A 72,089-nucleotide genomic window follows, 5' to 3' on the forward strand; every position below is an offset into this window, starting at 1 on the left:
TTAAACTAATTACTAAACTAAGAATGCACGGAAAGAAAATTTGGGAAAATACTTTTTAGAAAATTCAATTGATTAAGACAATACCTAAGGAAATTCCACCTAGACTTCACTTGTTATTTGACTCTGAATCAGATGATTTATTCATTTGACTTGATCTGTAGAAATCCCTAAGTTATATTATTATATCTCTTAAGACTAATAACGTCTAACCCTAGGTTGATTAATTGAAATCTCTTTCTAATTAACGCCCTAGTACTGCATTAACTCGATTTATGGATCCCCTTATTAGGTTTCACCCTAATCTGGCAAAATCTTATCACCCCATCTCTAGGCGTGCAATCAACTCCGCTTAATTATAACAAATTTACTCTTAGACAAGGTCTAATCCTCCTCTGAATAAGAGCATTAACTTGAATCAATATCCTGGAATATTAAAACAAGAATTAAGAACACATAATTAAGAATAAGTCAAATATTTATCATACAATTCAGATAATAATAACAAGATCCGTCTTAGGTTTCATTCCCCTTAGGTATTTAGGGGGTTTAGTTCATACTTATGAAAGAAAACATCTCAAAAGCATGAAGATAACAAAACATAAGAAAACCCAAAACTCCTGAAGGAACTTGAAGGAAGATCTTCAATCTTGATGATGAATCCAGTTTCTGAGATGGATCAATCAGCTTTCCTTGAGAAATTCCCTGCTTCCTACTCCGCGTCCCCCTCCTAAGTGCCTCATCAAGTGTTTAAATAGGTTTTAGAATTCCTAAGAGCCCTCAAAATTGGCCTTTTCTGAATAGGGTTATACTTGGGCTCAACAGGGACACGCCCGTGTGCGATTACTCCAACCCGTGGTCAAGGCTATTGAATAGGCATGGGCGTGTAGTCTACCCGTGTAAGTCGTGCTTCGATCCTGCCAAAGGGACATGGCCGTGTGACACGCCCGTGTGAGGAAGTCCAGGCCGTGTTGATTTTCCATCTAGGTCTATTTTCTCCGTTTTTGGCCCGTTTCTCGCTCTTTTTACTCTCCTATGCTTACCTAAGTATAAAACATGAAATTAAAGGATTAGGAGCATCGAATTCACCAAATCTAAGGAGAAACCATCCATAAATGTGTTGAGCATGGGATAAAAATGTGACAACCCAAAATTGACCCTAGTCGGGAAGTGGTTTCGGGACCGCTAAACCGAGTCACCGAAATGTTTGAACGTAATATTTATTGTCTAGAATATGTAATTATGAATGTGTGAAAATTTCAAGCTTCGATTTAGTCGATTGCATGTGAATTCAGTTAGTAGGACTTGTGTGACACTTTTGAAATGTGATAGGCTAATCTATAAGGACCTAATAGTGCATGTAATCAAAAGGGAGGACTTGCATGTCAAATTCCCCCCCCCTAATTGCTAGTGGCCGGCCATGACAAAGGATTATGGGCAAAACATGTCATAGACATGTTATGTTGGTGCACCATGGGAGGAAAAAAATAAATTAATGAGTATGGGTAATAAAGAAATGAAAAAGAAAGAATGTGTGAGTGTTACCCCCCCCCATTTTGCCGTGAGTTGTAGAAAAAAAAAGAAAAAAAAAAGTTGTTGTTCATCCTTTTTCATTTCTTTGAGCCGAAAATTCTAAGGAAGAAGGAAGGAGTTCTTTCTTCATGCTTGGTTTGGAAGAGGATTAGGAGGAGGTTTGGCCATACTTGTGTCTAGATTAAGGTATGTTTGAGGTTGTGCCATGAGATTCATGCATGTTTTTAGTTGCTAGCTTGATGTTCTTATTAGCCCATGGTTCAAACCTTTGCTATGGCATGGGGATGATATTTGGCCAAGGTGCATTTTGTGTTAATTCCATTGCATGCTAAATATGAATGTAACACCCCGAACCCGAGACTGTCGCCGGAGTCGAACACGAGGTGTTAACAGACTTCAAACCACTTATTGAGAATTTTCTAGACAAGCTGCCAATCTGTGTACTAGTCACTTCAAAAATCATAACTTGAGTTTTACAACTCGAAAATCAGTTTTGTAATTTTTCCCTGAAACTAGACTCATATGTCCATCTACAGATTTTTTTCTAGAATTTTTAGTCAAGCCAGTTAGTACAGTTTATTAGTTAAAGTCTCCCATGTTACAGGGGTCGACTACACTGACCTTCGTGTGTTACAACTGGAATAACTAACTGTGTAGGGATTCAATACTGATTTTGTTTGTTTCTATAGAAACTATACTCAAAGAGGAATTTATACATATGTGGTATGACTCCTAATTATCTCTGGTTAATTTATAATGAATTTTCAAAGTCGGAACAGGGAATCCAGAAACCGTTCTGGCCCTGTCTCACGAAATCTTGGATATCTCTTAAAATACAGCTCATATGGTCGTTTCATTTCATCCATATGAAAACAGACCCATCAAGCTTCGAGTACATAATTTTTTTAGCTATTAATTCCACTTCTACTATTTTTAGTGATTTTTCGATCTCATATCACTGCTGCCGTCCGCAACAGTTACTGCAGTAGACTATGCCAATTTCATGAATCCTTCCTTAGCCTTACTAATCATCCATCATACGTGACACAAATTATGGCCACCTTATCAAAATTAAGGTTTCTAAGACTCGTGGCTATAGATTCTAGCATCCCACTCAAACGACCACATAGGCCATTTTCACATGGCTTAAAGTTTACAACCCAAAATTTAACAAAACAAAATAGCCCATACATGCCAAATGTTCCCTAAGTTGACTAAGAAGACAATACCAAAATTGCTCTCGGTGTGATGACTTCGTTGACGGTTACTTAACACCCAAAAGAGACGAGTCCAAGAAACCTAAAATGGGTGACAAGAAAACACCGAGTGAGTTTATAACTCAAGAAGTCATAAGCATTCCACAACCATCCATTAATACAATTATCATAAAATGAAATAATGAAACAAGGCCAAGTGTTCCAGCCATACCGAACTATACCATAGTTCCTTAGATCTTCGGATCAATCTCATACCAAGTCATACATTTACATTTCATATACTGTTCAATAGGATATTTGAAGCAATTTCCATACATCATTTCATTTCCGCAACAATCATGCAATCAAATGAACTTTCATCTATTCCACGATACCTTATTTACGGAATGCAATTGAAATCATCACATAGATTTAAATCTTACCAACTCCACCCCGAGCATGAACATAGCATCTATTAGCCATGAACTCAAGGTACTTACTCTTTCCGCTGTCCATACTCATCTCGATGAAGTCATGCCTCCATATAAATGTTCAATCGGAGATATGTGTAGAGTTCGCACACATAGTGCTTAATACTTAATCACGCACACTTAGTGCCATGTGATTCAAGCCCGCATACATAGTGCCATATAGTCCAAACTCGCACACTTAGTGCCATACATTACAAGCTCGCACACTCAGTGCCAATCTCGCCCCCAGACACATCTATTTCTTGCACACTTAGTGCCAAGCAAACTTCCTACACATTTCACTATCTCTTTTACGCTCAACAATATCATCTTTTCATACACATACATTTGTATATATTTCCTCTCATTAAACACAATTGCATAGATATTACAATCATTTAAGCAATATCAAATATATGCTTAATGACTTACCTTGTGTTGGCTACTCGATGACCTTCGTCTTTCCCTTGCTTGATTCTCCTTCTTTAACTCCTTGAGCTTAATCAATAAATCAACTAGTTTAACCCTCTTGCTAAACATTCATAATTCAATTACACATGCATATGTATGTTTGTATATTCGGCAACCATCCTCACTTATTACCCATTTGGTCAACAATCTAAGCCAAGATAAGGCTTCAATATGGTTTCCTCTAACCGAATACATGCACACCAATCTACTTCCTTTGGCCGAATATGCATGTCTATGTTGAGGCCAATTTTACACTTAATACTGCACAAAAAAAAAACAGCATACATTTTCTTAATTAACGCATTACATATTGTAGCTCTATACACATCTCTCATTTATTTCATAACTGAAACAACATCACAAGCAAATATACACCTTAAAATAGTATATATGTCATACCAATTTATCATGTGCAAACATATATTCATGTAGGTGCAATGGTCAATTCTCAAGTGGCTTATATCCAAATATATACACATATCCAAAGCTTAAATCTTACTTACCATGCAACATGCATGAATCATACTTATGGATATAACATGGCGAATACCACAACACCATACCGCTTCAATTTGGTCATGGTTAAACAAAGAACTTAGTATCTCATTCAAAAATGCTAAAAGAAAATCTAAGAATCCTCAATCCACCATCACATGTATCATTATCAAGCTTGATATTTAGCATGCAATGGCATTAACACCATATTCACTTTGGCGAATTTCATTCCCATGACATAACAAAGATTTGAACCATGGGCTAACAAGAACATCAAGCTAGCAACTAAAATATACATGAATCTCATGGCAAAACATCAAACTTACCTTAATCTAGGTACAAGTATGGCCAAACCTCCTCCTAAACCTCTTCCAAACCAACATGAAACAAGAATTCCTTCCTTCTTCCTTAGAATTTTCAGCCCAAAGGAAATGAAAATGATGAACAAAAATTCTTCTTTCTTTCTCCACACTCACGGCAATGGGCATGCATGAGACCATTTTTTCTTTTTTTTTTGTTCCTTTCATTATTAAATTCCCATGCTCACTATTTTATTTTTTCTTACATACACCATTGTCCCAACATGTTTTATGACATGTTTTAACCCATAATCTCTTGTCATGGCCGGCCACTAGCTATTAGGGGGGGGAAATTGGACATGCAAGTCCTCCCTTGACTACATGCACTATTAGGTCCTTATAGATTAGCCTATCACTTTTCAAAAGTGTCACACAAGTCCTACTAACTGAATTCACATGCTATCGGCTAAATCAAGCCTGAAATTTTCACACATTCATAATTACATATTCTAGACAATAAATATTATGTTCAAACATTTCGGTGATTTCGGTTTAGCGGTCCCAAACCACTTCCCGACTAGGGTCAATTTTGGCTGTCACAACTCTCCCCACTTAAGAAATTTTCGTCCCGAAAATCTTACCGTAAATAGGTTTGGGTAACGCTCTTTCATAGAGTTCTCGGGTTCCCAAGTAGCTTCTTCCATCCCGTGTTTGAGCCATAACACTTTTACTAACGGAACCCTTTTGTTTCGCAACTCCTTCACTTCACGAGCTAGGATACGAATCGGTTCTTCTTCATAACTCATATCGGCTTGAATTTCAACCTCTGATGGACTAATTACGTGTGACGGGTCAGATCTATAACGTCGAAGCATCGAAACATGGAAGACGTTGTGAATCTTTTCAAGTTCAGGGGGCAAAATCAAACGATACGCGACTGGACCGACTCGTTCGGATATCTCATATGGCCCGATGAACCTCGGTCTCAATTTGCCTTTACGGCCAAATCTGAGTATCTTTTTCCAAGGCGAAACTTTAAGAAACACTTTATCTCCCACTTGATACTCAATGTCTTTTCGTTTTAGATCCGCTGTCGACTTCTCGACGATCGGAGGCTATCTTGATTTTCACGGATTACTTTTACTTTCTGCTCAAAGATCTTTAATCAAATCCACTCCAAAAATTTTGTTCTCACCGAGCTCGGTCCAAAACAATGGTGTACGGCATTTACGCCGCACAAGGCCTCGTAAGGCGCCATCTTAATACTTGATTGAAAACTATTGTTGTGCGAATTCAATCAAAGGTAAGTACCGCTCCCATGAACCATCGAACTCGAGGATGCAACATCTCAACATATCCTCAAGTATCCGAATTATCCGCCGGATTGACCATCGGTTTGGGGGTGAAGGGCGGTTGAAATGCAACTTGGTACCCAAAGCTTCTTGAAATTTCTTCCAAAATCGCGAGGTAAATCTCGGATCTCTATCCGACACAATAGAAATCGGTACCCGTGTAATCTCACAACTGAGAAACGCATAATTCGGCTAGTTTATCCAATGAAAATCCAGACGCACAGGGATAAAGTGAGCCGACTTAGTCAGTCTATCAACAACAACCCAAATCGCATCCTTCTTACTAGCTGACAATGGCAACCCGGACACAAAGTCCATTGTGACTCGATCTCATTTCCACTCGGGTATCGTGATCGGCTGAAGCAATCCTGAAGGCACTTGATGTTCCGCTTTCACTTGTTGACATATTAAACATCTCAAAACAAAGTCGGAGATGTCCCGTTTCATACCATGCCACCAAAACCGACGTTTCAAATCGTTGTACATCTTCATACTCCCCGGGTGGATTGCCATTCGGCTACAATGGGCTTCGTTCAGAATCATTGAAATAAGTTCCGAATTCTTTGGAACACACAGACGACTTCTGAACCTCAAACAATCGTCATCACCAATATGAAACTCCGATTCCTTGTTCGGAACACACTCAGCCCGTTTTGCAACCAACTCATCATCAACTTTCTGAGCTTCACGAATTTGATGAGTCAACTGTAACACCCCGAACCCGAGACCATCGCCGGTATCGGACACGAGGGGTTAACAAACCAAGTTCACTTGTTTTGCCCACCAATTTGACATTTCCAGTCAGGCTGGAAAACTGCGTCACCGTCGCCTTAAAAATCATATCTCGAGTTTCAAAACTCGAAACTGGTTTCGTAAATTTTCCTGAATTTAGACTCATGTATCCATCCATGGATTTATTTCTAGAATTTTGGTCAGGCCAATTGGTACAGTTTATTAGTTAAAGTCACCCATGTTACAGGGATCGACTGCTCTGACCTTCGCGCGTTACAACTTGAATATCTCACTGTACAGAACTTTAATACTGGTTCCGTTTGTTTCTAATGAAACTAGACTCAAAATGGAATCTGTACATATAAGGCATGACTCCTAATTCTTTCTGGATAATTTATAGCAAATTTTAAATTTGCGACAGGGGACCCAGAAACCGTTCTGGCCCTGTCTCACAATAGCTTTAATATCTCTTAACATGTAACTCCTATGACCATTTCGTTTCTTCCATATGAAAATAGACTCATCAAGGTTCATTTACATAGCTTATTCACTATTTAATACCATTCCTACAAATTTTGGTGATTTTTCACATTCACGTCACTGCAGCTGGCAGCATCTGTTTTAAGGTAGGTCTTACCTATTTGGTAGTCTCCAGAACCAACTAGTCTTGCCATACATAGGTTCATATATGATCATTTTAACCATGCCAATGGCTGATCATGTGACCAACATTCCCATTTCCTATCCATGGTCACATCATGACACCAAATATATACATATACAAACCGCAAATAGTCTAAGTCGATACTTCACTTTTACGAGCCATTTTCGCATGGCCGTACACAAATACATCACAACATATTTAACCAACAAGGGTAGTCCTATACATGCCATTTCAAAGTTCAACCAAAATTTATACCAAAATAGAAACGTTGATAGTGTGGATGACTTCGACTTTATTGATCCCGAATCCGATTGCTATCGAGCTAAATCTATAAAACAGAGAGCCAAAGTAACGGGGTAAGCATTTTTATGCTTAGTAAGTCTCAAGGAATATAATCAACTCTAATTACAGCAATACATTCACATAGCCAAATGCGTCATTTCATTAATACACATTCTTACTTCACACTTCATCATTATATACTTTCACAAAGTATCAATCAATTCAATAACTGAAATTCATTAGTCGATTGAGCGAATGTTGCTCAAACATGTCGACTTTCCAATGCACATATAAACGTACCTTATTCTTTGGGCTTCTCGAGTGTACTAATTGAATTTATTACAGCAACCAACACTCACCTCCAGCCCAAGATTCTTCGGAATATAACCGGATATAAGCATGTGCACAAATGCCTTCGGGTCTTAGCCCGGATAGAATGACTCGCACGAATGCCTTCGGGTCTTAGCCCGGATATAGCCGCTAGCACAATTGCCTTCGGGTCTTAACCCGGATATAATTTCAGCATAATTGTCTTCGGGCTTAGCCCGGATATCATTCAATTTCTCATGCACACATACATCAATAATCATTGGACATACATATTTCATTTTCGTTACTAAGGCTCAAACACAATTATAATCATTAGCATAATCGCCTTGGGACTTAGCCGGTAGAATTCAATACTCATACACACATAAATCAATAATCAATACATCCATATTTCATTCCACATAATTCAATTAAGGTCACTTCTTGAGGACTTACCTCGGATGTTGTCGAACGGCTTTTACGGCTATTCGATCACTTTTTCCTTCCCCTTGTCCAATTGTGGCCCTCTTAGCTCTTGAGCTAATTCAAACAAATTCAATCTATTAAAACCTCATTGTGCTAGCTTATGGCCGAATATGACAAGGGGTTTAAATGGTCATATGGCCACTCTTTAGCTTGAATACACAATGGTCATGCACATTTTATACTACATCAAGCAATTCAATACAATTTATTCGAGCATCAAGGAAAAGCTAAGGCCTTCAATAGGCTACCCAAGGCCGAATATTCATGTACATGTTGAGGCCAATTATGCACTTAATACCTCACAAAAACAGCATGCATTTTACTAGTTAATCCTTTGCATATTGTTGCTCAAAACTTATAATATAGCATCGAGCACTCATATGTGTGCTAGGCCGAGTGTGCTTGCAATTTCACATTCATTCTTCAACATCTTCTTCTTTAAACAAACATATTCATCACTTAGTTCATAACCAAACATCATGTGCAAACATATATATACATATATGAGCATGGCCGAATTTCATGGTGTCCATAGCCATCCAAAACACAAATTTTAACTAACATGCAAGAAGCATGAACCATGCTTATGAATGCATCATGGCCGAATATGACAATCATGCTCCTTTTCAACTTCAATCATGATTAAACAAAAGAAAACTCAAAATCTTACTCAAGAGTAGACAATCCATCATTGCATGCATCATCATCAAGCTTTACACTTAGCATGCAATGGCTTTATCACCATAACAACTTTGGCCAAATACCATTTCCATGGCATAACAAGGATTTGAGCCATGGCTAACATGCACATCAAGTTAGCAACCAAAACATGCATGAAACTCCTAACACAACCTCATACATACCTTAATCTTGATGCAAACTTAGCCAAATCTCCTTCTAGATCTCTTCCAACCCAAGCATGAAGCAAAAGTCCTCCCCCTTTTTCCTTAGTATTTTCAGCCAAGAAGTGAAAATGGATGAACACAACAAAAAATTTTTTCTTCCTTCTTTCTCAACCCACGGCAAGGGGCATCCAAGCTCATCTTTCTCTTTTTTTTCATTTTTTTATGCTTATTTTTATTATAATACTTCCTACATGACTCACTAGCCAAACATGTTGGAAACATGTTTTCCCTTGCCCATCATGCCCACCTTGGCCGGCCATTATAGTCAAATTTGGGGAATTTGACATGCAAGGACAACATTTTCCTAGTGTGCATCAATAGGCCACTTCAACATTTGCCTATCTCATTTCTAAGTTTTCTCACACAAGTCCTTTCTAGTGAAATTCACCTTTATAACACTAAATCAATCATCATAAAATGTCATACATGAGCACGCACATATTATAGGTATCAAAATAAATTTTTAATTATTTTTATGCTTCGGTTTTGTGGTCCCGAAACCACATTCCGACTAGGGTCAATTTTGGGCTGTCACAACTCTCCCCCACTTAAGAAATTTTCGTCCCCGAAAATCTTACCTGTAAATAGGTTTGGATATCGCTCTTTCATAGAGTTCTCGGTCTCCCAAGTAGCTTCTTCTATCCTGTGCTTGAGCCATAACACTTTCACTAGCGGAACCCGCTTGTTTCGCAACTCTTTCACTTCTCGTGATAGGATACGAATCGGTTCTTCCTCATAACTCATATTAGCTTGAATTTCAATTTCTGATGGACTAATCACGTGCGATGGATCGGATCTATAGCGTCAAGCATCGAAACTTGAAAGACATCGTGAACCTTTTGAGTTCAGGGGCAAAATCAAACGATATGCCACCGGACCGACTCGCTTCGGATATCTCATATGGCCCAATGAACCTCGAGCTCAGCTTGCCCTTACTACCGAATCGAGTATCTTTTTCCAAGGCGATACCTTGAGAAACACTTTATCACCCACGATACTCGATATCCTTACGCTTCAGATCCGCGCATCGACTTTTGACGATCGGAGGCTATCTTCGACTTTCACGGATTACTTTCACTTTCGCTTAGCATCCCTAATCAAATCCATTTCAAAATCTTGCTTTCACCAAGCTCGGTCCAAAACAATGGTGTACGGCATTTACGATCGTACAAAGCCTCGTAGGGTGCCATCTTAATACTTGATTGAAAGTCGTTGTTGTAAGCGAATTCAATCAACGGCAAATACCGTTCCCATGAACCACTAAACTCGAGGACGCAACATCTTAACATATCCTCAAGTATCCGATTTATCCGCCGGATTGACCATCGGTTTGGGGGTGAAAGGCGGTCTGAAATGCAACTTGGTACCCAAAGCTTCTTGGAATTTCTTCCAAAATCGCGAGGTAAATCTCGGATCTCTATCCGACACGATGGAAATAGGCACCCCGTGTAATTTCACAATCGAGAAACGTACAATTCGCTAATTTGTCCATTGAAAATCCGACGATCGGGACAAAGTGGGCCGACTTAGTCAATCGATCTACCACGACCCAAACCGCATCCTTCTTACTTGTCGACAATGGCGGTCGGATACAAAGTCCATTGTGACTCGATCCCATTTCCACTCGGGTATCGTGATTGGTCAAGTAATCCTCAAGGCACCGATGTTCCGCTTTCACTTGTTGACATATTAAACATCTCAAACAAAGTCGGAGATGTCTCGCTTCATACCATGCCACCAAAACCGACGTTTCAAATCATTGTACATCTTCGTACTCCCCGGGTGGATTGCCATTCGGCTACAATGGGCTTCATTCAGAATTATCGAAATGAGTTCAATTCTTTGGAACACACAGACGACTTTTGAACCTCAAACAATCATCATCATCGATGTGAAATTCCGAGTCCTTGTTCGCACACACTCGGCCGTTTTGCGCCAACTCGTCGTCGACTTTTCGAGCTTCTCGAATTTGATGTATCAACGATGGTTTGGCTTTCAATTCAGCTACTAATACACTATCGGATCGAATGCAGACAAGTGCATGTTCATCGTCAGAATCGAATAATGATTTACGACTCAAGGCATCCGCAACCACATTCGCCTTTCCGGTGATACGGTCAATGATCACTCATAATCCTTTAACAGCTCGAGCCAACGTCTTTGTCGCAGATTTAAGTCTCTTTGGGTCATCAAATATTTGAGACTTTTGTGATCCGAGTACACATGGCACCTTTCACCAAATAAGTAATGTCGCCATATCTTTAAGGCGAACACAATGGCAGCCAATTCGAGATCATGGGTCGGATAATTTTTCTCGTGTGGCTTTAATTGCCTCGACGCATAGGCCACAACTCGACCTTCTTGCATCAATACGCAACCTAACCCAAGGAGGGAGGCGTCACTATAGATGACAAACTCTTTGCCAGATTCGGGTTGCACTAAAATTGGGGCTTCAGTCAAATAAGTTTTCAGTTGATCGAAACTTTTTTGGCATTTCTCCGTCCATTCGAACTTAACATCCTTTTGGAGTAGCTTCGTCATCGGCGTGGCTATCGTTGAGAAGCCTTTTACAAATCGTCGGTAATAACCGGCAAGCCCCAAAAAGCTCGAACCTCAGTAATATTTCTCGGAGGCTTCCAATTAAGTATGGCTGAAATTTTATTCGGGTCGACTCGAATACCCGATGCAGATACCACATGACCCAAGAAGCTAACCTCTCTTAACCAGAACTCACACTTGCTGAACTTAGCATATAATTGCTTATCCCGTAAGATTTGCAAAGACTAACCGCGGTGTTCAGATGTTCGGTCTCATTTCTTGAATAGACCAAGATGTCATCAATGAACACGACTACGAATCGATCCAAATATGGTCCAAGATCCGATTCATTAAATCCATAAATACCGAGGGCATTAGTGAGCCCAAACGGCATCACTAGGAACTCATAGTGACCATATCTCGCTCAAGGCGTCTTGGGTACGTCCAGAATCTCGGATTCGCAATTGATAATAGCCCGATCTCAAATCTATTTTCGAGAACACCGAGGCTCCCTTCAGTTGATCGAACAAGTCATCAATACGTGGCAACGGATATTTGTTCTTTATCGTCGCTTTATTAAGTCGACGATAGTCGATGCACGTACCGCATGGTTCCATCCTTCTTCTTCACGAGCAACACCGGCGCACCCTAAGGCGAAAAACTCGGGCGAGCAAAACCTCTATCCACCAATTCTTGCAACCGAGCTTTCAACTCCTTTAATTCCGTTGGTGCCATACGATACGGAGCTATCGAAATTGAGTGGTACCGGTACCAATTCGATGCCAAATTCTATTTCCGAATAGGTGGTAAACCCGACAATTCTTGGGAAAACATCCGGTATTCACAAACCACGGCACAGATTCGGGTTTCTTTTCGATTCCTTGTCATCGAAAGCACGACGCAAGGTACGCCGCACCCTTTTCTTACATATTTCGGGCCACCATCACGATATTACACGGCAACCCTTTAAGTCCGTAGACTCAACCCGAATTATTTCATTATTCGCGCACCTCAAATCGATAGTCTTGCTCTTGCAATTTACAACCGCATCGTGCATGGTCAACCAATCCAAACCAAGAATAACGTCGAACTCATCGAACGGCAAAAGCGTAAAGTCCGCGGAAAAGAAGAACCTCGAACACTAGGGGACTTTTCTTGCACACTTTGTTGACAAGCACGTAATGACCCAAGGGTTTGACACCGAATTACAAACTCGAGAGACTCAATAGGCGAGTCTTCTTGGATGCTAAGGTTTCACATATATATGAATGAGTAGAACCGGGGTCAATCAAAGCAATCACATTTGTATTGAAAAGAGTGAAAGTACCGGTAATGACATCCGAGAGGCGGCATCCTCACGTGCGGCAGATGGCATAAGTCCTTGCAGAGCACGAGCCTCGGATCCGATGGTAGCATCTCTAGATCCTCTCGACCGCCATCGACATTGCCCATATTTCTAGGTGGCCTACCTCGGCGATGGTAGCACCGGGTTTCCACTCGACTTACATTCTGTTCATGCATCCTCGGGCAATCCTTCATAAAGTGGTCGGCCGACCCACACTTATAGCAGAGCGATCACGAAACCAACAGCTCCCGAATGCCATTTGCCACAATGTGGACACTCGCCTCTCTCGGCGATCATTTCCACCATCGGCGATCAAGTGACTCGTGTGGTCACAGGGGTCGATCGCGTCCTCGTCTAGAAAGCCCAAACGCCTCTAGACCGGCTCGCATCATCTCGAAATCTCTTCGATGCTTGTTGAAGAGACTTTCCGAGGACCTCTTTCGAATTCTCCGGTTCCCACATCAGCTTTTTGTTTCTCCTTTCTAAGCTCTTGACTTTACAAGCTCGCTCAACAAGTACTACGAACTCTCGTATCTCGAGAATGCCAACGAACATCCTTATATCATCATTCAGCCCATCCTCGAGCGTTTACACATAATGGCTTCGGACGAAATGCATTCTCGCTGCGTCGGCTAAGCCTCACAAATTTTCGTTCGTAGTCGATGAATCGACATAGAACCTTGCTTAAGGTCAAGGAATTCCCTTCGCTTTTGGTCGATGAATCTCGATCGATATACTTTTTCGAACTCGGTTTGAAAGAATTCCCAAGTCACTTGCTCTCTAGGTACCACGAAGTCGAGTACTCCACCAATAGTAGGCGGACTCACGTAGCAAGGAGATGGTACACTTTAAGCACTCATCGGTGTGCAGGATAGCTCATCGAGCACCGGATAGTGTTATCCAACCAAAATTCAGCTCGCTCGGCATCATCATCATCCGTAGCCTGAAATTCAGTGGCCCCATGTTTTGAATCTGTCGATTGGGGCTTACTTGACCTTATTTGGTCATCCTTTGGAGGTATTGTAGGTGCGGGGTTGCATTTGTCGGGAATGGAGGTTGTGGAACACCGTGTTAGTTCGAATGTATTGATTAAACCATTCGTTCATCACACTATAAAAGGCTTGCCTAGCCTCATCATTCGGATTGTTGGCCATAGGTTGAGAGTCCGCCGGCGCTGTCCCTTGCGCTGGAGCAGCGCTACACTCTCCACATCATCAGCTATCGCTTCGGTTGGGATCGGGATCCATTGCTATAAACAAACACAAAGTCAAATTGTCGAAATCACCACACTATCGATTCATCATTTAATGGCATGTATAGCTAGACCCCAAACACATCACGGTAGTCCTAGAATCGACTAAACCGTGGCTCGATACCAATAAAATTGTAACACCCGAACCCGAGACCATCGCTGGTGTCGGACACGAGGGTTAACAAACCAAGTTCACTTGTTTTGCCCACCAATTTGACATTTCCAGTCAGGCTGGAAAACTGCGTCACCGTCGCCTTAAAAATCATATCTCGAGTTTCAAAACTCAGAAACTCGTTTCGTAAATTTTCCCTGAATTTAGACTCATGTATCCATCCATGGATTTATTTCTAGAATTTTTGGTCGGGCCAATTGGTACAGTTTATTAGTTAAATTCACCCATGTTACAGGGATCGACTGCTCTGACCTTCGCGCGTTACAACTTGAATATCTAACTGTACAGAACTTTAATACTGGTGCCGTTTGTTTCTAATGAAACTAGACTCAAAATGGAATCTGTACATATAAGGCATGACTCCTAATTATTTCTGGATAATTTATAGAAAATTTTTAAAGTTGCGACAGGGGACCCAGAAACCGTTCTGGCCCTGTCTCACAATAGCTTTAATATCTCTTAACATGTAACTCCTATGACCATTTCGTTTCTTCCATATGAAAATAGACTCATCAAGGTTCATTTACATATATTATTCACTATTTAATACCATTCCTACAAATTTTGGTGATTTTTCACATTCACGTCACTGCAGCTGGCAGCATCTGTTTTTAAGGTAGGTCTTACCTATTTGGTAGTCTCCATGAACCAACTAGTCTTGCCATACATAGGTTCATATATGATCATTTTAACCATGCCAATGGCTGATCATGTGACCAACATTCCCATTTCCAATCCATGGTCACATCATGACACCAAATATATACATATACAAACCGCAAATAGTCTAAGTCGATACTTCACTTTTACGAGCCATTTTCGCATGGCCGCATACACAAATACATCACAACATATTTAACCAACAAGGGTAGTCCTATACATGCCATTTCAAAGTTCAACCAAAATTTATACCAAAATAGAGACGTTGATAGTGTGGATGACTTGACTTTATTGATCCCGAATCCGATTGCTATCGAAATAAATCTATAAAAGAGAGCCAAAGTAACGGGTAAGCATTTTTATGCTTAGTAAGTCTCAAGGAATATAATCAACTCTAATTACAGCAATACATTCACATAGCCAAATGCGTCATTTCATTAATACACATTCTTACTTCACACTTCATCATTATATACTTTCACAAAGTATCAATCAATTCAATAACTGAAATTCATTAGTCGATTGAGCGAATGTTGCTCAAACATGTCGACTTTCCAATGCACATATAAACGTACCTTATTCTTTGGGCTTCTCGAGTGTACTAATTGAATTTATTACAGCAACCAACACTCACCTCCAGCCCAAGATTCTTGAATATAACCGGATATAAGCATGTGCACAAATGCCTTGGTCTTAGCCGGATAGAATGACTTCATACGAATGCCTTGGTCTTAGCCGGATATAGCCGCTAGCACAATTGCCTTGGTCTTAACCGGATATAATTTCCAGCATAATTGTCTTCGGGCTTAGCCGGATATCATTCAATTTCTCATGCACACATACATCAATAATCATTGGACATACATATTTCATTTTCAGTTACTAAGGCTCAAACACAATTATAATCATTAGCATAATCGCCTTGGGACTTAGCCCGGGTAGAATTGAATACTCATACACACATAAATCAATAATCAATACATCCATATTTCATTCCACATAATTCAATTAAGGTCACTTCTTGAGGACTTACCTCGGATGTTGTCGAACGGCTTTTACGGCTATTCGATCACTTTTTCCTTCCCTTGTCCAATTGTGGCCCTCTTAGCTCTTGAGCTAATTCAAACAAATTCAATCTATTAAAACCTCATTGTGCTAGCTTATGGCGAATATGACAAGGAGTTTAAATGGTCATATGGCCACTCTTTAGCTTGAATACACAATGGTCATGCACATTTTATACTACATCAAGCAATTCAATACAATTTATTCGAGCATCAAGGAAAAGCTAAGGCCTTCAATAGGCTACCCAAGGCCGAATATTCATGTACATGTTGAGGCCAATTATGCACTTAATACCTCACAAAAACAGCATGCATTTTACTAGTTAATGCTTTGCATATTGTTGCTCAAAACTTATAATATAGCATCGAGCACTCATATGTGTGCTAGGCGAATGTGCTTGCAATTTCACATTCATTCTTCAACATCTTCTTCTTTAAACAAACATATTCATCACTTAGTTCATAACCAAACATCATGTGCAAACATATATATACATATATGAGCATGGTCAATTTCAAGGTGTCCATAGCCATCCAAAACACAAATTTTAACTAACATGCAAGAAGCATGAACCATGCTTATGAATGCATCATGGCGAATATGACAATCATGCTCCTTTTCAACTTCAATCATGATTAAACAAAAGAAAACTCAAAATCTTACTCAAGAGTAGACAATCCATCATTGCATGCATCATCATCAAGCTTTACACTTAGCATGCAATGGCTTTATCACCATAACAACTTTGGCCAAATACCATTTCCATGGCATAACAAGGATTTGAGCCATGGCTAACATGCACATCAAGTTAGCAACCAAAACATGCATGAAACTCCTAACACAACCTCATACATACCTTAATCTTGATGCAAACTTAGCCAAATCTCCTTCTAGATCTCTTCCAACCCAAGCATGAAGCAAAAGTCCTCCCCCTTTTTCCTTAGTATTTTCGGCCAAGAAGTGAAAATGGATGAACACAACAAAAATTTTTTTCTTCCTTCTTTCTCAACCCACGGCAAGGGGCATCCAAGCTCATCTTTTCTTTTTTTTTCCATTTTTTATGCTTATTTTTATTATAATACTTCCTACATGACTCACTAGCCAAACATGTTGGAAACATGTTTTCCTTGCCCATCATGCCCACCTTGGCGGCCATTATAGTCAAATTTGGGAATTTGACATGCAAGGACAACATTTTCCTAGTGTGCATCAATAGGCCACTTCAACATTTGCCTATCTCATTTCTAAGTTTTCTCACACAAGTCCTTTCTAGTGAAATTCACCTTTATAACACTAAATCAATCATCATAAAATGTCATACATGAGCACGCACATATTATAGGTATCAAAATAAATTTTTAATTATTTTTATGCTTCGGTTTTGTGGTCCCGAAACCACATTCCGACTAGGGTCAATTTTCGGCTGTCACATGAACAATGGTTTGGCCTTTAATTCGGCTACTAACACATTGTCGGGTAGAATAGATAAGTGTACATTCATTGCTCGTAAAGCAAACAGTGATTTCTGACTTAAGGCGTCCGCAACCACATTAGCCTTTCCCGGGTGATAATCAATGACAAGCTCATAATCTTTTAACAACTCGAGCCAACGTCTTTGTCGTAGATTTAAGTCTCTTTGAGTCATCAAATATTTGAGACTTTTGTGATCCGAATACACATGGCACTTCTCACCAAATAAGTAATGTCGCCATATCTTTAAGGCGAATACGATGGCGACCAATTCGAGATCATGGGTCGGATAATTTTTCTCATGTGGCTTTAATTGTCTCGACGCGTAGGCCACAACTCGACCTTCTTGCATTAATACGCAACCTAACCCAAGTAGGAGGCGTCACTATAAATGACAAACTCTTTGCCGATTAATTTGCACTAAAACTGGAGCTTAGTTAAATGAGTTTTCAATTGATCAAAACTTTTCGACACTTTTCCGTCCATTCAAACTTGACATCCTTCAAGCGGTTTCGTCATGGGTGTGGCTATCATCGAGAATCCTTTTACAAACCGTCGGTAGTAACCAGCAAGTCCCAAAAGCTCGAACCTCAAGAATATTTCTGAGGCTTCCAGTTAAGTATAGCTGAAATTTTACTCGGGTCGACTCGAATACCGATGCGAGATACCACATGACCCAAGAAGCTAACCTCTTAACCGAACTCACACTTTTGAACTTAGCATATAACCGCTTATCCCGTAAAATTTGCAACACTAATCTCGGTGCTCGCATGTTCGGTCTAATCTTTTGAATAGACCAAGATGTCGTCAATGAACACAACTACTAAACGATCCAAATATGATCCAAGATCCGATTCATCAAATCCATAAATACCGTAGGGCATTAGTGAGCCCAAACGGCATCACTAAGAACTCGTAGTGACCATATCTCGCTCAAGGCGGTTTTGGGTATGTCCGAATCTCGGATTCATGAATCGATAATAGCCCGATCTCAAATCTATTTTGAGAACACCGAGGCTCCTTCAGTTGATCGAACAAATCATCGATCTGTGAAGCGGATACTTGTTCTTTATTGTCACTTTATTAAGTCGACGATAGTCGATGCACAACCTCATGGTTCCGTCCTTCTTTTTCACAAACAACACCGGTGCACCCCAAGGTGAAAAACTCGGCGAGCAAAGCCTCTATCCACCAACTCTTGCAACCGAGCTTTCAACTCCTTTAATTCCGTTGGTGCCATACGATCACGGAGCTATCGAAATCGGTGTGGTCCGGTACAAGCTCAATGCCAAACTCTATCTCCGAACAGTGGCAAACCGGTAATTCTTGGGAAAAACATCCGGTATTCACAAACCACCGCACAGATTCGGGTTTTATTTCTAACTCCTTATCATCAAGTACATACGCAAGGTATGCTTTGCACCCTTTCTTACATATCTTTGGGCCAACATTGATGATATTACGGTGGCAACCCTTCAAGTCCGTAGGTTCAACTCGGATCATCTCGTTATTTGCGCACCTCAAATCAATAGTCTTGCTTTTACAATTTACAACCGCATCATGCACGGTCAACCAATCCAACCCAAGAATAACATCAAATTCATCGACGGCAAAAGCATCAAGTCCGCCGGAAAACAGAACCTCAATTACTAGGGACATTTCTTACACACTTTGTCGACCAAAGACGTAACGACCTAAGGGATTTGACACCGAATTATGAACTCGAGAGACTCAATAGGTAAAGTCTTCTTTGGATGCTAAGGTTTCGCATATATAAGAGTGAGTAGAACCAGGGTCAATTAAAGCAATCACATTAGTATCAAAGAAAGTGAAAGTACCAGTGATAACGTCAGGGGAGGATGCCTCCTCTCGTGCTCGGATAGCATATGCTCTAGCAGGAGCACGAGTCTCGGATCGAACAACCGTATCGAGACCCTCTCGATTACCACCCTACCTCCCGAAATCCTCGGGGTCTACCTCTAGCCGTCGTCCCACTAGATCTTGCACCTTGCATCTTATTCTTCTCATCTAGCTCCGTGCAATCTCTAATGAAATGGTCCTTCGAACCGCATCCATAACAGGCCCTATTAACAGACTTACCCCAACATTCACCTATGTGTCGTCTTCCACATTGGGGGCATTCGGGCTTTTCTTGACGATTATTGCCCACACTAGCTACCGAAGTAGCTCGTGAGTCCATCGATGGTCGTGCTCTAATGGAAATCCCCGCAGTCGCCCTCGACTTATTTGTGTCCTCTCTGAACTTCTTTACAGCTGAAAATGGAGCCTTGCCCGTCGATCTTTTACGATAATCTCTAGCTTCAAATTCAGCCTTCCTCTTCTCCCTTCCGAGCTCTTCCGCCTTGCAGGCTCGTTCAACTAGTGTTACAAATTCTTTTATCTCCAAAATACCCACCAGTAGCTTTAACTCTTCATTCAATCCCTTTTCAAATCTTTTGCACATAGCAACCTCATCAGCCACACACTCCCGAGCATACCGACTAAGTCTTACGAACTCATGTTCAGATTGAGATCAAATCATACGACCTTGCTTGAGCTCCAAGAATTCCTTACGCTTTTGATCGATGAACCGTTGACTAATGTATTTCTTTCGAAATTCCGTTTGGAAGAAATCCCAAGTAACTTGTTCCTTTGGGACTATGGAAATTAAGGTCCTCCACCAATAGTAAGTGAGTCTCGCAACAAGGATATAGGACACTTAAGACATTCATCGGTGTGCATGATAGTTCATCAAACACTCTAATGGTGTTATCAAGCGAACCCACCCTTTCGGCATCATCGGTAACTATGGCCTTAAACTCCTCGGCCCCACGCTTCCTAATCAAGTCCACGGTGGTTTACTCACCTCACAGGATCAGCAACCGATGGCATTACGGGCTCTTGGGGTGGATTATTTAAATTTGGGAATGGTTGGACAGCCGGATTGGTTCGGGCATATTGCGCGACCCAATCATTCATCATGGTGAAGAAGGCTTGTTTCGCCTTCATCTTGATTATTCGCGGATGATCGAGGCTCAACAGCGGTGTCCCTTGCGCAGAGCAGCCGCTACACTTTCAACGTCATCCGCCAAGGGTCTCTCTACCCTGTGTTCCATTTGCTAATCAAAACAAAAATTTCAACCGTCGAAGTCATCACATTTTTAAGCACTAACACATTGGCATGTATAGCTAGACTCACACGCGCTACGGTAGTCCTAGAACCGACTAAACCATAGCTCTGATACCAATAAAATTGTAACACCCCGAACCCGAGACCGTCGCCGGAGTCGAACACGAGGTGTTAACAGACTCAAACCACTTATTGAGAATTTTCCAGACAAGCTGCCAATCTGTGTACTAGTCGCTTCAAAAATCATAACTTGAGTTTTACAACTCGAAAATCAGTTTCGTAATTTTTCCCTGAAACTAGACTCATATGTCCAACTACATAATTTTTTCTAGAATTTTTAGTCAAGCAAATTAGTACAGTTTATTAGTTAAAGTCTCCCATGTTACAGGGGTCGACTACACTGACCTTCGTGCGTTACAACTGGAATAACTCCCTGTGTAGGGATTCAATACTGATTCCGTTTCTTTCTATAGAAACTATACTCAAAGAGGAATTTATACATATGTGGTATGACTCCTAATTATCTCTGGTTAATTTATAATGAATTTTCAAAGTCGGAACAGGGAATCCAGAAACCGTTCTGGCCCTGTCTCACGAAATCTTGGATATCTCTTAAAATACAGCTCATATGGTCGTTTCATTTCATCCATATGAAAATACACCCATCAAGATTCGAGTACGTAATTTTTTTAGCTATTAATTCCACTTCTACTATTTTTAGTGATTTTTCGATCTCATATCACTGCTGCCGTCCGCAACAGTTACTGCAGTAGACTATGCCAATTTCATGAATCCTTCCTTAGCCTTACTAATCATCCATCATACGTGACACAAATTATGGCCACCTTATCAAAATTAAGGTTTCTAAGACTCGTGGCTATAGATTCTAGCATCCCACTCAACGACCACATAGGCCATTTTCACATGGCTTAAAGTTTACAACCCAAAATTTAACAAAACAAAATAGCCCATACATGCCAAATGTTCCCTAAGTTGACTAAGAAGACAATACCAAAAATTGCTCACGGTGTGATGACTTCGTTGTGATTGTTACGAACACCCAAAAGGAGACGAGTCCAAGAAACCTAAAATGGGTGACAAGAAAACACCGAGTGAGTTTATAACTCGAGAAGTCATAAGCATTCCACAACCATCCATTAATACAATTATCATAAAATGAAATAATGAAACAAGGCCAAGTGTTCCAGCCATACCGAACTATACCATAGTTCCTTAGATCTTTCAGATCAATCTCATACCAAGTCATACATTTACATTTCATATACTGTTCAATAGGATATTTGAAGCAATTTCCATACATCATTTCATTTCCGCAACAATCATGCAATCAAATGAACTTTCATCTATTCCACGATACCTTATTTACGAGAATGCAATTGAAATCATCACATAGATTTAAATCTTACCAACTCCACCCCGAGCATGAACATAGCATCTATTAGCCATGAACTCAAGGTACTTACTCTTTCCGCTGTCCATACTCATCTCGATGAAGTCACGCCTCCATATAAATGTTCAATCGGAGATATGTGTAGAGTTCGCACACATAGTGCTTAATACTCAATCACGCACACTTAGTGCCATGTGATTCAAGCCCGCACACATAGTGCCATATAGTCCAAACTCGCACACTTAGTGCCATACATTACAAGCTCGCACACTCAGTGCCAATCTCGTCCCCGTACACATCTATTTCTTGCACACTTAGTGCCGAAGCAAACTTCCTACACATTTCACTATCTCTTTTACGTTCAACAATATCATCTTTTCATACACATACATTTGTATATATTTCCTCTCATTAAACACAATTGCATAGATATTACAATCATTTAAGCAATATCAAATATATGCTTAATGACTTACCTTGTGTTGGGTAAAATAGTCCAAGTCGGCTACTCGATGACCTTCGTCTTTCCCTTGCTTGATTGTCCTTCTTTAACTCCTTGAGCTTAATCAATAAATCAACTAGTTTAACCCTCTTGCTAAACATTCATAATTCAATTACACATGCATATGTATGTTTGTATATTCGCAACCATCCTCACTTATTACCCATTTGGTCAACAATCTAAGCCAAGATAAGGCTTCAATATGGTTGCCTCTAACCGAATACATGCACACCAATCTACTTCCTTTGGCGAATATGCATGTCTATGTTGAGGCCAATTTTACACTTAATACTACACAAAAAACAGCATACATTTTCCTAATTAACGCATTACATATTGTAGCTCTATACACATCTCTCATTTATTTCATAACGAAACAACATCACAAGCAAATATACACCTTAAAATAGTATATATGTCATACCAATTCATCATGTGCAAACATATATTCATGTAGGTGCAATGGCCGAATTCTCAATTGGCTTATATCCAACTATATACACATATCCAAAGCTTAAATCTTACTTACCATGCAACATGCATGAATCATACTTATGGATATAACATGGCCGAATACCACAACACCATACCGTTTCAATTTGGTCATGGTTAAACAAAGAACTTAGTATCTCATTCAAAAATGCTAAAAGAAAATCTAAGAATCCTCAATCCACCATCACATGTATCATTATCAAGCTTGATATTTAGCATGCAATGGCATTAACACCATATTCACTTTGGCCGAATTTCATTCCCATGACAAAACAAAGATTTGAACCATGGGCTAACAAGAACATCAAGCTAGCAACTAAAATATACATGAATCTCATGGCAAAACATCAAACTTACCTTAATCTAGGTACAAGTATGGCCAAACCTCCTCCTAAACCTCTTCCAAACCAACATGAAACAAGAATTCCTTCCTTCTTCCTTAGAATTTTCAGCCCAAAGGAAATGAAAATGATGAACAAAATTCTTCTTTCTTTCTCCACACTCACGGCAATGGGCATGCATGAGACCATTTTTTCTCTTTTTTTTGTTCCTTTCATTATTAAATTCCCATGCTCACTATTTTATTTTTTCTTACATACACCATTGTCCCAACATGTTTTATGACATGTTTTTACCCATAATCTCTTGTCATGGCCAGCCACTAGCTATTAGGGGGGGAAATTGGACATGCAAGTCCTCCCCTTTGACTACATGCACTATTAGGTCCTTATAGATTAGCCTATCACTTTTCAAAAGTGTCACACAAGTCCTACTAACTGAATTCACATGCTATCGGCTAAATCGAAGCCTGAAATTTTCTCACATTCATAATTACATATTCTAGACAATAAATATTACGTTCAAACATTTCGGTGACTCGGTTTAGCGGTTCCGAAACCACTTCCCGACTAGGGTCAATTTTGGGCTGTCACAATGAAGCTTGATAATGATACATGTGATGGTGGATTGAGGACTCTTGGATTTTCTTTTAGCATTTTTGAGTGAGATATTAAGTTCTTTGTTTAACCATGACCAAAATTGAAATGGTATGGTGTTGTGGTGTATTCGGCCATGGTATATCCATAAGTATGATTTATGCGTATTGCATGGTAGGTAAGATTTAAGTTTTGGATATATGTTTATATTTGGTTATAATCAACTTGAGATTCGGCCCTTGCACCTACATGTATATATGTTGCACATGATGTATTGGTATGACATATATACTATCTCAAAGTATATATTTACATATGATGATGTTTCGGTTATGGAGTAAATAATAGATGCGTATTGAGCTACAATATGTAATGCATTAGTTAGTAAAATGTATGCCATTTATGTATGGTATTAAATATATAATTGGCCTCAACATCAACATGCATATTCGGCCACATGAGATGGATTGGTGTGCATGCATTCGGTTAGAGGCAAGCATATTGATGCCTTTATCTTGGTTAGGACAATCGGCTAAGAAGGGGAGTGTCGGTTAATATCTTGAGTTGATGCATGATTTCACATGTATGTGACTTTAAGGTCTAATGTATAAATGTGGGCTAAGTGCCTTGTGTTCCTCTTTTCGATGCTCGAATGATTAAATCGATTTATTTGTTTAATTAAGCTCAAGAGCAAAGGGGATCAAAATCCGATAAAGGGAAGGAAAAAGTGGTCGAATAGCCATCGAAATCGTTCGACAACATCCGAGGTAAGTTCTTGAGTAATAGAGCTTAAATTATGATTTGATTAGATCATGTTTTAAGCAAATCGAAATCATGCTCTTTGTGCGTGGTTATTGAGCCGAAATTGCAAGTGTGATAAGTGTCTTGTGTTTGAGTTTTGCTAATGAAAATGAAAGACGAATGTGTCATGATTTAGTGTTAAATGTGCATAGTTATTCGAATGATGTCCGGGCTAAGTCCCGAAGGCTTTGTGCTAAGTGACCATATCCGGACTAAGGTCCGAAGGCATTTGTGCGAGTTACCAAATCCGGGTTAAGTCCCGAAGGCATTCGTGCGAGCTATTATAACCGGGCTATGTCCCGAAGGCTTTTGAGCAAGACGCTATATCCGGATAAAAATCCGAAGGTACGTGATTCGGGAATGAGCAATCTTGCTGTAAAAATTTCAGTTAATACGCTTGCAAAATTCCAGCAGTGAGGTATGTTCGTATGTGCATTGGAATAGTTGATTCCCTTCGAATAATATTTGCTCAGTCGAGTAGTGAGCTTCCGGTATTTGGCTAAGATGATCCCTCATGTATGAATTCAGGGGTTGGAATGTGAAGTAGGAATGATTTGAGCATATGTATATACGGAATTATCCGTTTAGTTATATGAATGCTATACCTCTGTTGTGCTTAAATTCTTTGCTCGAAACTTATTAAGCATTAAGTGCTTACTCCGTTTTCTCTGAATTTTTGTTTTATAGATTTTGGCTCGTCAGATATCGGACTCGGGATTTTGAAGTCGAAGTCGCCCACACTATCAAAGCTCCTTTTGGTACAATTTTGGTTGAACTTTGAAATGGCATGTATAGGACTACCCTTTTTGTTGTTGGTCATGTACTCATGGATTTTGTGTAAATTTGGATAGCCATGCGAAAATGGCTTATATATGTTTTTAGCATAGTACTATAATCGTTTTGTATGTGGATCATTAAGAGGTACGGAAATGTTTGGAAACGATTAGCCATTGGAATGGTTAATCATGATCATACTTTGTGCTATGTATGCAAAAAGGGCTAATTGAATCATGGAAATTATTAAATAGGTAAAGTCTACCTCAAGAGCAGATGCTGGCAGCAGCAGTGATGTGGATGTGAAAAATCACTAAAAATAGTAGGAATGGAATTAAATAGTGAATAAATTATGTAAATGAACCTTGATTAATCTACTTTCATATGGAAGAAACAAAATGGTCATATGAGTTGTATGTTAAGATATATTTAGGTGTTCGTGAAACAGGGCCAGAACGGTTTCTGGATTCCCTGTTCCGACTTTGGAAATTCATTATAAATTAACCAGAGATAATTAGGAGTCATGCCATATATGTATAGATTCATCTTTGAGTCTAGTTTCTATATAAACAAACGGCATCAGTATTGAAGCCCTGTACAGGGAGATATCCAATCGTAATGTGCGAAGGTCAGTGTAGTCGATCCCTGTAACATGGGAGACTTTAACTAATAAACTGTACTAATTGGCTTGACCAAAAATTTTAGAAAAAAATCTGTAGACGTACATATGAGTCTAGTTTCAGGGAAAAATCACGAAACTCATTTTCGAGTTGTTGAACTCAAGATATGATTTTTAAGACGACAGTGATGCAGTAACCAGCTTGTCTGGAAATTTTTAAATGGACTGTGAAAATAATTAAGTTAAGTCTGTATGCACCTTGTGTTCGACTCCGGTAACGGACTCGGTACGGGGTGTTACAAAAAATATGTATAAATTACGGTTTATCAAATACCCCCACACTTAAGTGTTTGCTTGTCCTCAAGCAAAATCCTCAACTCACAATCAAAATAAATTCTTTTTAATTTATAATCCCTATCAATAATATCTCACAATAATCCATAAGTATTCATACATTGAAAATTCAACTAAAAGTACATCAAAGTTTCAAACATTCCAAGTTGAGCATTTTATCACGAAAACATAAGTGTCTCCCCTTATCTAAGTGACTACCTTTGATCAAAATATCACAGAGTTTAACATCCTCACTAAATATTCACTCAAATCACTCTAGGTGTTTAAGGACATCAATTAAAGCATTCATTATTCAATATGAAAAGTTATTACCATAGGCTTGCTTGAAAATCAAATCTCCACCACTATATATTGAGCTGATACGCCAATCAAAAAGGTCTTTAGAGGGTTGTAACGTGGCTTTAGTTAGGGGGTGTGGTCACAAGCTGAAGGAAAAGGTTAGAATCGAGATTGAGTTGGAAAATTACCTAGCTAGAAAAATAACCAGTCATCAGTTGAATACAAGTGAGCTTCTTCTCAGAATATGGAATTAACACTCTAGCTCAAAAATGATGAATTACTACTAATATGTGTTGAAGTATTTTTATTTTCTTCTTTTTTTTTTCTCTTTAAAACAAGAATTAAATACATAAAAGAGAAAAACATAGCTAAGCAATTAGTTCAAATAAAATCTCGACAAAAATAGGGATCAAATTAGGGGATTTCAACAATAATGGGTTATGGGTTAATATTGAGGGTAAATCAATTAATGGCTTGTTAGGCTCAAAGGGGTTCACTAAGGGTTAATTATGAAGGTAGGTTTTTGTGGAGTGAATGGGTTAAACCTAAGTGCCTTTATCATCTTGACATATCAAATCAAATGGTGTGGTCTTGATATGCATAATCAAGCAAGTTCTAGAATAACAAATCAATACTGACGCACTCATAATAAAAGTGAGCATGAAAGAAATAAAATATGCTCTAAAGGCTCAAGATCTCACAAAGATTATGGCTTTTTGATGTTTAAACTTATGAATTTCAACTCACGATAATACCTAAACTTAGGGAAACAACCTAAAAGTTTATAATTCTTCAAAAATCAACTTATTGTGCTTGATTACCTAATGTCTTAAAGTTGAAACAATCAATGCATAAATGCCTATGTTTTAATTCAAGACATATCAATAAAAATAATAAATTAATTAAAAGTCATTCTAATAGTGATATGAGTGATTCACGTGAGAATAAGACAAAATTTAGGGATTTCTAATGTGATATGAAAGACCCCCCCACACTTAAGATGTACATCGCCCTCAATGTACAAAGATAGATATATTGAAAAATATAGATAAATAATCATAAGATAGGGAGAGAAGTGAAACTTCCTGAATGATGAATGAACTCCTTGATTTGGAGTTATGGAGAATAATCGGCCTAGGCAATGATGAGAGTGGAGGAGGATACTCCGGTGGTGGTAGAGGTTCATTAGTCTATATGTCCTGTGCCAAAAGAATATTATATCTGGTGGTTGCAATGGCCGTGGTCGAGTAGGACATGGTAGTCGTGGAGAACCTTTACCAGTGGAGTTTTTAGTTCCTATGCAATGATGAGCTTTAGAGCTTTTTATAACTGTGATAAAATCAGGAACTTTTTAGGAAATATAAGGAAGCACAACTACTCATAATGAAATAGCCAAAACTATAAATTACTCAATAAAAATTATAAAAATTAAAATTAAAATAATAATAATGGAAATGAAATAAAAAGTACTTAAATAAGATAAATAAAGATAAAAGTGAAAATAAAAATAATAAAATAATAAAATTTTAAACATCGTCATCACTGGATGGTTCGCGAGGTGGTGGTGATGAAATCTGATGTAGGGTCGCATCAATGTGATCAAAGCGCTAAAAACATTGCTGCTCAAATTGTCTAAGGCGCTCAGGGATGTCAGAGTATGAAGCCGCCGCATGAATTGGACGATGGATAGGTGGTGGCTGAGACGGTGGGTTCTCATGACGTGAAGGGACATCATCAGTAATGTCCTCTGGGTCTTCCTCCTCGGGGGACTGGACGAGCGGTACTGAGGAGGGTAAGTGCCACATCGCTTCTTGATCATCCTTATTTTTAGCATGCTCGAGATGCCCTTTGGGGACATCTGGCTGATGAGAGTGAGGGAGGATGATTGTGCCCTATGTTGAGGAGCCCAAAGTGTCGTGCCAATCGAGTCACATAGGGCTCGATAGAGATGACCCCCTTCCGATGTCGCTCCGTCTGATGGCGGATGGCGAGGGCGATGAAGTAGGCAAGGTCGAGGACATGCCTGTTCGCTATGCTCCATAAGAAATAGGTGTCGTGGGTGGTGACGACGTTGGTGCTCTCTCGTCGTCCCACCAGAGTGTGAGCCAAGATGGCTTGTAGGTACCTCAAGGATAGAGGGAGAGCCGATGCCTTGGAGCGGCTAGGATCGTAGGTGGCCAAGGTAGGTACGAGGTCCTTCGAGCACTTTGAGGGAGAGTAGTGAATGTGGCAGTGGAGGGTGTCGATTTCATTGTAGTCCATGAACTCCTCCGTGAACAGCCCTAGTGCAATCCCAAACTCGGGTACGCTCAACTGGCACACTGGACCACCAAAGCGGAACTAGACCGTTCTAGGATTGTCGAAGTTGGTCATGACGGTCTGAAGATAGAATGTCGAGCAGAGTTCCAATGTGAACTCGAGATACGTCAGCTTCACGATCTCAAAGAAGAGCCCCCACGAGTCAGTCGTCATAAAGGCTCGGACCACGTCAGCCAATTGAATCTGTTCAAGTGCGGCTCAGTCAATGCAGTGGCCCACACCTAGGGGTCGAGCCCGTAATGTCTGAAATAGCTCCTCCTAGGGTCCCAAGGGGAACTCAAAGAAAGGGTGACAGATCTCAGGAGTAGGACTCAAGGATGTCGCTGCTCCTTTCCTTTTTTTCGAGGCAGGGACAACGGTTTTCTTACCACATGAGGATGACATTCTATATCTACATTGAAAAGTCGAAGATCAACCGATATGTCCCAAGAATAGCATGGAAAAACAAAACTAAATAGAAATGTTTCATGAGACTCACGTGCTAGATGAAGTAAACAAAACTAAAACAATTAAAGAAAATATATTAAGTTATTAAAATATGACTATGAGAATAATGCTACGGGAATATCTAATGCATGAGTGCATGTGGGTAAGCATAAAATCCGTGGAAACGAGAAAGATGGATGAATGTAGTATGAAAAATGACAATATTCTTAATGACAAGCATGAGTATTATTATTCTACTATGAATATTCACTTAAGATAGTCAAATGGATCAGAGAAATCATGAAATAGGAAAAATATTTAAAGAAAATATAGTGAAAAAAAAGTAAACAAACGCAAAAGGGAGAAGCTTGGGTCATCGGAAACAGTGTTGTAGGCGGCGCACGGGCGTGGCAAGTAGGGCGTATGGAGTTGCAGTGGCTAGGGTTAGGGATTTTTGGGGAGGGAGATGATGAATAGTGAGGGTTTATATATATTTTGGGGCACACGGCTATGAGGCACGCCCGTGTGCCCTAATTTTTGCCCGTGTGTTTCGTGATTTTTTAAATTTAGGCACGTCTAACATTCGCCCCACGCCCGTGTTACTTGGGCGTGTGGGTGCACATGGCCGTGTCGCACGATTGTGTCTTGCTTCGTTTACTTCTCCCACGCCTGTGTATGATAGCCCACGCCCGTGTTAGTTTGACAGTGTTGACCATAGGGGCTGGGCACGGGCATGTCGAACTCCTGTGCTAAATTGACAGGTTCACCCACGGTTTCAAAACAAGGGCATGTCGCACGCCCGTGTTGGTTTGGTAGTTTCGCTCATAACCTTATCACATGGCCGTGGCGACTTATCGCATCCTGTGTTGGGAAAAAAATTTTGCCCTATTTTCACATGGCCGTGTCTCCTCCTATGGTGTGTGCACAGCCTAAGGCATGCTCGTGTGCCTGGCCGTGTGGATCGAAAAACCCTGTGCTTCAAGACTCGGTTAGTATGTTAGATGTGAAAAACTAGAATTTAAATAAATCATTACTGTTAGTGTTCGGGTTGCCTCCCGAGAAGTGCTTATTTATAGTCTAAGCTTGACTTACCTTTCTGGTGTGTGATCATGGTGGCTCGAGGAGTTTACATTCCTCATCCTTGCTATCAACTTTATCAATATAAGGTTTAAGACGAGTATTGTTTACCTTAAAAGTTTCGAATTTAGGGTGAATTACCTCGACTATACCATATGGGAAAATACTAAGTACAGTGAGAGGAATTTCTTCATTAGGTTCAGAAGTGGAAATACGAGGATCTGCTGCATCTAGTAGTACTTTGTCTCCAACCTTAAGTTGATTTGGTGATGTATTGAGCTCGTCCTGACTCGGTTTCATTTTATCAGGTGTTCTAAGTTTCTGTATCCGCCATTCATCTAGTTCCTCGATTTGTAGCCTTCGTTCTTCATAGATAGGTCATTTGTTGTTGCTTGAACATGGCTCGTGTAGGTTTTTCACACTTATTTCCTGCAAAGTAGGTTGCACCACATGGTCAGTTTTAATAGAATGATTTATACAACCACCATCAATTTTTGATGTGTTACTCTAATTACGAGCTTGAAGGGTGATTGTGTAGTCTCCCACACGAAGTGTGAGTTCACCTGTGCCAACATCAATTATTGTTCTAGCAGTTGCTAAAAAAAGGGCCTCCCTAAAATTAAAGGAATGTTACTATCCTCTTCTATGTTTAGAACAACGAAATCAACTGGGAATATAAATTTGTCAATTTTAACGAGTATATCTTCAATAATCCCCCTAGGAAATCTGATTGTTTTATTGGCTAATTGAATACTCATTCTAATTTGTTTGGGTTTCCCAAGACCTAGTTGTTTAAACATTTTGTAAGGCATGACATTGACACTAGCCCCTAAATCAGCCAAAGCATTATTAACATCTAGGCTACCAATTAAACAGGGAATCGTAAAACTCTTTGGATCTTTTAATTTGTTGGCCAGCTTATTCTGTAGTATGGCTGAGCAAACCGCATTTAGTTCCACATGCGGCGCCTCATCCAACTTCCGCTTATTTGTTAAAAGCTCTTTTAAGAATTTGACTGTGTTTGGCATCTGCGAAAGAGCTTCAATAAACGGTAAGTTAATATGTAACTTCTTTAATAATTTAAGGAATTTACCAAATTGTTCTTCTTTACTGTTTTTCCTTGTCGCGTTTTGGTATGGCACACGAGGTTTGTACTCTTTACTTACCGATTTCTGGTCATTGTGGTTCACCTCACCCTTACCTTTACTTACCACAGTTTCTTGCCTCTGTTCTGGTTTAGGTGCAACTAACCCTTCCTCATCTTGAATGGTAATTTCATTGATTTTCTCCCTTGGGTTAGATTTAGTGTTACTCGGTAGGCTACCTTGTGGTCTTTCAGATATCAATTTAGCGAGCTGACCTATCTAAGTTTCGAGCCCTTAGATCAACGCTTGTTGATTTTTAAGTGCTATCTCGGTATTCTGAAAATGAGTTTCTGAAACCGAGATGAACTTTTTTAGCATCTCCTCAAGGTTCGGCTTTTTCTCTTGTTGGTAGGGTGGTTGTTGGAAGCCGGGAGGTGGTGGTGGTCGCTGATTTTCTTGGCCTTCCCATGAGAAATTTGGGTGGTTCCTCCAACCTGCATTGTAAGTATTACTATAAGGATTATTTGAGATTGAGGATTATTACCCATGTAATTTAACTGCTCGTTCTCCATATTGTAGCCATAGGATGGGTATTCTGGATTGCTCGATCCACCTCCACTTGCTTCACACTGCATTACTAGGAAAACCTGTGAAGAACCAAGAAAACCGTCAATTTTTTTATTCAAAAGTTCTACCTGATTAGAGATCATGGTGACTGAATCAACGTTAAAAACATCAGCTGCTTTCATTGGCTTTGTCCTCATGACTTTCCACTGATAATTATTCAGTGAAATCTCTTCTATAAATTCATAAGCATCTTCAGGTGTTTTATTATTGACAGTCCCACCAGTGGCTGCATCAACCATTTGTCGAGTCAAAGGATTCAGGCCATTATGAAACATTTGAACCTGTAGCCAAAGTGGTAACCCATGGTGAGGGCATCTTCTCAAGAGGTCCTTGTATCTCTCCCATTCATCGTAGAGTGTTTCTAGATCCATCTTTACAAAAGAAGAGATATCATTACGTAATTTAGTCGTTTTAGCCGGTGAAAAATATTTTAATAAAAAATTTTCGGCCATTTGTTCCCAAGTAGTGATTGACCCTCGTGGTAACGAATTCAACCATTGTTTAGCTTTGTTTCTCAATGAAAAAGGGAATAATCGAAGGCGAATGGCGTCATCAGAAACGCCATTAATTTTAAATGTATCACATGGTTCCAAAAAGTTTTCCAAGTGAGAGTTGGGATCTTCGTCCTGCAAACCATCAAACTGAACAAATTGCTGTATCATTTGAATTGTGTTAGGTTTCAGTTCAAAAGTATTTGCAGCTACAGCAGGTCTAACTATGCTCGATTCAGTTCCTATTAAAGAAGTTTTAGCATAATCATACATAGTGCGCAGAGCAGGATTCTAATTAACAGCAATCGCAGGAGGTAGCGGGTTTTCTTAGTTTTCTGCCATCTCCTCAGTTGTGGTTGAAGTATCGTCCTCTTTCTCTTCTTCTATGTATCTTAGCCTTCGCCTTATTTCACTTCAGTTTTTACGAATTGTGCAGTCGATCTCACTATCAAACAGTAATGGTCCTGACGGGTTTCTTCTGGTCATAAACTAGAAAAACCTGTCAGAAGAAAATAAATGAAGAATTAGAAAAGAAAATTAAAATTAAAATTGTAATAAAGGTAAAATGGCTAAAGTAATAAAAATGGAGTGTTCCTAATATCTTAGTTCCCCAGCAACAGCGCCAAAAACTTGATACGTGATATTTGCGACATGTTTTAAATATTTATAATTAATCGTTCTTGAAACTAACTATTATCACGATGAAGGCAAGTGTACCTATCGAACAGTAGTATAGCATTAGCAAGACCGGATTGTCAAACCCAAAGGAACCAAGAGTACTAGTAATTACCTTCTTTTTATTATCTAGCCAAAAATCTAAGGGATTTGGTTATCTAAACTAATTACTAAACTAAGAATGCACGAAAAGAAAATTTGGGAAAATACTTTTTAGAAAATTCGATTGATTAAGATAATACCTAAAGAAAAATCCACCTAGACTTCACTTGTTACTTGACTCTAAATCAGACGATTTATTCATTTGACTTGATCCGTTGAAATCCCTAAGTTATATTATTATCTCTCTCGAAACTAATAACGTCTAACCCTAGGTTAATTAATTGAAATCTCTTTCTAATTAATGCCCTAGTGTTGTATTAACTCGATCTATGGATCCCCTTATTAGGTTTCACCCTAATCCAGCAAAATCTTATCACCCTATCTCTAGGCGTCCAATCAACTCCACTTAATTATGACAAATTTACTCTTAGACAGGGTCTATTCCTCCTCTAAATAAGAGCATTAACTTGAATCAATATCCTGGAATATTAAAACAAGAATTAAGAACACATAATTAAAAACAAGTCAAATATTTATCATACAATTCAGATAATAATAACAATATCTGTCTTAGGTTTCATTCCCCTTAGGTATTTAGGGGGTTTAGTTCATACTTATGAAAGAAAACATCTCAAAAGCATGAAGATAACAAAACATAAGAAAACCCAAAACTCTTGAAGGAACTTGAAGGGAGATCTTCAGTCTTGATGATGAATCCAGTTTCTGAGATGGATCAATCGGCTTTCCTTGAGCAAATCCCTTCTTCCTACTCCGTGTCTCCCTCCTAAGTGCCTCCTCACGTGTTTAAATAGGCTTTAGAATGCCCAAGAGCCCTCAAAATTGGCCTTTTCCGAATAGGGTTATACTTGGGCTCGGTAGGGACACGCCCGCGTGAGGAAGTCTAGGCGGTGTTGATTTCCTATGTGGGTCTATTTTCTCCATTTTCGGCCCGTTTCTCGCTCTTTTTACTCTCCTATGCTCACCTAAGTATGAAACATGAAATTAAAGGATTAGGAGCATCGAATTCACCAAATCTAAAGAGAAACCATCCATAAATATGTTGAGCATGGGATAAAAATATATATAAATTACGGTTTATCATTTGCCTTGATTTCTAAGAGCTAGGTTCTAAATAGAAACCTAATGACAATAAAATAATCGATGAGACAATTTTCCATGGAAAGGGCTTAATTTATAGGCATTAAGTGTTTTAGTACTCTTATGATAGCCTACTTGACTTAGGGAAAATGTTACATGAATACAAATCAACATCCTATTCAAGTATAACTCTACTTATACTGGCAAACAACAGTTCGCAAACCAACTGGTGAACCCCCAGCTCGCCAAACCTGCTTTTAAACCCCAACTTGCCAAACCAACTGGCAAACCCCTAGTTTGCAATCCAACTGGCGAACTCAGCTCACTTAATACTGGTGAACCCTCCTTACCACGTCTTTAGGCATACACTTCTCACCAAATCTATTGGTGAACTTTGTTGAAAGTCTTCTAGCGGACACCTGTTCGCCAAACCACTGGCAAAATCCTACTTGCTCAATCTATTTCAGGATGTTACAAATTCCCTTAATAACTCAGAAACCTAGTAAGCCAATAGATTTTCCTTAGCATGAGAAGCATCTAGTATCTAAGTTATTCGTAAATCTCTCTAAGATTCGATCCTCGGAATGCTTCAATGTTTCATCGTAAACAAGATTTTATATTACAAGTTAACATCGTATACTTGCAATAAAACCGCATTGAATTGTTAAATATTTTTGTGTGTTTATTGTACACATACATACATGGTTATCCACTCATCTAAGGTTTGTAATCAAGTGAGCGTACACTAAGTTAGCGTGAAAAAGTAGGGTTAATGGTAAGAGTCTATGTTTTCTTCATTCTTTTCGTCTCATTTTATATTTGGGAGCTTCTAGTTATTTGATGATCCATTAATATGACCATTTAATGATACCATTAATATGGGTATTTTTATTTATTATTAAAGTAGAAGAGATAGAAAGGGAGCAACAAATAAAAGCATGGGGAGGCTTGTAGATTAGAGGGGGAAGAAGAAATTCATATTTTGTTTAATTTGATTGGTAAGATCTTTTGAAAAAAATTATGATTTACCTTTATTATGATATTTTAACTATATGTATAATAATAGTGAGTATTGAGTGTTAATTGCATTTATTTAAAGTAAACAAATGTTAGTGTTGAGAATTATGCAATGTTCATAAGTCTTGAATTAAGGGTGTGTAAGTAATGTTATTGTCATCTTCATAAGGAAAGTGAGTATGAGAGGATGTTAGAATGTGCCCTTATGTAAAAAGTGGTATATGTATGTATATTTATAATGAAGAGTGATATTGAATATTACTTCATGGAAGTGAATTATTGATGTTAATCTTCGTGAATAATATAACGAGTTACAAGTGTTAATTTATGTATGACATTATCAATCCTACTTAAAAAAGGAGTTTACTATATATATATTTTAAAGTACATAAGACACTTTCCCTTGCAAGTTTAAGAAAGAGTTAGGATACGATTGGTGCCAATAATGTTAGTGAATGCACTTAGTTGTGAAAACATCGTTTAGTGAGAAGATAATGAAACTTGCCTTATGGCATGGGACATATGTGCATAGTCAAATCCCTAAGGGATTTAGTATTCGGTTGGGTGCACTTCAAAGCAACTCAATGTATTGGTGTTTGGTTGAACCCAAGTGTCCAAAACTTATTACATTGAGATTACCAAGGGCAAACTAATTAAATTTCAATAATAAAAATGATGAAGTGTTCACAAATATGTATGTTAATCATTTAAATGTTTTTCTCCATATTGTGATGTTTATGTTCATTATAGTGATTCATTCAAGTGATTTGTGCTTTGGTTGATGATAGCTTTCTAACTTCATTTTATTTCTTCTTGGCTATTCTTTATTTTGAACAAGGTAAAATTCATGTTTTTTTCATATTAGTTCTTGTTGAGCTTTATGCTTAATGCGTCATTGTTTTTGCGCGTAGATTAACTCAAAATCAGTGGCTTAGCTCATTTTGCAATTAACAACTTCACATTATTTCTATTTAGCAAGAGTATGAAATTCATGTATTTGTGTATTTGGATACTAGTGGCATGTACTAGAGAGTCCTTAGTTTATGCATACCTACCTACCTACCTACCTACCTACATACATACATACATACATACATACATAGCTTTTCATTCAGTGACCAATTGAGTGGTGTAAATCAAAGGGTCATCCGTAAGTACTTCCATGATGCTTTTCATGATGCCACGTGTCTAGGTCGGGGTAAAAGTATTACAATTTTCTATATGTTTGAATTATAAGGACCATTTTTAAATAAATTAATTTTTAACACTTGTAATTATTATTTAGGAAGAACATTATTTTTTCTAATTTTTAATTTATCTTAATTATTGTATATTATTTAAGTAAAGTAATAATTAAAAATTCTTTATTTTCTCTTTTATTTTACAATTGTTACTAATAAATTTAAAAATCAATCTTAAATTTAGCGTATAATATTGATATCTTTTATCAATTTTCTTTAGCTAAAAGCCTTCAATCTTTTAAATAGAGTCAAATTTAACCAACTATTTAAAAAGAGACAAATTAATGTTGCTAAATTTTGAAACATGACCACATAACAATTCACATATGCTTCATTTCATTTTTTTAAAATTTTATGAACTTTTTATATATATATATATATATATATATATATATATGTTTTAATTTTAATTTTCTTATTTTTGAATATTTCTATAAATTTTAAATTATATGTTGTCATGATATATAAAATAAATAAATAATTATGTTAATATAAAATGCATATGGGCTAATACACAAATTGTCACAGCATCGTTAAAAAGATAAATATTTTAATCAACATTTTATTTAAAAAATAATTTAACTCTGTTCAAAACGTCAATAACTAAATTTAACTCAAAAATAATCAAATAAATTAAAAATATATACTAAACTTATCATTATGTCAATTCAAAATTTTTAAATTACATCAACATTACATGTTTTATTCTAACTTGTACAGTGTATCCTTCAAGTACAATACATGTGTATATATAAACTGTAAATTGTCCTCAACGAGGTCTAATAACAAGCCCCTTCACCTTGTTAGGTATAATAATAGAAATAACAACAATATAGGGGGAGAAAAGGAAAACCAAGCCCCATTGTCCTAACCCCTTACTATTAGGAAAAGGAAAATTCTTCCCGAACTAAACCCTAAGCTGATGTAAATTTAGCACGGAAATGCCAAGCACCCACTGAACAAACCAACCTTATTAACCCCAACTCATTTCATCATTTCAAAAGGCAGCTGGCACCTCATGCAATGGATGACCCTTTTGGTTTCTTTCAATTATCTTCCGTGCAAGAGGAACTTGTTTGCCAACAACAAAAATGAATGCCTTACCCTTTCCCCCAGCTCCTCTGGCAGTTCGTCCAACACGGCGCACATATTCACTAGGATCACGAGGGAAGTCGAAAAGCACAACATGATCCACACCGGCAAAGTCTATTCCGCGCGATGCTCTGCCATCAATTTTAGAAGCATATTATTTTATGAAATCGGACATCTTTTAACCCAGCACATACGAGAGAGACAGGCTATATCTTCATGAACAAGTAGTGGAGCAAATGAAGCAGAAGAAGATAATACTGGAAAAACTGGGAAACACTACCTATCAGTGCAAACCAAAATCAAAGAATCTCCTCTAGGTTGAGAATGAGTAAATTCCTTCATGTTTATAAGCCGTGTTTCTTGTGCCAGAGCAGCATGAAAAGGTAGGATTCGCACATGAGTTCCTTTCCTATCAAAACGTTTTAGTACATTCTCAACTTTTCTGCATGTTTCAATCTGATAATGGTGAAAAAAAATGTCAAGATAGGATAAATCTGCAATGATCTCATCATGAAATTACAAGTAGGAAAGCTATCCTTCACGGCTCACGCATGCATACCTTGTTGCAGAAAACAATGGTTTTGGAAACTGGGCTTTCTTCCACAAGCTTCAGAAGGGCAGTCTTCTTATTAAGAAAAGCTGTATCAGGAGTTTTGAAAGTCCCTTCTCCACTGCAATCCACAAGAACCTGCAGGTGCAGGCTGGATTTTAGTATTCATTAAATTAAGAATACATATTAATGATTCTAGAGGCACACAGATCAGCCCTATCTTCAACTAGGTAGATCTTATTCATTATTGCAGACCTAGAAATGCCAAAATAGATTGCAGAAAAATGCACACTTTCATATCAAACGATATGTTCAAGCTATCGTAGATATTATAGACATGGGATTTGTACCTACACATGACGATAAGAGTTCCAAAATTTCCTCCTTAAGTGGAAGCCAGTTAAACCCAACATGCATGAAACATATATTCCTCTGCACTTACTAGTCAAGTGCTATTAGACCTTCAAAATTTTATAAGAGGAAACTCTTCAACCCCACACAAGAGGAAACCAGTTCTTATTTCTCATATGTTAAGAGGACTTAGCATTAAAAAGTAAGTAAACAAACCGCTTGTTATAAGTTATTGTAATTTCGAAAAGTTGGGGGAGTATTTAGGTAACTATTTCTTAGTGGCTTTATTGACCAAATAAGTACTTCTGGTTCACCAGATCCCTATAATACTTGCTGAAAGGCACTCTTCTTATACTTCATCATTACGAACACTCATTAAGAGCACTTAATAATGAACTCAATCTGTCATAAGTGTACTTTTACATGTTAAAATCATGACAAATCCCATTAGTTATGGTTTTGAAAATTACTCACTGTTTCGAGAAAAAATTCATATAGTCAAGTACATCAACAATTATGGTCCCTACTTCTAGCAGGTAGCAGCTGAGCAGCATCTCTATCCATGGACAAAATAAGAAAGTGGGTGATACTGGTTCGGGCTAGGAATTGTTTCAAAAGAAATAAGAGTTCTCAGTTTGGAGTGAACATAAAATGTTATTCAATAACGAAGATTAATACAAAAAAGACCAAGCTCATAACATAGATCAAATTGGAAATTCTGATTCCAATATCAAAGGCATCAAAGGAGCAAGTAAAAAACAAAATAGTTAAAGACACAAACTTGGTAAAAGCAAAAAAAGAAGCCAACCTCCTCAAGACCAGAGCTTATATGATGCATGCCAGGTCCCATTATCACTTTAGTATCAGGAAAAAATTCAACCAGCCTGTTGTATATTTCTACTGGCAAAGTTGCAGTGATGAATAGATATTGTGTTACGACAGGTGAAGAGTCTATCAAACTTTGCAATGCAACCTTGAAATCCTCATCATTAAAAAGTATATCCACTTCATCAAAAACCGCACTGCAATACAGGCAATTGATAACACAATTATTCTTGGCAAAAACTGTTAAAATTAGAAGATCCTTGCCACCTCTATGGACAAAACTAATAAAAATTGGTACCCTTTGCATTATGACGCTATGCATGAAAAATCTCAAAATGCCTTTGTTTTGGATGAATGAATGAATTTATGCAACAAGAAAAACCAAGAATCATTGAGAATTTAAATTTTCAATGGTTTGATATTTTTAACATGTTCGATAATTTTAACATGTTCGATAATTCAATTAAGAAAATGGAACTTACAATGAAAATGTGCTGAAAAGCTACTTAGTATATGCATTTAAATGAAATTATTTAAAGAAAAAGGTTACTTTATTACATTAATCTTAGATCCTTTCCTTTTAACCATTTATTCATTAAGTTTCTATATTATAAACTAAAATAATATAATTTTTGGCCCTGAACTTGACAACTAAGTCCACTTTGATAACATTTCTTGAAAACATTGTATTTGACCCTTTATTTGGACCATTTAGAACCAATACAAAGCAAAATTATCACTCGTTCAAATATAGGCAGTAACTTTGAACTACCAAACTAAACAAATTGGTAAATTTGGTACCCATGTTTCTTTTTTTTTTTTCTTTTCCTTTTTTTCCCTTTACTTTGGATAAGTAAGATCTCTAAAAGTAAACATCTACAAATTCCTTGATTGTTAGTGGCAAGATTAAAAGCAATATCATTTAATATATATGTAAGAAGACATTTCAAATAATTCGATGACACAAACCTTATACTTTTTCACAACCATAACCTCAACTTCCCTATAGGAAGACTTGTTTGTTTCAATCCAAATGAGATAGATGGTGGTTGCAAAAGAAATTTTTTTAACACCAACATATTTTGCCTCGCATTTTAAAGCATGCAACTTGTTTTATTAGACAAAGTAGCAATCATACTAAAGATAATGTTTCCCAAAAGTTAAGTGTTAGCACAAGTAGCAATCTTCCTTAAGATAATGTTTCTTGAGTGTTCTTGGAACTTTCTTTTTGAGATCTTTAGAACTTTGCAGAGTATTACCAAAAAGTTAAGGGTGAAGTATTTCTAGAAGCAAAAACAACACATTGGAATTCCACTATTGTAGCTTTATGGCTAAATAGCTTATTAGTCTACAGCCTCTCTCTTAGGCTTTACTTGGTACAAAGGACAAAAAGGAGGGAGGATGAAACACTAGTTAATTTAATGATTAAATTACAAGGTAAAAGTGGTTATGAGCTTAACCATTTAATTAACATATTTTTCATCCTTGCTTCTTTTCATTCTTCATGTCAAGCAAAGCCATTCAAAATATGAACCCATGCCAGGAACTACTAACCAAGGTGCATTTTGAAATTGGTCTCTAATAACCATCAAAATAGTTTCCATCAAAAAGGCACCATTGATATGGATGCAAATGCATCATTCTAATGCTATCGGTTTAATTTCATTACACATAGTTCAAAGGTAACTGTTAATAGCAAGTCCTAAAATCCACAATCCAATTTGAAAAACATCACAATCTTAGAGCTTATTTTTTCTTTTCTTTCTTTGTTTCGCATATAATGTTTTACCCTAGCAATCCACTAATGCATATTTAGCAAGCAATGGAGGTGCCAAGATCAATAATTCCAAATAGATCGACTACCATAGCAACCCTGAAGAGACAAAGGGATAAAAAAAGGAGGAATTTTTTGAAAAAGGACACATTTTTTAAAGCCTAAGTCCTTGTGTCATCCTAGTATTTTTTGTGCCAACGAAAGATGATATGTATCGCATGTGTATTGATTGTAGACTAATCAACCGAATTACTGCCAAGTATAGGCATCCAATTTCACATTTTGCTGATATGTTTGATAAATTTTATGGTTCTTATATTTTCACAAAGATTGATTTAAAAAGTGATTATCATCAAATTCAAATGGAGACAAACGAAAAACAACCTTCAAAACTATTTTTGGTTTGTATGAATGGCTTGTCATACCCTTTGGCTTGACAAACGCCCTTAGTGTCACGGACAGAAGTGCAAAGCCTGTGACCATCGCTCAAAATGCATCCCATGTAGGTTTATCAGTTAGATGGGAATCATTTGACCCACGTGAACTAGCCCGATTTAAAGAACTATTGAAAAAGCCTGTCCATTTAAAGTCTGGGTGGCCCAATAAAACAGATATAAAAAATTAGACTACCTTGGTAAATAGAGAAAACTAACCTTTGAAGATTGAGAAGAATATCTAATAAGATTAGATTTGATTGTATAAATCTTATAAATCCCTTAATTGTAGAGATAAACTTATCTCGTCCATCAATGTAAATTTAACTAGATTGTTGGATTCGGGAGAGCTCAACTATAAACAGTGAGCCTCCCCCTCAGTTGTAAATCATCCATTGTTTCATTGTATTTTGTATCCATTGTTCCATTGGATTTGAAAGAGTTCCAGCATGAGTTGAAAGATTAGATAAAAGTTGAGACGACTTGCGCAACGAGGCACTGCTAAGAAGTATGTTCGAGAGTTTAAAGAACTTATACTCCAAATTTTAGAAATGAACGACAATGAGGCGTTTCTTGCATTCAAGAATGGGTTAAAGTCGTGGGCCAGACAAACATTGAAACAATGTGTCCAAAAGCTATCGAAAGCCATGACGTTAGCGAAGTCTGTAATCAAGCTAAAGTCTTTCGAGTCCAAGGAAAGGGGGCGTATGTGGGGGAAACCACGAGTTGGGAAGAGATAACCCAATCCGAAGAAAAAGAAGGGTAAGATGATATGCTTTTTTTTTTGCAACGGTTCATATGTGTTAAAGAGATCAGACCTTTTGAAAGATGACAAGCTGGAAGGTAAGGCCAGAAAACCTTGTTCGAGCGCAAGGGGTGTCGAAACCAAAAAGGTCAAAAAGAGCGAAAAGAAGCCAATGGAGTGTTTCTTGTGTCATGGTCCACATAGATAGCAGAACTTTCCAAAGAAATTTATCGTTGAAGTGGACAATAGATCAGACAAAGCGTTAATGAGAATTGGTTCGACCATGGGAAGTGTCGAAGCCAAGAAGGCAAATAGAAACAAGAAAGTGAATGAAATGCTTCTTGTGTTGTGGTTCACATGAGTTGCAGAATTGTCCAGAAAAATTCAAGTTAGTTGTGATCAAGAGAAAGACAATAACAAAACTTGTTAAGTAGTCGGAGGGGCTTCCACCCAAGGAAGAGGTGAATTGTGCATCTAACTTAGAGAAAAAATTGGCGATGCAAATATTAAAGTTAGGACCAATAAGGCTCAATTCGAGGAAAACGATGGAGTTTGCTGTGTTGTCGAAGAGGCTTCCACCCAAGGAAAAGGTGAGTACTGTATCGAACTTAGAGAAAGAAATTACAATACAAACATTGAAGCTAAAATCAATGAGACTCATTTCTGTTGAATCTTCAGAAGAGCTACCACCTAAAGGAGAGGTGAGTTGTGCATCATACTTTGGGAAACTGGTGATGCAAACTAGAAAGTCGAGTCGAGTAGATGTTGCGAGTAAGGTACATTTCAAATACTTTGGTAGTGTTTTGCATTTGAACTTGTTGGCGTGGCAAGAACGTAAGGGCCCTTTTAAATTTTTAAAGCGAGGAAGTTGAGGAGTTGTAGGCATGTCAAAGCCTAATTGTGTGAATTAAGAGGATTCAGATCGAAACAAGTCAAAATTTTGGCAAGTAAGAGTTCTGGACTCTTGTGAGCGAGATGTACCAACAAGTGTAACAGATTGAACTAAGAGGTGACGGAAGCCGAGATGAAAGTTTTGAGGAGCGGGACAACCCAATAGTGTGACCAGTTAAGAAAAAGTTAAGACGTTGAGAAATTTTAGAGGCGAATCAAATCAGTGTCATTCCGAAGGCGCAATGAGAGCATTGCGAAAATAAGTGGGGGAAAATGTTACAGGCCAAAGTGTAAAACCCGTGACCATCACACAAAATGCATCCCATAGAAGTCTATTAGTTAGATGGGGGTCATTTCACCCATGAGAACTAACTCGATTCAAAGAATTATTAGAAAAGTCTGTCCATTGGTCTAATGAAGCAAATATAAAAAATTAGACTACCTTGGTAAATAAAAAAATTAATCTTAAAAAATTGAATAAAATAATATCTGATAAGATTAAATTTGGTTGTATAAATATTGCAAATCTCTTGATTGTAGGGATAAACTTTATCTAGTCCATCGATGTAAACTTAGCTAAACCATTAGATTTGGGGGAGCTCAACTAAAAAAAGAGAGCCTCCCCTCAATTTTAAGTCATTCATTGATCCACTATATCCTAAATTCTCAAGAGAAAGAATTCTTTGAGAGCGTTTACTCAAACACCTCTCGTGCATTGTTCTTTTGTGACTAGTCTGTTTTTTTAGCATTTTTTTAGTTTTATGTTACTTCCACTATATAAATTGGTATATTAGAGGAATTCTACGAGAATCCTTAATTGTTAGGAGTTAAGCTGACTTAGGCGTATTTAAAATGAAGGAATCGGCTAAAGTAGCACAGATTGCTAGATTAAAATTCTAAATCCGTGACCCTAGTACGTTCATTGGCTTAACGAATCATGTTTTATAGCCTTATTTGAGTAAGTTCATAGCTGATTCATTCGGCGATATTTTAATTTATTCTACTTCATTAGAACTGCATGTTTCTCAAGTTAAATTTGTGTTGGATGTTTTACAAACTAAGCAATTGTTTGCTAACCTTGAGAAGTGCACTTTTTATAGTGACAAGCTTATTTTATTAAGTTTTATTGTAAGTGCATAGAATATACATGCAGATGAAGATAATGTAAAAGCAATTCGTAAGTGGCCTATTCCGAAATAGATTATCGAAGTGTGATCTTTCCACAGTTTAGCAAGATTTTATAGACAATTTGTGAAAACTTTTCCACCTTAGCCGCACCTTTGACTGAAATAATCAAAAAATATGTTGGGTTTCTCAATGAGGTGTCGCACAAGAGAAGGTTTTTCAAGCCTTTAAAGATCAAGTTATTTTCAGCTCCAATTTTAAAATTACCTAATTTTTATAATACTTCCAAATTGGAATATGATGCATCAAGTAGCATAGGAGTGGTTCTAATGCAAGATAAACGCCCAACTGCTTACTTCAATGAAAAACTCAATGGCATACAACTGAATTACTTGACATAAGAAAAACAGCTTTTGGCATATGTTGGAGCTCTTGAGATTTGGCAACACTATGCTACCCAAAGAGTTCATCATTCATACGTATCACGAGTTCTTAAAATGACTAAAAGGACAAGGTAAGTTGAGTAAAAGACATGCACAATGGGTTGAATTCATCAAATTCTTTTCATATGTGATAAAATATAAAGTCAATAAGGACAATATTGTTGCAGACGCATTATCACGAAGGTATTCCTTAATCACTACTTTGAATGCTCGAATATTAAGGTTTGACACATTAAGGAATTGTACACTAATGATTTTCATTTTGCATCCATTTTTAATTCTTGCGGCAAAAATGCCTTTGACAAGTTTTATCTTACAAATATGATTCTATTTAGGCAAAATCAATTATGCGTGCCTCATTGCTCGCCAAGGGAATTACTAGTTGGAGAGGCACATAAAAGGTGACTTATGAGACATTTTGCTGTAGCTAAAACACTTGATGTGCTACAACACCAATTCTTTTTGCCCCTCATATGCACAAAGACAGCGAAAAAGTTTGTTCTAAGTGCATTGCATGTAAAATGGCTAAATCCAAGGCAATGTCACACGGTGTATACACGCCACTTCCTACTCCTACTTCTATTTGGATTGATATTTCCATTGATTTTATTTTGGTTTTAACTCGACCTAACCGCAATAGAGATAGTGTTTTCATTGTTGTCAATAAGTTCTCGAAATTGCTCACTCTATTCCATACCACAAGACAGATGACGCTATTCATGTTGCAACTTACTTTTTCGAGTAATGTATTTACATGGCATTCCTCGCACTACTATTTCTGATCGTGATGTCAAATTATTAAGTCACTTTAGGAAAGTTTTGTGGGGCAAAATCGGTACTAAACTACTCTTTTCTACAACTTGCCACCCACAAACAGATAAAAATTGTATTTTAGGGGCTTTACTAAGCCGTGGCAAGTAAGAATCTTCAAATTTGAGAAGAATGTTTACCATTTGTAAAATTTGCATGTAATTGAGCTATTCATTCTATCAATTACTCCCATTTCAAAATTGTTTACGATTTTAACTCTTTAACTGTACTTGATCTTATGTCTTTACCTCTTGATAAAATTACTAGCATAGATGATGAACGAAAAGCTAAATTAGTTTACATGAGAAAGCGAGGAAATGAATTGATAAAACGAACCAAACTAATGTCATTAAGGCCAATAAAGGGCAGAAGCTTGTGGTATTTAAACCCGATGTTTGGATTTGGCTTCATATGGGAAAGGAGAGATATTTTGCCAAGCAAAATACCAAATTAGACCCACAAGAGGATGGGCCTTCTCAAGTACTCAGAAAGATCAATGACTATGCCTATCAAATCAATCTACCTTGTGAGCATAATGTCAATGCTACTTTTAATGTGATTGATTTTTCATTGACTGTATAGATTCGAAGACAAATCCTTTTGAGAAAAAGGGGAATGACGTGAGCTCCACAACCTAATCTCAAGCTCATAATGAAAACGAGTTCAATTTCCTTCAAGGCTGAATCACAAGATCCAAATCCAAACAACTGAAGTCTAAACTCAACATGTGACTAAAGAATTACAAGAGTTTAAACTTATTTTTTAATTGGGGTTTACGGACAAACTTTATTTAAGCTCATTATTATGTTTATTTTGTCGAAATTCAGTCCATGACCATGCATTAATTGGTTGCCCGAATTTCACCTAAGTAGTTTATACTTGGTTTTATTTTTTCATCAACTCTTTACCTGTTACTTGTTGTTAAGGTAAGAGCACTCTTAGTTTTACCCTAGTTTTTGCTTATATATAGGCTGGCGTCCCTCTCATTATACACACCATTCATATTTTGATTAATAGAACTTTTAAAGTTTCTCTCTTTGCACAATTTCTCTCGTGATTTGTAGATGTATTTATCTAGGTTTCTTCCAAAAGTAATGGAAAATCATTTTTCACCCTTCAATTTACTAGGTGGTCGTCCTAAGGGGTTGATTAAAGCCATTTGTGATGTTTGCTAAAGATTCTTCTTCAAAGGATTCCATACGACATCGCCTATTATCCATCTTCATTCAAATCTTTTCCCACCTCTCCACAATCTTTATCAATCTTGATTGGGTTTATTTGAATCTTTTTCTAATACTATTTCTTGTGTTTCAATTTCAGGTTTTAAGATCCAAAGTTTTCCCTTCATCTCTTCACTAATTGCTTTTTTCCTCTTTGCTTTTCTTTAATATTCGATTGGATTAAATCTGACTTGTTCCTTGCTATTTGTTAATTTTCAAATCAAGAAACCATCAAAGCAACTTCGGTTCTTGTTGATTTGCTCCCAAGATCAAATCTTTGTATGAGATCTCTCTTCCCTTTTCAACCAATTGCTTCTTCTATGGTCTTTCCTTTGTTTTTCTCGAATTATTTGATCAATTTCTAACCAGTTTTTGATCAATTTTTTCTAACCTGGTTTAATAAATTTTATTTCTCAAGATTGGTTTCTTTCTCATCAAGGAACTTGTTCTCAACCTGTTCTTGGGCTTTCTTCTCCAACCAAACCCTCTTTTTTATGTTTTCCTTTGTTTTTTTCCTTATTTTCATTGATTTTCTAATCTATTTTCGTTGATTTACTAATCTGTTTTGGTCTCCTTATTTCAGGTCTGTTTGAACAACCTTATTTCTCTCCAAGAACCAATTCTTTGGCCTCAAAAGCTTCCTACTTTCGATTCTTGCGTTCTCATTGATTATCAAATCATTCTTCCTTCTCCATTATTTTATTTTGTTTTTGCTTTGTTTGAGTTGGTCCTTGTTGCTAACTCAAATCTGGAATTTTTGGCAGCTTGTTTCCATCAATATCTCTTCAATAACATGTTCTCCATTCACGATCCAATCCTCCTACCTTCTAAATCCTCTTGATCTTTAATTATTAGTTCTTGAATTTCCTTCTTTCTCTTGTTTTGCTTATTGCCAAATTAACCTAATCTCTCTTGGCCCCTGTACGTTTCAGGTTACTTGGTCACCAAGAAAGTGTTTTTCCTATTCCAACTCGATTTTTCCTTTCTTCCACAACTTGAATTTCGATCCTACTCCACTGTCGTATCACCCACCCAGAGCTTAAATGTAATCTCTCACCAAATTAAACTAAACTTTATGCAGCGATATAAATTATCATGTATGCTCTGGCACTTTTATTAAAATAAGGAAGGTAAAGCAAGGATATCGAGAACAGGGAATAATATACAATTGATATAATAGATATATTAGTATTAAAATGTCCCACTTAGAATGCCCAAGAAATTTCAAGACCACATGACACTTGAATATAATTAAGGTAAATAAATGAAGTAATTTGAAGGGACATTTAACTTACCTCCTAAGATTTGCTAACTGCAAGAAGCCTTCTTTAATTAGGAACATGAAACGACCTGGTGTTGCTATTAAAACATCAACACTTTGCTCTAGATTTTCCAATTGAGTTTTTTGTCGAAAACCACCTGTCACAACCATAGATCTGAATGGAACCCCAAATTTTGACAATGACCGACAACTATTCAAGACCTGCAAAAGTTTTACTTGCAATAAGCAACCACTACATCGCCATTGAGAGGATTCCTACAAGATCGCATGCAACTTTGCATAGCAGCAACAAGTATTCATTTTACAAGTAAGCAAAGTGCACTAACATTATGAATTTCTCTTAAATATCAAGTAAGCAACTTTACACTCCTTAAGCATATAACTTGAAGTCACTATACCTGTGGAGTAACAATTGTGAATTTTAATTCAATGGTTTTGCACAATTATACTATTTTTCCTTTATGCGGACATTCAACTACTCGTATTTAAAAAAACAGTAGAGCGAAGAAGAACTAATGCATGAATGAACTAAATCCAACAAAAAGTTATTGTTAAGAACAGCAAAGCATGCCCTGACAAGTAATTTTCAATTGCCAAGCCAATAGACAGACCAAAGGCATATAGAAGAAACTCCTCAATCATAGTCAAAAATTACAAGATGCTTTCCCTATAAAAGAAAGCATTAATCATAAACCTGTCATTCAAAACTCGATACAATGATCTGATCAACAATTTTTGGCACACCAATATGATCAAAACTTTCTGCTAGAATGAAATAAAAGAATTATGTAGACCTGTCAATTCTTGTTTTTCCCTTATCTCAGCTGCATTTTCAACTCTTCCAATTTTTTTTTTTTTTTCTATTTCCAGTTGGAATATAAATGGAAGTAACTCTAAACCTTGACTATAGACTCTGCTAAAGGGATTAATAGAGAAGGATTAAGAGTTTAAAGCTTCCAATACTGGACCTGGAGGCATATTGCTCAAGGAGGAATTTAGTGATCTTCAACTCTACAGCTAGAAAGATAATGCAACCCAAGTTTCAAACAAATAAATTACTCTTAGCTATACTCAGAACAGATTGATTGAGAAAGTACACACAACTGATGAGTGAGGGCACAATGCTAATTGGTAACATAAATACCTATTGTTTAACGCAGCAAGCAGGGAAGTACATCAAAAGGAAAATGAGACTAGATATTGACCTGAGATGCCAATTCAGCCGTTGGTACAATTATAACTGCACGAGGGCTACCAGAGGATGACTTGCTGACTCCTTGGAGTTCTTCTTCCCTAAGACGCTGGACTAAGGGTGCAAGGTATGCTAATGTCTTCCCTGAGCCACTTTGATCAGCTATAATACAGCTCTGTCCCTCAATAACAGGTCCAAAAGCCTTTGCCTGCAGTAATCCAAGATTTTATTTTATTTTATATGCTAAATGTTTTTTTACAAATTAAACCAAGTAGTAGTTTCATTGATTAATGTCTATCTCACAATCCATTTAAAGTAGATCAACTCTTGAGAGTTGAGACAACAAAAAAAACTTCGAAGTGGCTACAATGTTTACTGGATCAAGATTTCCTGGGAAATTAGTAATACTAATACCTGAATATGTGAAGGGCGCAGGAAAAGCTGTTGTTTTAAAGATTTAATCATGTATTCACTGCAACCCAAATTGGCAAAGGTTTTTCGACTAAAAAAGTCACTCCCAGCACCAGTAGATAGAGTAAGATATTTCTTTGGAAGGTGAGGTGAGTTCAATTTAGGCTTACTGATGGATCCACCATCAGCCCAACCTCGAAAGTGAGAAATTGCAAATGAGCGCTCTGGTTCAGCATTTTTGGGGTAACTACCTCCCTCTGAAACTCCTCTATTATCATCATTATTATCATCACCAATGCTTTTTTCATCTTGTTTTATCTTCTTGACAAGGGCTTTTACTCTTTTTGCTTTAAGTCTCGTGAAACCCGCCGTCAATCCCTTTGAACCTGAGTCTGCGGAACAGTTTTTGTTAGTTGCTAGCAGTAGTCACAAGTTTAGCATTCTGAAATGACAGTAATAATAATAGAAAATGAAAAACAGATGAAGAAGTGTGTGAGAACAGTAGAAAGCGAAAACGAACCTGCTGAATTAGGGTTAGGGTTAGGGTTAGTATTAGGACTAGGTGAGAGGCTCCAATCAGAGCCAGAATCAGAATGAGATAATAATAGGTGGTCGGTGATGGGGTGAGTCGAAGCGGCACAACGAATGAAGCAACGCAGGTGGAAGTGGCAGTAATTAGCCGGTGTTTCCAGGGACGTCACCGTATGGTAACGATGCCATCCCAATAATGGAGGAGTTGCTGTAATAATATTTGGAAAACAACCATTCGCCGACATTTCCCTGCAACTTTGCTCCTGATTCCTCTTCCTAAGCTGTGATTTATTTTTAAGGCAAAAATCAACAATCAATCTAGATAGATAATTAGCATGTCAGCTACTTCAAAAAGAAAAATAAATAAATAAATTTATCCTTCCTTCGATTTCAATTAAGATATGTTGCACAATTTTTGAAATTATCTTTCCTCTTCTCCGCGCTATACATATATCATATCCTGCGTTTCTTATCATTATCTAATTTTCAAAATATCAAAATTATAGTTCAAAAAAATCATATACTAAAAATTAGGTTTTTGATAGGCAATTTACCTTTAATGTATCCTTAATTTCTCACTTTAATATCTAAATACTTTTTGTTTTAAGTGCTTAAAATATCATTTTTACTTAGCTTTCTTTAAAGATGTTAAAAATCAATTATCACCTGAGACTAGTTAAAATGTATCACATGATACTTCTAACCAATAAGTTATGTAACTTGATAATTAAGTTTATTCAAAATAAAAATATTAAATTTAAATTAAAAATATTTTTGACTTTAACTCATCGTTAATTGAACGTTGATCAACCTTACTCACCATTAACCAAATATTGATCGAACTGTTATTGACCATCTATGCAACATTATTAGAACTTGTCACGCATTCCTTTTTATTTTTAATATTATATATATTATAAAGATTAAAAAATCATATAACTTATAAGTAATTCAAAAAATTTTAAAAATTAAAATTTTAAAATTATAAAAAAATATAAATATAAACTTTAAAAATTCAAAATAATATAGAAAAATTTAAATATATATTTAAATTTTAAAAATAAAAATTAAATTTTCAAATATATATATATATATATATTTTAGAAAATTTATCATAAATTTTATTTTTCAAAAATTTAAATTTTAAAATTCAAAACAATATATCTAAATTCAAAAAATTTAAGATTTTTTCTAGTATATATATTTTTCAAAATTTAATTTTTATTTTTGAATTTTTTAAAATTTAAACTCCTTTTAAAAAATTTAATTTTTAAATATTATTTTGACTTTTAAAAAATTATATTTACATATTTTAGAATTTTATAAAAATTAAATTAATTAAATTAATTATATATTATATATGATTTTTAATTTTTAATCAAAATAACATCTATAATAGTAAAAAAATAAAGAAGAAAGACATGTTGTATGCTCTAATAGCATCATGTTGATGATCAATGATAGTTAATGATTGATCAACAGTGACTTAAAGTTAAATGTACTTTTTTCAAAGTAACTTTAATGTTTTTATTTAAAATAAACTTAATTGCCATGTGACATATTGTGATTGGATGGAAGTGCCACGTGGCACATTTTGATTGGTGTCATCTGTTTAGAGATGAGCCTCGCCAAGTCATCTACCTCGCCACTACCATTTGCGACCTACTTACTGCAAAGTAAGAGAGGAGTGAGTGAGTTCATTACAAACTCAATGACTAATCAGGAATCAGCAGAATATGCTTAAAATATAGAGTTTTTAACATAAGGAAGACTTACTTTGAAAATTCATATTACATGTTGGGTTCGCAGAAAAGGTTATGAGACCTAGTTCGTGAATCCTGTTTCTCAAAAAATATAAGTTTGTAAAAACAATTTGGCATTTACTTATTGAAAAGCGTACTTAAAAACTTAACTTGTTCTTGTTTGAAAACAGATTTTATACAACATGAAACACGCTCACATACTTGTCTTATCGGAATGGCTGGGAAACGTAAGATATGTTCTCACACTTGTCTTAACACACTTATCTTAACTTTTCTGTTGGATATGTGGATCTCCTTACAATGCTTCAAAATGACTCAAAGAGTCATTATAACATATCCTACAAGTGCAGTGCGAAGCTATGCATTCTCCTATACACCAACATGTCCCAGTAAATGGAGCTTAGCTTGACATTCCTTTATCTCTCCACATGTCCCAAGGTCTCAACACCCAAAATCATAGAAAACTTATGGGTGAGTACTCACAATCCTATGGCATGCCAATATCGCCTCTAGATGTATTAAAGTCTAGAGTGTGTATACTGCTACAAAATATAGGAATTTAAGCAGTGTTCGCAAGTGTACGGGTCAAATTGTAATATAGCTTTACAATGAAGTAAAGAAGTACTCTGATGATCATACCCAAGGGATTGCAGTTTGGGGAAAACTACTATTATGTCAATTACCGAAAATAATTACTAATCTACTTGAGTCACGAATTAGTAGTGTTAATCAAGAAGCAAGATGATAATAATAACAATAAACTAAATGAATTGAACTAAACCTAAATCTACTCCAAAGTTCATGTATCAGCTTCTCCTATTCCATGTTTCGACTAAGTGAGTTCCTTTAGCCTAGATACAATTGTTTTACCTAATTAACTATTGATGTAGGGTTCTAAATGGTTGGTTAATAATTAACCTAGCAGGGTTTCTCATGCTTCTACTAACCTAACTAGTCAGCAAAAACTCCTCACCTCTCAATGACACAACTTATGTAACGCCCCGTACCCGAGACCGTTGCCGAAGTTGAAACACGAGGTGTTAACGGACTTAATTCATTACTTAAACAACTCATACAATTCATTTTAAAATTTTCAGACAAGCTGGCTAACTGCATCACAGTCGCTTTAAAAATCATATCTCGAGTTCCGAAACTCGAAATCCAATTCCGTAAATTTTTCCTGAAACTAGACTCATATATCTATCTACTAATTTTTTTCTAGAATTTTTGGTCGGGCCAATTAGTACAGTTTATTAGTTAAAGTCTCCCCTGTTTTAGGGTTTGACTACTCTGACCTCTGTGTATTACGAATCAGATATCTCCCTGTACAGAGCTTCAATGACTATGTCGTTTGTCTCTAATAAAACTAGACTCAATAAGGAATTTGTACATATAAAGCATGACTTCTAATTATCTTTTTAAAATTTATGGTGAATTTCCAAAGTCAGAACAGGGGATCCAGAAATCGCTCTGGCCCTGTTTCACAAAAATTTAAACATCTCATAAAATATAGCTCATATACCTGTTTTTCTTCTTCCATATGAAAATAGACTCATCAAGCTTCGATTCCATAACTTATTCATTATTTAATTCCATTTATACTATTTTTAGTGATTTTTCAAATTCACGTCACTACTGCTGTCTGAATCTATTTTATGGTAAATTTTACCTATTTCATGGTTTCCATGGATTAGCTAGCAATTTGACATACATAGCACCAAATATGATCATGATTAGCCATTCCAATAGCTAATCATTACCAAGCATTTCCATACCACTCAATAACCATATCATAAGACCATATATACAAAATGATTATAATGCTATACATGCCATACTCAAAATATACAAGCCATTATGCCAAGATGGTATACGGATAGTGTGAGCGAGCCTCCGACCGTTCCCGATTTTCGAGATGGCTTGTCAAAACTACAAGGAATGAAAAGGAGGGAGTAAGCATAAATGCTTAATAAGTTCACATGCAAATAGCAAGTAACATAACCATATAAGCAAACATAAAATATCATTTGCATAATCATCACCAAGACATTCATATCACATTTTCATTTATCATCTTACCATATTGTTGTTATATCGAGTTTTTAACTCGAGGGTTAAGTACATACCTGTTCAAAGTATCCATTTCACAACATTTACCAATACGTCCCTTTCATCTTGAGTATTCCTCTATTTGAGTAGAACTTTACCCGTTGAACACATCGGAATATAATTCGGATACATGGAAAGTTTGCATATAAGTGCCACATATGTAGCCAAGCTACTATGTAACCCGCCCATAAGCGAACTCGGACTCAACTCAACGAGCTCGGGTGTTCGCATCCATGAGTGAACTCGGACTCAACTCAACGAGTTCGGATGCCTAGTTACATCTCACGAACTCGGACTCAACTCAACGAGTTTGGACATTTGCATCCATAAGTGAACTCGGACTCAACTCAACGAGTTCGGATGCTCAACCATCCTAGTGACATGTCACTTGTATCCTAATCCATTCCTAAGGTTCAACGGGACCTTTTTCCCAATCACCTGTTTCAACCATCTTCTATGGAATGCCGATACCGATACTCGGTAGTATTTCACATTTTCCAAGTATATCACATAATTTGACATATTATCAAACAATTGTCACAAGTATGATATTTCATAATAATTATCATATCATTTAAATAACATTAAAACATTTAAAATAATAACTATGTTACCAACATTTACATATGAACTTACCTCGTATGCAAAAATGACTACTTTTACCATTTCGTCCACAACTTGGTATTTTCCCCATTTTAGCCCGAATTTTAGTTTTCCTTGCTAATCGAGCTTGGAAGCTTGAAAAACCCTAGCCATAGTTTCTCCTTGCTATATTCGGCCATGGGGTTGAAGATGAGCAAAATTGGCTTTTAAATTTTGTATTTTAATTCATTTTACCTCTAAATGACCAAAATGCCCTTACTACTAAACTTTCCAAAAATTCCATCCATGTCCAATTTTTGTCCATAGACTTAGAAATTGGTAAAATTACTATTTAAGACCTCCTAATTAATATTTCAAAACAATTTCATACTAGAAACTTCTAGAATGCAAGTTTTGCAAATTATTTGATTTAGTCCCTAATTTCAATTTAAGTACTTTATGCATAAAATTTCTTCACGAAATTTTCACACAATCATGCAATCATATCATAGACCTTAAAATAATCATAAAATAATTATTTCTATCTCAGATTTTGTGGTCACGAAACCACTATTCCGACTAGGCCCAAAATCAGGATATTACAACTTAGACTGGGGTAGGGTAAGGTTTTCACGAATAGGCAATACTGTATAACCTTATACCTAACCTAGCCACCAAGCTCAAGTAACGGGATGCTACACCAGCATCACATCATTACACAATTACACCACATCTCACTGGCATACAAACATCATCATATTTAATCAATTTTAGGAGTTTTAAGTTTAAAATATCCTGGGTGGTGTTAAAATTACTAAACATACATTAAACAATCTTATAACGAGTTGGAAGATACTTAAAGACCACTTAACGAAAATTTTCAAAAGGTCACGTAGGTATCGATATTTCCCATAATGGGTATCGATATTGTGTAGAAAATCAGTACCTTTTTAGCATTATGTTTCTTTTCAAAATTTAAAACCCAGCATTTTATCTATATTTTACACCCCGAGTATTGATACTCAAGAATTGGCATCGATACCAAAATGATCCACTGTTTTCCTGCACATTCGTTTCAACATAGGGGTATCGATACTATGATCCCGATTACCGATACCTCTGTATAAAATAGCAAAAATTACAACAAAATAGGGCATAATACACACACAAATGTTTACCCTTTCAACATGCATAAATTGACACACCATCCAATATAAAAATGACCATAATTATAGTCCCAATTTAACTTCTCAACCTCAAATATTCTAACTAAAGCAATACCAACAGAATAATGATAAAAATTAATCAAATCCTAAAATTTTATAAACATATCAAAATATCAAAGACATAATATGCATATTTAGCTAACGTTCTAGCCACATTGTCTTTATTTCCACAATATAAAAGAATAATAACATCACTTACTCAATTTACAAATCCTAACTTCGATCAATTCCTCAGAATTTCCACACCACTCACACTGCAACACTAATTGTCTGCAAGGTTTGAAAAGAGTGGGTGAGCTTAAACAAGCTTAGTGAATGAACAGAAAAACTACCAAATAAACATGATGCCATGCGTTTAATGAAAATGATCAAAGCATAATTACTTACATAATTTATTATAATGACATACTACAATACTCACACAATATCTACCAACTCATCTAGCTTTACAATCAAATATTTAAGCTTACATCACATTTTATATGTAACAGCCCGTTTTTAGTCAAATCGGAACAGTGATTTTGGGACCACAAATCCGAGGTCAAAATATTTATTTTATTATTATTTTAAGGTCTACAACATGAATATATGATTTTGTGAAAGTTTTGTTTAGAAATTTTATCATTTGAATGCTCAATTAGGTAAAAATGACTAAATCGCGTAAAGTGCAAAAGTGTTTTCTATTAGTTAAAGGTATCTAACAGCTCTGGAATTTTAATTTAAAAGTCCTTATGTTGTAATTTGACCATTTGAAACATAAGTGGACAAAGATGGACATGGTTTATATGAAATGTTAATGTTTTAGTAAAGGGTAAATAGGTAAAATAGCAAATAAATGATAATAATTAAAACAAAAACATAAAATTTTCATTCATTCATCTTCCTTAGCCAAAATTTTGAAGGAATGAATAGCCATGGTTAGGTTTTCATTCAGCTAAGCTTTCCTAGCTCATTAAGATTAAGAAAAACGAAATTCAGATCTAGATCGGGGGAAAACTAAAGTTATCGACTAATCAACTTATTCCGTCGTTTTCACATTTAAGGTAAGTTCGTATGTGATAAATTTCAGTATAAGTGTATTTTAAATGCTTTGATTTTATATAAGTTGTGAATACAAGACTTTGGATAAGTTCGACAATGACTCAATGGTAATTCGGCATTCAAAATCTCAATTAAACCTTAGGAATAATTTAAGATACTAGTGACAGCCATTAGGGAACATTAATTTGGCTTCGAGCCATGATATTAGTACTTTGGATGCGAGTTATACTAATTTGGCTTCGGGCCATGAATATCGGCTAATTTTGCTTTGGGCCATGATATCAATAGTTCGGACATAAGTTACCTTAATTTGGCTTCGGGCCATGGTATAGGTACTTAGTGTGCGAGACTCCTAAGTATCCAAATTCTATTCTGAATAGTTCAATGGGTAACTGAATGATGAGTTTGGGAATGAAATTGGTACGAGATGATACAGGTATGTGTATAAATCATATTAGCTTTGAATCGAGAAAATGGTGAAGAAAATATGTTGTTTTGTGAATGAGTAATTGAAAGGTTTGGAAATTGATATGAATACATGTGTTTATAATTAATTTTTGAATTATATGTTTATGGTTATATTGAGTTTATTTCATACGAGCTTACTAAGCTATAAAGCTTACCTTGTTTATTTTTCCATGTTTTATAATGATTACAAAACTAGCTCAAATTTGGGGATAATTGGAGTTCGCTTCACACTATCCACCTATCTCTTGGCACCTATGAACTTTGGTATTTTAAGTACATAGCATGTATAGGGTCTTTATGTCATGTTGGTTATGTTTTGATAATGATTTTGCCAATTGAATTGGTTTGTATATATATAGCCTTGAGTAATGGCTTATTTGGGGTTATTTTGGTATGGTTGAAACATGTATATATATGTTTATGTCTTGTGTAATGAGTTGGCTGATGGTTGTGGATGAAGTTTTGGACATTGCTTTGTTTGTGAAACTAGCTAAAATATGCATGTTTGGGAATGTATAGTTAATTGAATTGTATATGTGAATTAGGTATAAAATTAAATGGCAGATTGTGGCAGATTGTGATTTGTATTAATGGGTAAAGAAATGGTATGGAATATGCTTGTTATGAGATTGATTTAATGCCTATTATGCCTTATGTTGGTGCCTTTGAATTGTGGTGTAGATGCATGTTTTTAGGGTGACAAATTGGCTTGGTAAATAGCCTATTTTTGTCCACACGAGTAGAGACACGGGCATGTGTCTCAACCGTGTGTGACACACGGTTATATTACTCGGCCATGTGTCCCCTGGTATTGAAATTAAAATCAAGTGAATATGCTTCACATGGCTTCACAGACGGGCGTGTGACTTGGCCGTGTGGCATAAGTCAATATACCCGATAGGTTTGGCACGACTTGGCACACGGGCGTGTGTGTTTGCCATGTGACCCAAGTCAGAGATGTAACACCCTTTACCCGTATCCAAGGCCGGAACAGGGTACGAGGCATTACCAGACTTAACCATACACATAGATGAAAATCGAGCCATAAAATTTCATTTAATTCAAAACTTTTCGAACACATGCATAGACTCATATTTAAAGACATATAATGTGGCATAAATGAGCACTTACACATCCATAATCATACAATAACATGTCATTCACTTTAAACATATTTGCTTACCATCCTGTATATAATATACATTCTTACACTAACTAGAACTAGACATGCTAAATCTTACTCTCATTTTATACCATCATAATGTAATTACCAATTTATCCATTAAACATCCTTATTCAAGGCAACATTACTCATTTCCATTTAATTCATGATCCACTGGCCTACATTTAACTTACCTGATGTATTACCAATCATGCATAACAAACAAAGCTAACTATATCATCACATCAAAACATAGGACATGACATGATTAATTAAACTTACAAACCATAATGGATAATGACCACATCTCATGATCATATACGATGACTCAATACAGACCGATACATATGGTCAAAGTCTTAATAATAATGCATATCACAAACCAACTTCCTATACATGCCACTTACTTGATATTTCTAATATTTGAATTAATTCTCCCAAAAATGATAGCTTAATAGTGTGATTTTGACTCCGACGATCTCCAACCCCGAGCTGACCTGCCAAAACTGAAGAAGTCGAGAGGAGGGGTAAGCTTTACGCTTAGCAAGTCCATATGAAGTTAATAAGCAATTACACACATTTTTTTAAAGTAAAACATCATAATCTTACAATTTACTCTTGTTCAAGTTAAGCTGTTTTACCGAGTTATAGTTACTAATTCATTTATATCTGGAGCTACAAGACTCCAAATTAAGTTTCGTTAATTTTACTTAAAAATATACTCATATACCTTTCTCCCATAAAATTTCTAGAATTTTTGGTTTAGCCAATTAGTACAGTTTATTCATTAAAGTTTCCCCTATTTTACTGTCCAATAGTTCTGACCTCTCTTCACTAAAAATTATTTTTCTCATAGTACAGAATTCTGATAATTCTTTCATCTATCTTTCTAGAGAATAGACTCATTAAGGATTTTAATAATATAAATTACAACCCGTAATTATTTTTATACAATTTTAATGATTTTCTCAAATCGGAACAGTGGATCACAAAGTCATTCAGACTCTGTCTCACAACAATTTAAATATCATAATAGAAATTTCGATTGCATATACCGTTTCTTCTATGTGAAACTAGACTCATTGGGCTTTAACCTCATATTTTATTCAGCCCCTAATTAAATTTCTACAATTTACGGTGAATTTCCAAAGTTGTACCACTACAGTAACCCAAAACTACCAAGGCTAAATTTACTCATTCATTACTATTATTCACCAAATCCATAAAATATCATTTCATTCATAATGGTAAGAACACATAATTATGATTCATAAGCATAAATCCATAATCTCAATGTCATAAAGTATTAAGGACTTATTCCAAATCATGTCATTTTCATAATATTCACCAAATACTATATACATCATAGATCATCACATGTCAAGGCATCACACATAAGTTTAGTGTACATACCTATGCAACTTGTAACATAACTCAAAAACATACTCATCAATGTCTTATCTCATTGGGATCATCAACAAATACTTTGCAAAATTACCCGTTGAACACTCTGAATATAATCGGACACACAGAATGCATGCACATAAGTGCCATGCCCACAGCTAGACAAAATCAATAGCCTGTGGAATATATGTGTAGCCAAGCTACCATGTAACCCAACCATAAGTGAACTCGGACTCAACTCAACGAGTTCGGATGCCTAGTTATATCTCACGAACTCAGACTCAACTCAACGAGTTTAGAACTCAAATATCCTAATGACATGTCACTTGTATCCTAATCTATTCCTAAGGTTCAAATGGAATTTCCCTCGATCACACATCTTTGTTGTCTTCCACGGAATGTCGGAACCGATACTTGGTAGCATTTCATATTTATCAAGTAATTCACATAATTTTGCATATTACTCAACAATAACCACAAAGCATAATATTTCATAATAATAATCATCATATCATATAAATAACATTAAATTACTTAAAATGACAATTATGTTACCAACATTTACACATGAACTTACATCTCATTTAATATCAAGGCAATAACATTAAATTACACATTGCATTATAAAAAAAATCATATGAACTTACCTCGTATGCGAAAATGGCCATTTTTACCATTTTGTCCACAACCTGATATTTTCTGATTTTAGCCCGAATTTCGATTTTTCCTTGCTCTATCATTTCAAATATAGCCTAATTAGGACCCACATTATTCAAATTAACCCAAAATCATATTTTTTCAAAATTACAATTTTGCCCCTAAACTTTGTCAAAATTACATTTTTTCCCCTAGACTCGTAAATTAAACTTCATCCTATTTCCTTATGTTTTATGACATGCTGATCATTTTTTTCTTCTATAGAAACATCAAATTTGCGCTCTAACATGTACTTATGAACATTAGGTATTTTTACCGATTCTGTCGTTTTACTCGTTTTCACGTAAAATCGCTTAGTAAAAGTTATTTAACACAATTTCAAGCTTCATATTCTACCATAAAACATCAAAATAAACACATTTCACCTATGGGTATTTTTCCAAATATAAACCCTAGGTTAAATTATTGCTAGAATAAGCTTAACCAAGTTACCGAGATTTCAAAAATGTAAAGAACTTTAAAAACGGGGCTAGGGAGAACTTACAATCGAGCTTGGAAGTTTGAACAAACCTTAACCATGGCTGCTGCAGGTAGAAACGGTTGAATGAAGAAGATGATAGCTAATTTGGCTTATTTCCCTTTTTAATTCTTTTAATTATTAGTTTACCAAAATACCCCTAACTTAAAAATATTTTATTACACCCATTTCATGTCTATTTTTGTCTAGCAATTAACCAATGGTCTAATTACCATTCAAGGACCCTCAATTTAAAATTTCATAACAATTGGACACCTCTAGTATGTAGAACTCAACTTTTTCACTTTTTACGATTTAGTCCTTTTGACTAAATTAAGTGCCCGAACGTCAAAATTTTTAAATGAAATTTTTTTACGAAATTATTCTGTGAAATCGTAGACCATAAAAATATAATAAAAAAATAAAATTTTTATCGTCAGACTTGTGGTCCCAAAACCACTGTTCCAACTAGGCCCAAAATCAGGGTGTTACAAAAGAGTTACACGGGGTCAAACACGGGCTAAGACATGACTATGTGCGACCATTTTGAATGTCCACATGGCCTGTGACACAAACGTGTCTGTTGATCGTGTGAGACACATGTCCTAGCCATACGGGCTTGTGTCCCCTATTTTTGAGAAAATTTCTTAAGTGTTCAAAAAGTTTCAAAGTTATCAGTTTAGTCCCGAACCACTTCCAATGTATGTTTAGGGCCTCGTAGGCTCGTATTAGGGACAAAATGTTTGAGATTGAATTTTGAATGTTAGAATTGTGAAAATATATGCTAAGTGGATGTTTAATTGTTTTAAAAGTTTGTTAACACTCTGTATCCCTATTCCAGCATTGAATAAGGATGAAGGGTGTTACATTTATTGGTATCAGAGCTACGATTTAGTCGATTCTAGGACTAACGTAGCGTATGTGAGAGTTTAACTATACATGCCATATAAATTGTGATAGTGTGATTGTAACACCCCTATAACCTGTATCCGTCGCCGGGGTGGGTTATGAAGAGTTACTGATCCAAAATTTAATATTTTAAAAACATACACAATAAAAAAAAATAAAAATATACATCGCCAAACTCAGTTAAAGATCGAAATTCAAACTTGAATCGACATTCAAAGGTAGCTATATTCACATGGCTTATATATAAGTACATCTCAAAATATCATCGCTTGAGTCTATTCCATACATGCCATACTAGCTCCAAAATATAGTAGTACCCCAAAATGATAGATAGTGTGACGAGTAGCTGACGATTCCCTTTCCGAAGCAGTAACTGGAATCAACAATCTATAAAACAGAGAACGAATTAACGAAGTAAGCTTTCAAAGCTTAGTAAGTTTTAAGCATCACAAATAATTAAAACTTATCGAAAATCAAAACATTCATTTAAAGCAGACTTATTCTCAATTCAAATTGCTTCATGGCGAATACACATAAACATAAACATAGATTCTCAAGACATATTTTTCTTTTACTAAAAGTTCATGCGATGTATTTAAATCAAATAATCTCATATAATAACAACATTTGACCGAATAGGTCATTGTTTTACTCAGAGATATAACAATCATTCACACTTAAGTATCATTCTTTGATACTAATAATTCACAAAATTATTGATTGAATGTACATGAGTACATAAAGAAATTTTAACATATAATTCATATACAAATATACCATGATTGATTAAATCATTCTCATATTCGCAAATGTAACCATCAATCATATTTATATATATATTCTTCTTTGATGCTAATGATTCATTTTGAAAGCAATTCACCGATGAGTAAGTAATACGTACCTGAACATATTAAATGTATAGTACTTACTCGACGACGGTTTACTGCGAACATTCAATATTGTAATCTTACTTAACTTACTGGCATTAAGCCTGTCAGGTCTTAGGACTTGAAACCAATTACCAGCACAAGCCTGCGGGAATTTAAACTCGGTATAATACCAGCTCGAAGCCTGCGGGACTTTAGCCCGGACATATTTCCAGCACATAGCCTGCGGACCCTAAATCCAGATATAATTCCAGCACATAGCCTGCGGACCCTAAGTCCGGATACACATCAAATATCATGCATATTTAATCATATATTAACACAACTTATTCAACATATCACATTAGTAGTCATTTGCTACGTTCGGATATAAGATCCATATGAATACCATCATTTACATTTCGATTCGAAAGTCATACATAAATATCACATATCCATTTCACCATTCAAGCTTAACACATAGTGACCATTCGACTATAAGTCATATACATAAATTATTTATCACACAACTTAATTCAAGTAGAACCGAAAGGTCACAATTCATCTAATATACACATATCAAGGCATCATCAATTATATACTAAAGGTGACTACTCAAAACTTACCTCGAATATTTTCGAACAGTCTCGGATCGGCTATTCAACTACTTTCTCTTTTCCCTTGTCCAACCTTGGTTCTCTATGCTCTTGAGCTTAAATTCAACAATTTTAAACTAGTTATTGTTCGACTATTCAAGCATTACTTTTAGAATATAATATATATATATATATATATATATATATACGACTTTCACACATATAGATTATAGTAAGTTTATAAGAAAACATTAAGCAACTCGTTAACAAATTTTTATCAATATTTACCACATAATCACAAATTCATAATAAGCTGTCTTCCTAAGCAACAGTCACTAAATTATTTATAATTGGAGCTACGAAACTCAAAATCAATTGCTGTAAAATTTCCCTGAAAATAGACTCATATATCTTTTACCCATAGAATTTTTAGCTTGGCCAATCAATACCAGATTTTTCTTAAAGTTTCCCCTGTTTCACTGTTTGACTAATCTGACCACTCTTCACTACGAATCATATTTCTCATTGTACAAAATTCAAAATATGTCCTCATTTATTTCATTTGAAACTAGACTCAATAAGGAGTCTAAGCATATAAACTCCATCATATAACCATTTTTGTACAATTTATCATGATTTTATAAAAACAGAACAGAGGATCTAGAAGTCATTTTGACCTTGTCCTACATCACTTCAAATATCTCATTATCAGAAATTCTTTTGCTTTCAAAGTTTCTTTTATAAGAAAATAGACTCATTAAGCTTTAATTACATAATTTATTCAGCTTCTAACTCAAATCCGAAAATTTATGGTGATTTTCCAAAATCACGTTACTGTTGCTGTCCCAAGCAGATTTATTACCAATTCATTCTTTCACACATTCTTTGCATGCATGTTATTTAAACATGCATATCTCCAATCTATCATCACATATCTATAATTTCACTTAAGCATAATCTCTATTTCATCATTTTAAAACATTCAACACCGACTAGTCATGCTTACAAGCCTAAGCCGAATATCATTTTAGACATTTGAGAAATCATTTCTCACTCAACTTATCACTTCATACCATATTATCAAAATGAACTAATTATACTTATATAAACACTATCAAAGCCGAAACCTATGCATAACATTACTCATATCATTCAAAATCACATTAAAAAAAATCGTGAACAATGCCGAATCCTTAAGTGTTCCAACATCTAATTTACTCAATTCAATACATCAAAACAACATTTGTTCAAGACATCAAATATAAAATGCATAATACTTGAACATTTATACCGAATTTGCTAGCACACAAGACCTTTGGCCGAATGTCATTAAACTCTAGTCACCTAAATTTTTATTCTTTAAAACACATCCAAAACCACATTCGGCACCTCCAAACAATAATTTAGATATTCTCAAGTTCATTCACAAGTACAATTATATAACATATAAAGCATTAAACATTTTTCAGCATGAATCTATAACATGACCGGATACTCATACATATATATATATATATATATATATATATATATATATATATATATAAAAGAACTCAAATAACACAAAAATCTCCTTTCCAAAGTGCATATATACACATACATACGGCAACTTCCATTCTTACCTCCCAACAATGAATTCAACTTATTCAATTAAGCTACATTAACATATAAAAACATCTTCCAAACAAAAAAAAACTCATCAAATTATCACAAATTTATCTACTTGCCGAATGGTTTTATTTATTCAAGAATTCATGAATCTAAGCTATGGGTTAACTAGACTATACACTTATCAACTTAATCTCAATATCAATTAGAATAAAATCACAATGCATACCTTTCAATTGAAATAGCAATGGCCGAATGCCTTGGTTTCTTTTCCAATCTTTTCTTTCTTAATTTCGGCAATGAAGAAGAAAGATGAGCATTCATTAAATTTTGTTTTCTTTACCTTATTTTACTAATTATTATTTTATTTCAAAATAATGCAAATTCTTATTATAATATTTAATTAAACATATATATTGCCCATCAACAATCATTATGGCCAGCCACCATAATAAAAAATTGGATATTTGACATGCAAGTCCAAACTTTTTGTGACATGCATTAATAGACCCCTTTTTAAAATTACCTATTGCCTTCCACAATTATTTCACATAAGTCCTATTTAATAATTTCACATACAAATGACAAAAATTAGAGCATGAAACTTTCACATATGCATGTACACATATAATAAGCATAGAATATAACAATTAATTATTTTTATGACTCGGTTTTGTGGTCCCGAAACCACTTCCCGACTAGGGTCAAATTAGGGCTGTCACAACTCTCCCCCACTTAAGGAATTTTCGTCCCCGAAAATCTTACCAAGATAAATAGATTTGGGTATCATTCTTTCAGTAGAGTTCTCGGGTTCCCAAGTAGCTTCTTCGATCCCGTGCTTGAGCCATAACACCTTTACTAACGGAACCTTTTGTTTCAAGCAACTCTTTCACCTCATGAGCTAGGATACGAATTGGTTCTTCTTCATAACTTAAATCGATTGTATTTCAACCTCAGATGGATTAATTATGTGCGATGGATCGGATCTATAACGTCGAAGCATCGAGACATGACAAACGTTATGAATCTTTTCAAGTTCAGGGGGCAAAATTAATCTGTAAGCGAATTCAATCAAAGGCAAATGCCGTTCCCATGAACCACTAAACTCAAGGATGCAACATCTCAACATATCCTCGAGTATCTGAATTATCTGCTCAGATTGACCATCGGTCTGGGGATGAAAAGCAGTGCTAAAATGCAGCTTGGTACCCAGTGCTTCTTGCAATTTCTTCCAAAATCGCGATGTGAATCTCGGCTCTCTATCCGATACAATAGAAGTAGGTACCTCGTGTAACCTTACAATCTGAGAAACATACAGTTCGGCTAACTTGTCAAGTGAATAGTCCGTACGTACGGGAATAAAATGAGCTGACTTTATCAATCTATCAATAGCAACCCAAATCGCATCTTTCTTGCTTGGTGACAATGGCAACCCAGATACAAAATCCATCGTGACTCGATCCCATTTCCATTCGGGTATCATAATCGGCTGAAGTAATCCCGAAGGCACTTAATGTTCCGCTTTCACTTGTTGACATATCAAACACTTCGAGACAAAGTCAGAAATGTCTCATTTCATACTGTGCCACCAATACTGACACTTCAGATCGTTATACACTTTCGTACTACCCGGGTGAACTGACATTCGGCTGCTATGAGCCTTGCTCAAAATCATCGAAATAAGTTTCGAATTTCTTGGAACACACAATCGACTTCTAAACCTTAAACAGTCATTGTTGTCAATTTGAAACTCTGAATCCATATTCGAAACACCTTCAGCTGATCAAACAAATCATCAATACACGGTAACAGATATTTGTTCTTTATTGTCACTTTATTTAATTAACGGTAGTCGATGCACATTCTCATAGTTCCGTCTTTTTTTTTTACAAACAATACTGGTTCATCCCTTTCTCGCATATTTTTGAGCCAACATCGAGGATACTATTGCTGGCAATCCGTTCAAATCAGTAGACTCAACTCGGATTATCTCATCATTTGCACATCTCAAATCAATAGTTTTTCGTTTGTAATTCACAACTGCATCATGTACAGTCAACCAATCCATACCGAGAATAACATCAAATTCATCAAACGGTAAAAGCATCAAATCGGCCGAAAAACAGGAACCTCGGATTATCAGGGGACATTTCCTGCACACTTTGTCAACTAGTACATATCGACCCAAGGGATTCGACACTCGAATCACGAACTCGGTAGACTTAATAAGTAGAGTATTACTGAATGCTAAAATCTCACATACATATGAATGAGTAGAACCAGGGTCAATCAATGCAATAACATCAGTATTAAAGAGAGTGAAAGTACCAGTAACAACATCAGGCGAAGAAGCATCCTCGCATGCGCGTATAGCATAAGCTCTAGCAGGAGTATGAGCCTCATATCTGGTCGTAGCATCTCTAGACCCTCTCTGACCGCCACTAGCATTTCCCGTATTCCTAGGTGGTCTACCTCGAGCTATAGCAGTACTCGGTTTTCCACTCTGATTCACATTTCGTTCTGACAACCTTGGGCAATCTTTGATAAAGTGGTCGGATGATCTGCATCTATAACAGGAGTGATCATGAAATCTACAACTCCCCGAATGCCATTTTCCATAAAACTTGCACTCGGTCCTATCCCGACGATCATTTCCAACACTGGCAACTGATGTGGCTCGCGTACTCATAGGAGGTCGATCACGGTCTCGTCTGAAAAAGCCTGAAGTGTTCTTAGATCGGCCCGAATCATCTCAAAATTTTTTCGATGATTGCTGAAAAGGCTTTCCCGAAGATCTTTTACAAAACTCTCTAGCTCCAACATCAGCTTTCCTTTTTTCCTTACTAAGCTCCTCGGCTTTGCAAGCTCGCTCGTCAAGTACTACGAACTCTCTGATTTCAAGAATGCCAACAAACATTTTAATATCTTCATTTAGCCCGTCCTCAAGTGTTTTACATAATAGCCTCGATTTAAACACATTCGACCATATCTACTAAGTTTGACAAACTTTTGCTCATAATCGTGAATCGTCATAGAACCCTGTTTGAGCTCAAAAAATTCCTTTCGTTTCTGATCGATGAATCTTTGACTGATATATTTCTTACGAAATTCAGTTTGAAAGAAATCCCAAGTAACCTGTTCTCTCGGCACCACTGAAACTAAAGTATTCCACCAATAGTAGGCAGAATCACGTAACAGTGATATAGTACATTTTAAGCACTCATTGGGTGTGCACGATAATTCATCAAACACACGAATGGTATTATCAAGCCAAAACTCACCCTGCTTGGTATCATTATTGTCAGTAGCTTTGAACTCAGTAGCCCCGTGCTTTCGAATTCTATCAACCGGGGGTTTGCTCAACCTCAACGGGTCAACAATAGGAGTTACCACAGGTGTAGGGGTTGTATTAGTCGGGGGTGGGGGTTGTGTAATAGCCGGATTAGTTCGAATATATTGGGTAAACCAATCGTTCATCATATCATAGAAGGCTTGTTTAGCCTCATCATTTTGATTGCTAGCATTCGGTTGAGAGCCTATCGGTAATGTCCCTATCATGGAGCAAAAGCTACGCCTCAACATCACCACCATCGCTTTCGATCGGATCTAATCCATTACTATCTGAAAAACACGTTTTAATTGTCGTAAATCATCACACTATCATTTTAACACTTTATGGCATGTATAACTAGACTCACACACGCTACGTTAGTCCTAGAATCAACTAAACCGTAGCTCTGATACCAATAAAATTGTAACACCCCTATAACCCGTGTCGGTCACCGGGGTGGGTTATGAAGAGTTACTGATCCAAAATTTAATATTTTAAAACATACACAATAAAAATAAAATAAAATATACATCGCCAAACTCGCTTAAAGATCGAAATTCAAACTTGTATCGACATTCAAAGGTAGCCATATTCACATGGCTTATATATAAGTACATCTCAAAATATCATTCGCTTGAGTCTATTCCATACATGCCATACTAGCTCCAAAAGATAGTAGTACCCCAAAATGATAGATAGTGTGACGAGTAGCTGACGATTCCCTTTCCGAGCAGGTAATTGGGATCAACAATATATAAAACAGAGAACGTAACAAACGAAGTAAGCTTTCAAAGCTTAGTAAGTTTTAAGCATCACAAATAATTAAAACTTATCGAAAATCAAAACATTCATTTAAACAGACTTATTCTCAATTCAAATTGCTTCATGGCCGAATACACTTAAACATAAACATAGATTCTCAGCACATATTTTTCTTTTACTAAAAGTTCATGCGATGTATTTAAATCAAATAATATCATATAATAACAACATTTGACCGAATAGGTCATTGTTTTACTCGTAGATATAACAATCATTCACACTTAAGTATCATTCTTTGATACTAATAATTCACAAAATCATTGACTGAATGTACATGAGTACATAAAGAAATTTTAACATATAATTCATATACAAATATACCATGATCGATTAAATCATTCTCATATTCGCAAATATAACCATCAATCATATTTATATATATATTCTTCTTTGATGCTAATGATTCACTTCAAATCAATTCACCGATGAGTAAGTAATACTTACGAACATATTAAATGTATAGTACTTACTCGACGGTTTCATCATGCGAACATTCAATATTGTAATCTTACTTAACTTATCGGCATTAAGCCTGTCAGTCTTAGGACTTGAAACCAATTACAAAGACAAGCTCATGGAATTTAAACCCGTATAATACCAGCTCGAAGCTGCGGGACTTTAGCGGACATATTTCAATCGTAGCCTCGGACCCTAAGTCCGAATATAATTCCAAAGATATAACTGCGGACCCTAAGTCCGGATATAATTCCAAAGATATAGCTGCGGACCCTAAGTCCGGATACACATCAAATATCATGCATATTTAATCATATATTAACACAAGTTATTCAACATATCACATTAGTAGTCATTTGCTACGTTCGGATATAAGATCCATATGAATACCATCATTTACATTTCGATTCAAAATTCATACATAAATATCACATATCCATTTCACCATTCAAGCTTAACACATAGTGACCATTCGACTATAAGTCATATACATAAATTATTTATTACACAACTTAATTCAAGTAGAACCGAAAGGTCACAATTCATCTAATATACACATATCAAGGCATCATCAATTATATACTAAAGGTGACTACTCAAAACTTACCTCGAATATTTTCGAACAGTCTTGGATCAGCTATTCAACTACTTTCTCTTTTCCCTTGTCCAACCTTGGTTCTCTATGCTCTTGAGCTTAAATTCAACAATTTTAAACTAGTCATTGTTCGACTATTCAAGCATTACTTTCAGAATATAATATATATATATATACACATATATATTATAGTAAGTTTATAAGAAAACATTAAGCAACTCGTTAACAAATTTTTATCAATATTTACCACATAATCACAAATTCAGAATAAGCTGTCTTCCTGAGCAACAGTCACTAAATTATTTATAATTGGAGCTACGAAACTCCAAATCAATTACCGTAAAATTTTCCTGAAAATAGACTCATATATCTTTTACCCATAGAAGTTTTAGAATTTTTAGCTTGGCCAATCAATACCAAATTTTTATTAAAGTTTCCCCTGTTTCACTGTTTGACTAATCTGACCACTCTTCACTACGAATCAAATTTCTCATTGTACAGAATTCAAAATTTGTCCTCATTTATTTCATTTGAAACTAGACTCATTAAGGAGTCTAAGCATATAAACTCCATCATATAACCATTTTTGTACAATTTATCATGATTTTATAAAAACAGAATAGGGGATCTAGAAGTCATTTTGACCTTGTCCTACATCACCTCAAATATCACATTATCAGAAATTCTTTTGCTTTCAAAGTTTCTTTTATAAGAAAATAGACTCATTAAGATTTAATTACATAATTTATTCAGCTTCTAACTCAAATCCCACAATTTATGGTGATTTTCCAAAATCACGTTACTGTTGCTGTCCCAAGCAGATTTATTACCAATTCATTCTTTCACACATTCTTTGCATGCATGTTATTTAAACATGCATATCACCAATCTATCATCACATATCTATAATTTCACTTAAGCATAATCTCTATTTCATCATTTTAAAACATTCAACACCGACTGGTCATGCTTACAAGCCTAAGCCGAATATCATTTTAGACATTTGAGAAATCATTTCTCACTCAACTTATCACTTCATACCATATTATCAAAATGAACTAATTATACTTATATAAACACTATCAAAGCCGAAACCTATGCATAACATTACTCATATCATTCAAAATCACATTAAAAAAAATCGTGAACAATG

The 72,089-nt window shown here is 36.2% G+C and overlaps 1 protein-coding gene and 1 non-coding gene across 3 annotated transcripts; one reads left to right on the forward strand and one right to left on the reverse strand.

Moving 5' to 3' along the window:
• Positions 1-32,821: 32,821 nt before the first annotated feature.
• On the forward strand, positions 32,822-32,928 carry LOC128291293 (small nucleolar RNA R71). Its single transcript, XR_008281069.1, has one exon. It is a non-coding gene; the product is annotated as a small nucleolar RNA R71 (small nucleolar RNA).
• A 4,853-nt stretch (positions 32,929-37,781) lies between these two features.
• Positions 37,782-51,502, reverse strand: LOC108463916 (DEAD-box ATP-dependent RNA helicase 50). Of its 2 annotated transcripts, XM_053025798.1 has the most exons (9): positions 51,379-51,502; positions 50,814-51,105; positions 50,297-50,685; positions 49,896-50,090; positions 48,704-48,891; positions 39,950-40,163; positions 38,800-38,928; positions 38,521-38,696; positions 37,782-38,371 (listed from the first exon to the last, which is right to left on the reverse strand). In XM_053025798.1, exons 2-9 carry the CDS (start codon positions 51,067-51,069, stop codon positions 38,146-38,148), a joined length of 1,773 nt encoding a protein of 590 aa, XP_052881758.1. In that variant the 5' UTR covers positions 51,070-51,105; positions 51,379-51,502; the 3' UTR covers positions 37,782-38,145. The 2 variants fall into 2 exon arrangements, with proteins under 2 accessions (XP_052881758.1, XP_017619407.1); XM_017763918.2 differs by lacking the exon at positions 51,379-51,502 and having other exon boundaries at positions 50,814-51,343.
• Positions 51,503-72,089: the final 20,587 nt, after the last annotated feature.

This window comes from Gossypium arboreum, chromosome 3, assembly GCF_025698485.1.
Source record: "Gossypium arboreum isolate Shixiya-1 chromosome 3, ASM2569848v2, whole genome shotgun sequence".
Lineage (NCBI taxonomy): Eukaryota > Viridiplantae > Streptophyta > Magnoliopsida > Malvales > Malvaceae > Gossypium > Gossypium arboreum.

Bases quoted from the DNA above. Each gene is read 5' to 3' on its own strand.
- LOC108463916 (XM_053025798.1), bottom strand. From the start codon at position 51,069: ATGTCGGCGAATGGTTGTTTTCCAAATATTATTACAGCAACTCCTCCA. The intron at 48,892-49,895 runs GTCAATATCTAG...AAACTTTTGCAG, and splicing joins CGGCTGAATTGGCATCTCAG to GTCTTGAATAGTTGTCGGTC. The intron at 38,929-39,949 runs GTTGGCTTCTTT...CTGCACCTGCAG, and splicing joins TAAGCTCTGGTCTTGAGGAG to GTTCTTGTGGATTGCAGTGG.